At 48.5% G+C, this 72089-nt stretch overlaps 1 protein-coding gene across 1 annotated transcript; it reads right to left on the reverse strand.

Moving 5' to 3' along the window:
- Window positions 1-18807: 18807 nt before the first annotated feature.
- Window positions 18808-40827, reverse strand: LOC147662086 (uncharacterized). The gene is made up of 2 exons (XM_086951122.1): window positions 39243-40827; window positions 18808-19981 (listed from the first exon to the last, which is right to left on the reverse strand). The coding sequence occupies exons 1-2, from the start codon at window positions 40825-40827 to the stop codon at window positions 18936-18938; spliced, it is 2631 nt and encodes an 876-aa protein (XP_086807248.1). The 3' UTR covers window positions 18808-18935.
- Window positions 40828-72089: the final 31262 nt, after the last annotated feature.

Here is a 72089-nt window from a genome sequence, read left to right on the forward strand (position 1 = left end):
ATTCCTAACTCTACAAGGATCCCACCAACGCCAGATAACCATTTAATTTTGTGAAAGGCGTCACTCTTAATTATATCCATGAGTCCTGCAGCAAATATTCTTAGTTCAGGGGTTGACCATAAGCGCCTCCAGTACAATATTGGCCGCAAGTTAGCAATAAGTTCAATTGGTCTCATTCCTAATTCATAAACCAGGACGCACAGGGGTACTCGGGGGTCGATTAATAAGATTGTGTAGGAACCTATTTTCAGATACAGTCAATTTACCTAAATTCTCAAAGCCCCAGATCGCTATGCTGTGAAGGGCTGAGCTAACCACCTTTGCATCGTAAACACGTAGAGCAGGGGCAACTGGTTTTGTTAATGACTTAGCAGTCTCTAAGCTCAAGGCTCCAACCAGTTGGCGATGCTTGAGCGTTGCCAACTCAACCTGTTGGTTCCATCGCAAATCATGTTGAATACTAACACCCAAATAGTTAAAAGCCTAGACTTGCTCAAGGGGTAATTAATTCATGAATATATTGCCCTTATAGGATTTATGTTGATTAAAAGACATAAATTTGGATTTTAAAACATTTACTTCTAGACCTCGGTTGGTGCAAACAATTTCAAAAATACCTAGAGCTTTTTGCAATACACTCGGGGTCTCAGCAATAATTAGACAATCGTCAGCAAACAATAAAATGGGTACTTTCGCACCTGCTAGAGTTGAGGCATCAACATTAGCTTCAATCAGTAGTTTGGCACATCATTAATGTATAGAGAAAACAGGGTTGGCGCTAGCACACAGCCTTGTTGCACCCCTCTTTCTACTGGAAACTGGCTGGTAACGCTTCCACGAGAACCCCATCTTATCTGCGCAAAATTATGCTCATGGAGTCTCATAATTAGCGAAAGAAGGGCACAAGGCATACCCATATCATGTAGAACAGACCACAGGATCGAGACTGGAACAAGATCAAAGGCTGCCCTTAGATCAATGAAGGCAGCATATAAACTACCCAGACATAATTGCACAGTCTTCCAATAAAGCATTGCAAAATGCAATATTTGGTCGACTGTGCTAATATAGGCTCTAAATCCTGCTTGGAGGTGGGATAAAATATTCTGCTTGCGCTCCATTCCTGCACTTTGTTCAAAATCAGTCTACCAAAGATCTTTTGCATGGTATCAATCAGACTGATTGGGCGGTAATTACCGGGGAGTGACTTATCCCCTTCTTAAAAACTGGTATAATTTCCGCACCATTCCACGATTCAGGTATAGGTGCTCCCTTTGCTATTAGATTTGCCAACAATAATATATACCTCCCCCAAGATTCTCTATCATGCAAAAAGGTATCAGCTGGCACGCCGTCTATACCTGGCGCCCTACCAGGTACCACAGAAGCTAAGGCGCAATTTATATCCCCAATATTGAATGGATCTTCCGAAAAGGGTGTGCGTGTAACCTCTACACTTGTACTTGGGCCCACACTTTTTGCATATTGCGGCTTAAAATGAGCCACCCACTCTTCTTGGGCTCCCCAGTTTTGTGGCTTTTCAGGTCGGCCCTCACAACCCCACTTAAGTATATTCCAAAAACATTTGGAATTCTTTGGGGCGCTGGCTTCCTTGAGATCTTGCCACCTCTTCTCATCCCAGGCTCGCTTTGATTTGGATATTACACTTTTTTTATTTAAAAAAAGAAATCTTTTTATTGAACACAAAACAACAATACACAAACTGAAAAAGTGACCAGTGTGCCATGGGTATCTGCAAACCATAAGCGGAGAATATAGACTTCCATCATTACAGAAAATATAAAGGAGTACGTGTAGTGGACTCAAGCGACATCCAATTCCTCACGGACAGGATCTAGATCCAGTGGTGTACAGATGTCCCCACAGTAAGCATTCCAAACATCCCAGATCTTTCCCCACTTACGGGGTCTCCCCCTGGCCACATACACAGACCTCTCCCGGAACATGCGCCAGTCAATGTCCTCCATCCATTTCCCAAGCTGAGGAGCTCGATTAGCGCTCCATAGTTGTGCAATATTCCGCTTGGCAATCATGCATGCAAGAGTGACCCACAGTTTACAATGGCTCGAGAGGTCAGAAGGTTCCCAAACATTGAGCAGGCAACGGCTTGCCTTGAGTGCAATCTGCACACCCCACACCTCACTCATTTTCTCATGGATCTTAATCCAATAGTCACGGACCTCCGCGCACTCCCACAAGATATGCACAAACGTTCCAGTCATCCCACACCCTCTGCGACAATCTGCATTCGTGGCCAGCCCCATCCGCAACAACCCGGGGCCCGTGTTGTAGGATCGATGAAGAATCCTAAGCTGCACCAGTCGAAGTCTCATAGGGACCGCTACTACACGAGGGGAAGACACAGCCTCTTCATCCAGGACCAAGCCATCAGCAACCCATTGTTCCCTAAGTTTCACTAGGGGATCCTCAGTGTGGTTGACCAGCTTCCTATACAACAGGGAAATCGCCTTGGTAGGAAGGTAACCATCCAACAGTCGGTTCTCTAGCCACCAGTGCATGCTTGATTTGTAGGTAACGGTACAGCTCGCTCTCTTGTAACTGGTGCCTGACCTGCAGTTTCTCAAATGTTACAATCCCATCCTTGCCCCACAAGTCTCGCACCTGCAAAATTCCGATTAGATCCCAGCGATCGAAACCCTTCGATTTCCAGAGACCACCTAGTCCCTCTGGGTTCCACAAAGGCGTGGCCATTGTTATTCTACCCTCCCATTTAAGAGCACGATTAGCCTCATGCCACACTCGTGTCGCCACCGACGTCGGACCCACCAGAGGAAACCTACCACGTTTAGCATACAAAACCCTAGTGTACTCACCCCCCAGCAGCTGGTCGCGATCCATAGCAAACCCCAGGTCAACCGGCGAGCCGTAAATTGCGTGGTTAATAGGAGATAGTTGGGAAGCCCAGTAGTATTTCCTAATGTTAGGCAAACCAATCCCTCCGTCGTACCAAGGTAGCATCAATTTAGATAGCGCAATCTGTGGTTTCCCTCCCCAGAGAAGTCGGCGCTGCAAAGATTCAATCTCGTTGAAGTATGAGGGGGGTACGGAATCGAAGGAATTCTGTAAAGCGTACAAAAAACGTGGGAGAGCCATCATCTTAAATAGAACCGCCCGACCTAACAAAGAGAGCGGCAACTCCCTCCATCTTGCCACATCGCAACGCAGTCTGGCCAAGGGGGGGTCCCAGGTTCGCACTAAACCTCACTTTAGGATCCTTCGATATTTGGATTCCTAGGTAGCGAAAGCTCACAAGTTCTACCTTCACTGGACAGTTCGCTGGTACCCCAGGCGGATCACCGCTCAACACGAAGAGGACTGACTTCGCCCAATTAATGGCAAAGCCCGAGTACCTATTTTTGAAAAACAAAAGGGACCCCTACTGAACAAATTGGTTTGCTATGTGTAGGGAAATAGCACAAGTTAGGAAAAATAGTAAACATACATTAAATAACTGAACTCTAATGGGTGCAGAAATGGATAGTCCACAATCCAATATTTTAGAAAAATATATCTTTATTCGATTTTCTGATATTTTTTTTTAGGTTTTTTGATTCTTTACCATTTATAAAAGTGTCAGATGCATTTTGGTCACATTATTTACAGTTATTATTTACATGTATATTTCTAAACATAAAAAGCGGATATGTATGATGATGGCTAGCGGCAGAATAGAGACTACGCGCATTTCGGCACTGCTGCCATCATCAGGGCACCGTCTTTTAGCGTAATTTTTTATTTAAAAAACAATCGTTTTAGCTGAGATAAAAGGCAAGGGATCGAATATCACATATGTTGATTGACAGTATAGTTGAGTATTCAATAATATTCGATCATTTAGTTGGTTTTGGGTTTTTCAACAGTTCCGTGTTTAATTTTGAAGTGGACTTCAATTTATCATGGGTGGATTAGCGAACAAGGTCTGAACATAATTTAGGATGGTTTACTCACACGGTCGCTCTGTTGATAGAAGTTGATTTATCAGTGTCAGCATTTTTAGTACTGATCATCGATTGATAGACCTTCTATATTTGCTCGGGGACGCCTGAAGATGTTATCATATTACGCCAGCAACGTATATGTCATGATTTATGCTGCGTTTCCACAGAGCTGAGCAGTCTTATAACGGGCAGCTATCGTTTCGTATATGTCTAGCTTGCTCCGCGTATCTCGGGCTCCAAAACTGCCATGAGCAAAAGCCTGAGTACCTCCCATAAATTGCCAAAATGTCCAGGAGAACAATCAAGGAATGTCGGGGGGAGGTTAAATACATAAGAATGTCATCCGCACAGAGCGAGATTTTATCCTCCCATTCCGATGTCCATCGCAGCCCTTTAATTGATCTGTCCCACTGTACCCAAGCCGCGAGTAGCTCCAGGGCCAAGGCGAACAAAAGTGGTGAGAGGGGATAGCCCTGACGGGTGCCCCTCCCCAACGGGAAATCCCGGGACTTATGGTTATTAACTACCACTCGAGCCAACGTAGCAGAATAAAGAAGACGAATCCAACGAATAAATTCAGGACCAAACCACAGCTTCTCCAACACCGCGAAAAGGTAAGACCACTCTACCCTATCAAAGGCCATAGTGGCGTCCAACAAGAGCACTGCCGGTTCGTGAATGCGGGACGCTCCCGCCACTACCCCATGAAGTCGACAGAGATTTAGGGCAGTATTCCGGCGCGGCATGAAGCCAGACTGATCCGGATGCACCAGTGTCGTAGTAACCTTCACCAATCGGGTAGCGAGCAACTTGGCCAGCACCTTAGGTTCCACATTCAAGAGGGAAATTGGTCGATAGGAGGGACACTCCAATCGAGGCTTACCCTCCTTATAAATTACAACAATATTCGTGATGCGCTGGTCATAAGGCAATATACCATTATCTCTACTCTCGACATACATATCTTTCAAAAATGGAGCCAGTCGGTCGGCGTGCAGTTTATACAATTCTATGAGGAGACCGTTCGGGCCCGAGGCCTTCCCGGAGTGAACCACCCTGATGGCCGCCGCCACCTCGTCGTTCGTGAGGGCGGAGTCCAGAAACTCCCTATGCTCAGCGGACAGGACGGGCATCGGAATATCCCATATGACCTCTGCGTTATCTTCCACAGTATAGTCCCCGATCGATGTGTAAACCTCCTCATAATACCGGGCAAATTCTTCCACTATAATCTGTGTATCTGTCGTGGCACCTGAGCCCGCGATCTGCAGCTCCGGCACCAGACGAGACCCCCAGTCACCCTTCTCCAACCACGCTATCAGTTTTCCGGCCTTATCACCGTGTTCGTAAATTCTGCTCTGGGTGTGAGCATGCTGCACCTTCACCCTATCACGCGCCAGGTTCTTATATTCATCTCTGAGAAGCCCGAGGCGGTGCCCCGCCCCCGGGTCCCCATCAAAGGACCCCTCCCTCTCCAAGGCCGACAACTCCACCTCAATCCTGTCTATCTCCGCCCCCCTCTTCTTCTTCTGCCCGGAGATTAGGGAGAGCGCCTCCCCCCTGACAACAGTTTTATAGGCCTCCCAGAGGGCGCATCCTGAATTGACCGTCCCTGCGTTCTCCTGGAAATAACTATCAGTGACACGCACCAGTTCCTTCATAATAGTAGGGTCTCCCAAGCGCCATGCGCCAATCGGGGCTACCCTGGCCACATCACCTAGTCCCATTTTTAGTTGTAGCCAGATCGGTGACTGATCGGACACTCATCTTGCCAAATGACACACTTCCTGAATAAACACCGCCTGGGACGCCGGCACCAATACATGGTCAATCCTGGAGAAAGAGTGATGCGCCGCGGATACATGCGTGTATTTCGAGTCACCGGGGTGTCCAAGTCTCCACCCGTCAACCAAACCAGTTGCGGAGGGCAACAACACATGGGAGGGATGCCTGTCAAGCTCACCATCCATCACAGCATTAAAGTCTCCTCCTAGTATCATATTTCCGATGGGCAATGAAAGAAACACCCTGCTCAGATCACGAAAGGTATCCACCTGCAGTGCGGGAGGGACATAAATAGAAAGAAATGTAACAGTCCTACCCTCCCAAAGTCCCGAGATGCCGACATAGCGGCCCCGGTTATCAGACCAAGTGGCCTGTATAGTAAGCGGAAAGGAGTTCTTCACCAGTATCCCTACCCCCTAGATCCAGAAGTAAAACCTGCGTGAGCCACCAGTTTATAACCACCTCGATGTAGTGCCATACAGCGCTTGCTCATAAGGTGGGTCTCCTGTAACAGAACCACATCTGGCGAGCGCCGTCTAATTAGTTGCCTCACCGTAGCACGCCTAATCTTATCCCCTAAGCCATTCACGTTCCAACTGAGGACGGATAAACCCAAGCCCAATCTAGCGGAAGCCATACTTATTTCTCAAAGATTCTGAAGCATTCTGCGGCAACCATAGCAGACACAGGCCACATACAACAAACAAACCAACAAACAAAAAACCCCAGGACCCAACCCCCCACCCTGCACCCCTGCATGCAACATATGCACATCCCCAACTAGCAGTGTGCCTGTCTCCCCAAGACTAACTACAATTATCTAAACGTAGAAAAATGGAGGAGGAACTTACAAAAGGCCGCCAGCCCCCACAATCCCAAACCCGATCACATTCCCCCCGCCAAAAATTGTTCAATTAGAGTTCAGATATAACAAAAATATCAAGGGGGGATAAAAACGCCCCAATCGAACCAGCACCGCCACCACCACCGTCAAGTCGGCACAAGTGCAGGATAAAAGTCACTGTTCCTCATTTTCTGCCCGGGCGCCTCCCTCTGAATCCGGTCCCCGCACTCGGTCTAGCCAGTCCACTGCTGCCTCGGGATTGTCAAAAAACAAGTTTTTCCTTCGTGTTCGATCCGGAGACAAGCTGGGAACAACATGAAGTACTTCATTTCCAAGGCCCGCAGCCGCCGTTTGATTGCCATGAAACTCTGCCGCTGTTTCTGTACTGACTGGGTGAAATCGGGGAAAAAATAGTAAGGGAGCGTTCTCTAACGCCAGCGGTCCACAGGACCATGCTGTCTGCAGGATAGCGTCCCGATCTCGGAAATTCAAAATTCGTGCTATCATGGGACGAGGAAGCGCCGCCGACTTCGAGGAACCCTGTGGGCCATTTTCACCGTGAAAAAGTTGCTTAGGCCCTTGGGCTTGAGATATTTGAGGATGAGATCCTCCACAAAGAGATCCGGGGCCAGGCCCTCCAACTTCTCCGGTACTCCAAGAATGCAAATGTTATTGCGCCTCGCTCATCCCTCATACCCTCGGAACCGCACCCATACCTACGGACCACGCACGTAACCTGGGCTTTATCCTGGACTCCTCTCTCTCGATGACCAGACAAGTCAACGCCGTCTCATCATCCTGCTTCAACATCCTACGAATGCTCAAAAAAATCTTCAGTTGGATCCCCACGAAACAAGAAAGACGGTCACCCACGCACTGGTCACAAGCCGACTGGATTACGGAAACACCCTGTATGCCAGAACCACAGCCAAACTACAGAAAAAACTCCAACGCATCCAAAACGCCTCAGCCAGACTCATTCTGGACATCCCTCGGCAAGCTCACATTTCCGGCCACCTGAAAGACCTCCATTGGCTCCCTGTCAACAAGAGAATAACGTTCCGTCTCCTCACCCACGCACACAAAGCCCTCTACGACCTAGGACCCGAATGCCTCAACACGCGTCTATCCTTCTACACCCCCTCCCGACAACTACGATCGTCCAATCAAGCCCTTGCCGCAATTCCGCGCATCCACAGATCCACCATGGAGGGAAGATCCTTCTCCTACTTAGCGGCCAAAACCTGGAACTCTCTCCTCACCTACCTCCGCCTTACACAGAACCACCTCTCCTTCAGAAAGCAACTAAAAACTTCGACAAGTAAAAACACCTTCCTCCCCCAAGCGCCTTGAGACCCTCTGGGTGAGTAGTGCGCTATATACATTTTGGAACTTGAACTTTCAATCAAATTGAGTCCTAGCCGCCCTGAGGTCTCTCACCTCCCGCTGCAACTCCGACACATCGTCAATGAGACTCGATGTTTTGGTCTCTAACGTCTTGACTTTCTCTATGGTTTTAGTAAGATCCGCTATTATGAGACCCACCTCGATTGACACAGTGTCCAATTTAGTGTCCATCTTACCCAGGGAAGACTGGACCCCTGTAATCGCGCCATTAAGTCCTTCATCGTTGGGTCCTCTCCGGTGGGATCACTCTCCTGACCTCCCGTCGGAGTACGCTTCTCATCGACCGGGGAACCCTTAGAAAAGTTGTACTTGTCCAGTTTGTTGGACTGAACCAGTCTGGTAGTCCTAGATGTTTTCGGCGGTGGCTTTTCAGGGTCCCCTCTTGCCGCCATTTTCACCTCCGATTCAGACACCACCTCCGCCGATCGAACAAGGCCAGAAAATGTTGTCACCAATGTGCATCAAAACCAGTCGATCGCGGTGTGTTCTGTCCCAACAGGGGGTCGCAGTAGAAGCAAAAAGTAGGGGGGACCCAAAGACACTTCAGATGTGACACCGCGTCCGTAGACCGGGCCCCGACCGAGCACTTCCGGTCCCACTCGCAGATGTTGTCGGACTCCAGAGCGGGCAGCGCCACATGCAGGGTCCCGGCATTGGCACCGATAGGCCACAGAATTACAGACGACGTTATTATGTCGCCGAAGCACTCAAATTGCTCAGAATTTCACCTAGTGGTTCAGTTGCTGGTCCCCCACACAAAGATAGTTATGGGGCTCAGGAGTATGTGCCGGATGGCAAGTCAGGATATGGCGTCCGGCAGAGCCGATGCTCAAGCGGCCATCTTGGTCGCTGGCACGGCTCCTCCTCCTCGGATATTACACTTTTATAGGCTGCCCTTGCAAGGCGTATAGCGATACTAGTTCAAACTTTATAGCCTGACCCAAATCGTGACATGCTTGCTACATTCTTTTGAATACCAGCTTGGAGAGCGGTTAGTTTGTGCCTTATTCACCTTGCATGGTCTAACAAACAAACCCATTGATAAATTGCACAGAAGCATGAGGAGTCAGCAAGCACCAGCAGGAGTGTGTGATGAATGGACCAAGAACAGCAGGAGCATCTGCCGTCCCCTGGGAAACCACGAACATGGACTTCAAACAAAATAGTATCTCCAAACCTAAGGCTGAAAGAGACATCTTCAATCATGAGGAGCACAAATAAATGAATGCTTGCAGTGATTAATTTGTTTTAAGAAGAAAACCTGTGCCGATGCTCATGCCATCGCTGTTGCTGCACACGTGCAAAGCTGGCGCTGCACCATTAGTGTAGTGCCCTATTGGCTAGCTCTCCAGCTGGGGGAGTAAATCATTAGGGGCACCTTGTACAAAGCATTTTTGCAGTTGGAAACGCCCAACCACAAAAATGCTTTTACAAATGTACCAAATACAAATTGTGATTCAGTAACACGCTACCTACTTGCAATTAGTGTTTGCGATTTGGTATTTAAAAGGGGCGTGTTTACGGCATTTCTTTCAATTACTGAATCTGAATGGGCTGTATGAAAGTTTTGCGACCGAATTAAGGTCAAGTTTTACTGACTCTCTGAAGGAGGTGGTAACCCATTTGCAAATAGGTAGGGGTCCTTTGAAGAATGGGAAACAAATATTTTTAAGAGCAGGCGGCTGTCCCGCGGACCCCACTGTCTACTCTTAAAAAATTAAACAAAAAAGCTTTTTTTTTTTCTTTTTAAATGCATCCCATTATCCTTTTAGGAAAACGGGCTGCATTAAAAAAAAATAAACAGACTGCTTTATTAAAACCCAATCATAGACATGGTGGTCTGCTGACCTCAACAGGCTGCCATCTCTGTGATGGTTGTGATTCCTAATGGGTCTCAAATTGTGACCTATCACTAATATGCATGAGGTAGGTCTATTTGAATCTCGCTAGCAATTGCTAATGAAACTCAAAAGAGTTGCTTTCATACATTAGGAATTCCGATTTCCAAATTGCGACTCATAGAGAATCGCAAATAGGAAATCAGTATTCCTGATGCTAGTACATCCTGCCCTAAGTCTTGTTGTATTTTGCATTCTTCAAATGCGATAAGCAAAAAAGAACTGGGATGAAAAAAGAAATTTAAAAAAACCAGTCTGGACACAGTACTTACTCCTTACAAGAGGTAAATCAAGTTATACCTGGCGGCACTCATAGATAAGGGGCTGCTCAGTGGGTTAGCTGATTTGCAGTTGGTTGCGGCAGCGCTCTTCACTACCGAAGCCTGAGCGCTGTAGAGCTTACAGACTGACAAAAAATAAACGTGAACCCTATAGGAGGGGATCTTAAATGCACAGAAAGCTGACTCGAACCCATTGTAATGCAAGATACAGAAGGATTTATTGAGGAAAAGAGGTCTACATACATCTGCAATAACTACAGTTCAACTACTAACTCTTAAACATATGTGATAAAAGGTATGATGGGAAGGGAAAAGAGCCCACGTTTCTTTCTGCAGCTCCAACGGTAATCACACACCACAAAGAGCGAGCAGCACCTGGGCTGAAGATGGACGCAAGTCCGTTCCGAGAGGCGAGTAGGGACTTTGGCATCTGTGAATAGGGGGCTGTGCTGAGAGCCCTAGCTGTGTGCTAAAAGTTGTTTTGACGTGTAAGTAGTAGTTAAGTGTGTGTTTTGTAAGACGGTGTGATAGCTTTGCGACTGTGCCCTGATGTAATGGCATGAGCGAGGTGGTAAATGAATCCTATATTCGGTTGGTACAAAAGAAAAAACTCGCAGTGAGAAAGACTCAGAACATTTATAAAGAAATAACACAAGGATGTGATTGGTTACCGATCATATCTCCTTACATTCTTGTACGGTGGCTCACAATGACGCTTCACAGGTGACCAGAGCTGCAATCACAGAGCCCAGGTCTAGGCCGGGAAAATGACTCATCTGAATGATGCTGCCTCACTTGGGGCACATATGACTTGGCATGCTTGCGGCAGGGTCAGAAATGACTTCTCTAAATAAATTTAGCACAGGCATACCATTATGCACGGAGTGCTTGCCTTTTGAACACTTTTAGCTGGGACTTAAACATCAGTATGCCGTACATCGTGCCCTTAAATACCGAACAATGCTAATTAGTGCATGGACTTTTAAAATAAATTAATCTGCAAGGCGTGGATCATGCCCGGACAGCCAATCAATCAAACAATCAATCATACCACTTGTATAGCGCACTACTCACCCGGAAGGGTCTCAAGGCGCTTGGGGGAAAGGGTCCGCTACTGCTCGAACAGCCAAGTCTTGTAGCGCACTACTCACCCGGAAGGGTCTCAAGGCGCTTGGGGGAAAGGGTCCGCTACTGCTCGAACAGCCAGGTCTTGAGTTTTTTCCTGCCAGCCACTGCTGCCTGTAAAGCCCTGCAGCCTCTCTCAGAAACTAGTGCAGCAAACAGCATGTGAAGAAGAAAGATGCTGCACAACTTGTGACCCTCGGCAATCCGATACACTGCAGTTTAAGACGCACGCTGCTCGTTCTCCCCTCTTCCGCGGTGGTATGTTGCTAAACCCAAGATCTGCTCTCTGTGCTCCTTCACGCAAGAGATCTTTATTTCCACGCTGCTCACTTTTTAAAAGCAAGAGCTGCAAATGGTGCCTAGGTGATGTATGAAGTGTCTGCGCTTCGCAACGGAGTTTGCGCACTCAGGGTTATTACACTAAATGCACGCTCCCTTCAGGAAACACTGGCCATTAGGAATTTATGACTATAAGCCCTTGCTAAGTTACAACATTCCAGTAAAACTTACTTTGGGGTAAGCAGGACATAAGATTGTTACAGTGAAAATGGATCTAGTTTATATTTATTTATGGGGGCGTGGCTTGGACGCCGATCGGGATGATGGCGTGAGCTCGCAGCTCCGCGCGGAATCCCGCTAATTCTCCTCTTTTTCGGGACCCTAGGCGACCCGGAGACGACGCTCCTGCCCTCTGAAGTGTAAGGGGACAGCCGGGCGTAATCGGGGAGTCGCTGGGGGACTGCTGGCCCCGAGGAGATCGAGAGAAGAGGCGGCCGAGGTGTAACCCAGGGTGTGAAGAAAATGGCGGCGAGGAGGTCGGACGGTCCCGAACTTCAGCCCTGAGTCCGGTTGTCGCCAAGTAGCAAGGGACCCTGCACCCGGCTGCCCGACACACTAGGATTGGCGGCGCGATGTCCTGAGACCAGGGGACGCTGACCCGACTCACCCAGAAGATCGGGGGCCCTTGCTGGCCGCCGCCCTAAGACCCATCCTTCCCCCCGCAGGCCAAAGAGGGGGGACGGAACGGAGCTCGTCCGCCTGGCCATTGTTCCTGAGAACGTCGGCGGGTACATAGCACTGCCCGGTGCCCGGTGGCAGGCACGGACCCACGGGTGTACCCGCAGTACGGGTGGCCGGACTTGTGACGCAGCGCCCTGACATGGCGGCGATCGGAGGGCCGATGCCCGGGAGCCGCGAGGGGGATTCGGCGACATCGACTCGGCTGAGTGAGAGTCCCTCCCCGGAGCTTGATCAGGAACAGCGGCTGAACCGGCGTTTGGATGCCATCCTTGAGGCGATTACCTCCACTAAGGAGGCATTGCACAATGACATTGCCCAAGTGGCCACGGGCCTGGGGCTGCTACGCGCGGATCACGCGAAGCTGGCGGATCGGGTCAAGGATCATGACCAACTGTTGCTGGACCTGAAGCCATCGGTGGTGACCCCGGAGCACAGGATCACGGACATTTTGGCCCGACTGGACACACTGGAGCGGAGGGCGGAGGATGCCGAAGGCCGCAATAGGCGGAACAACGTGCGGGTCGTAGGCCTGCCGGAACGGATTGAGGGGGAGGATGCGGTGGCCTACATGGAGAACTGGTTCCGCACTGTGGTGGCGCCGGAGGGGCTTACTCCATTTTTCACTCTGGAGCGAGCTCACCGGGTGCCCGCTCACCCGCCGGGACTTGGCCGCCCCCCCCGACCGATGGTGGTGCGGCTCCTCCACTACAAGGACCGAGATCTCCTCATCCAGCGGGCCAGGATGTCGGGCCCTTATGAGGTGGAGAACAGCAAGGTAACGATCTTTCCGGATTATACGCAGGCGGTCCAGAAGGACAGGGCATCGTTCCTTGCTGTGAAGAAGGAGCTCAGGGAGGAAGGCATCCAGTACTCCTTGCTCTACCCGGCCAAACTGCGGATTATCATGGATGGCACCACGCACTTTTTCCAGACTCCGGACGAAGTCTGGCAATGGCTTGAGTCGTATAGAGCGGGGACGGACAGATCACACCAAAGTCGGCGAGACCAACCCAAGCAGCCCCGGGTGCGGCAGTCACAACGCATCAGATCCCGCAACAGGCGCCAGCGGGAGAAACGGGAGGCTCAAATGGCGGCGGAGAAGAGGGATGCACTCGCAGCGACGGCGGCCATTACAGGGTCGCAACAGAACAGTGAACGGGCCGAAACGGACTCGGGAGGGGAAGGCAGCAGAACAGGAGAGGAACTTTCGGAGGCGGAGAGCCAGAAGGGGCCGATAGTAACCCCACAGACTTCGGATGTTATTTTCTGCGGCTGAGATAGAACTGGGACTAGATCGGGACTTCATGGTAGGGTGATATCCTGTTGACGGGGGGCGGGTTGCCGGGAGGGGGAGCTGTGTGTTTGGAGGGGATGAAGTGCGGGACGCGGGCTCCGCAAGCTGGGGTCGGCGGCGACTCACCCCCCCTAGGCCCTTAAGGTCGACTGTGGTGGAGACCACAGGGTAAGTGTGTGAGAAGTTGGATCAAGGTTTGGATGGGGGCGGCCATTGGGTTCGTGTGCTCTGTCCTGGGGAGTGGGGTTTGGGTAATGTTTCAGTTTTGGGACTGTTTGGGGGGGGGGCAACTGCATTGGGGGGGCCGTGGATCGTTGTTATTTGATTCGGATTGTACGGAGTTGGAGTGGGGACATTACCTAACTTGAAATGCCTAACGTGGAATGTCCGGGGGCTGCGGACTATGGTGAAACGTCACAAAGTACATGCATACCTGGTACGCAGGGGGGTTCAGATTGCTATGCTCCAGGAGACTCATCTCACCAAAAAAGAGTGCGCTGCCTTGCAGAAAAGATGGCGGGGCCAGGTCTTTGGCACCACTTACTCGGCGTATGCCAGGGGGGTATTGATCTGGGTGAGGGCGGGGATACCCTTTCAAGTGCTGAATCAAGTAGTAGATCCGGATGGCAGGTTTGTAGCGATGGAGGGGAGATTATATGGACGGGATGTGGTTTTCTGTTGTGTTTATGCACCGAACACTGACCAAGGCCGATACTTTGATAGCCTCTCGGGGTCCTTGGCCTCTTTCCTGGTGGGTCCGATAGTGCTAGGGGGGGACTTCAACTCGATTACGGATGTTGCTCTGGATAGGTCCCATCCCCCCCGGGTAGACTCTCCTGTGCGCAGGCTGGCCGCGCACAGGAAGGACTGGCAAGAACGATGGGGGTTGCTGGATGTCTGGAGGGAGGGGCACAGGGGAACCAGGGATTATTCCTTTTATTCCGCTCTCCATGATCTACATGTCAGGATCGATTCGGTGCTTTGCGGGGGATCCCTAGCCCCATTGATTACCCATGCGGAGTACCTGGCTAGGACTATATCCGATCATAACCCCCTATTGGTGCATATTCAGTGGCAGAGGGAGCGCTCAGTGATACCAACATGGCGGCTTCGCCCGGAGACGCTAGAGGATTCTGTGTTTGCCGATGCGGTCCGGCAGGGCATTGATAGTTATTTCGGTGTGAATGAAGGCACGGCTGCGAGTAGATCTACTGAATGGGATGCAATGAAAGTGGTGGTGAGAGGGGTGTGTTTGGGCAGGTTCTCGAATGCTCGTACCACTGTGCTGAATGACCTAATGAAAGCGGAGGAAACTTTGAGGGACTTGGAGCGCCGCAGGCCAGCTAGGCCAGGCCTACAGGCCCAGTTGTTGGAGGCGAAGGAAGTGGTAGCCGCGGAGACGGAACGGTTGAGATGTTATGACTATAGGCAGTACATTATCAGGGCACACGCAGAGAGGGACAAGGTGGGTACCCTCTTGGCCAGACTAGCTAACCCGGAACTTAGGGGCTGCCCGATTCTCAGCATTAATAATGCGCAGGGAGAGATGGTGTACTCCCAGGCGGCTGTATTGGACCGCTTCAGGGGATACTATGAGGAACAGTACCGGAGCCAGCTGGGAGTGGGGGTTCAGGACATCGCGGAGTACTTGGGGGAGAGGCCGCTCCCGGTCCTGGACGAGGAGGACGCGAGGGAACTGGGTAGCCCGATCACGCTTACGGAAATTCGGGTGGCCATCAAACATATGGCCCGTAACAAGACGCCCGGGGTGGACGGACTGCCCATCGAGTTCTATCAACACTATGTGGACAACTTGGCGCCCAGGCTGCTGGTGGTGTATACGGAAGCCTTCGAGAAGGGGGCATTGCCTGGGTCCATGCGGGAGGCCTTGATAGTACCGCTCCTTAAGCCTGGCCGGGATGCCGCGGACGTGAGGTCTTATCGCCCGCTGTCCATGCTGACGGTGGACTATAAAATCCTGAGTCGCATCCTAGCCACCAGACTGGCCCCGCATATGACGGGCCTGGTGCACAGGGACCAGGCCGGGTTTATACCCACGAGGAGCACGGCGATGAATATCCGCCGCCTGGTGGGAATAATGGACGCCATCTTGGATGGGGAGGGAGTGCCGGCGGTTCTGTCTGTGGACATCGAGAAGGCCTTCGATAGCTTGGAATGGCCTTTCCTGGATGGTGTGCTGGAGAGGTTTGGCATGGGTGACAGGTTTCGAAGGTGGACGAGGGTCTTATATACCTCGGCGACGGCGAGAGTACGATTGGGCGGCCTGGTGTCTGAGGCGTACCCGGTGGGCAGGGGAACACGACAGGGGTGCTCCCTCTCCCCTCTGTTGTTTGCCCTGGCGATGGAACCCTTGGCGGTCCATGCGAGGTCAGGCGACCGATACGCGGGGATAGTGAGTGATGGGCAATGGCATTATATATCGCTCTATGCGGATGACTTGCTCCTGTACCTAGCTGACACCTCGGGGGCATTGGTTGGAGCGATGGATCTGCTGTCTGAGTTCGGCCGGCTGTCGGGCCTTAAGGTCAATCGGGCGAAGACTTGCGTGTTTCCGCTGAGAGCGGGATCGCCAGCCCCTAGCAGCGATTTGGGTTTGGTATGGGAACCCTCTTGCATCACCTACTTGGGCGTCCGCATTTACCACTCGGCCGCGGACCTTTTGGAGGGTAACATTGGCCGCTGTGTCCGGGCGCTGCGGGGCAGCTTGACTTTCTGGTCGACCCTCCCGCTGACAGTCCTGGGCAGGATAGCACTGTTGAAAATGGTGGCGCTCCCCCGCTTCCTATATTATTTCCGGACGCTGCCTGTCTGGATACCCCAGGGGGTATTTAAGGAACTGCGGTCAATGATAACTGGCTTTCTATGGGGGCATGGCCGCCGCAGAATAGCCCTGAGCACGCTACTTCGCCCCAAGCTGGAAGGGGGCATGGCCGTGCCCGACCTAGAGCTGTATTATCTAGCGGCGCAGTTGCAGGTCCTCACGCAGAACGTAGCCAGGGTGTTCCGGGGACCGGAGGAGGACCGGGATCGGGGTATACAGCGCCACGTGCTGTCCTACATCATCATGCAGCAGCGGCTCGAGCTACGGGCCCTCACCATGGAAGAGCGGACGCTCCGGCTGTGCTGGCAGAGGAGCCTTCGGAGAGCGAGGGCATCGCGGCCTTATGCCCCGGAGATCCCGATCGGGATGTTGACGGCATTGCCGCACGGAGGAGATTGGTCCCCGTTGTTGGATTGGGAGGAGGCGGGGTTGCAGGTGGTGGGCGACTTGTACGTAGATGGGGCTTTGGCGCCGTTCGAAGTGCTCCGGGACCAGTTCGGACTGCCTGAGGGGGGTTTCCTCCTACATGCGGCAGTTGTGGCTGCCGTACAAAAGCACTGGAAAGAGGGGCTCTTGGAACCCGCGACGACTATGGCGTGCCAATATGTAGTAATGGCGGCTGGTACATTCAAAGCTGTGACGTGCCTCCATAATAGGATGCTGAACGAAGGGCTGGAACCACTCCACGGGCTCAAAGCTAAATGGGAGGTGAGCGTTGGCCGGCCCATACCGGATACGGCATGGGGCCATATCCTGCGACGCACGTGGAAGGGCACTAGGAACGCGCGCTTTCAGCAGGTCCATTTCTATGTGCTCCATAGGGCCTATTTAACTCCTGAGAAACTACAGCGGTACTTTCGGGTGCCGGATGCCTGTTGCCCCCGGTGTTCGTCCCTAGGGGCGGACATGGACCACTTGTTTTGGGGGTGTCCACAACTGGGGACCTATTGGGCGGAGGTAGGGGAGCTCCTGAATGAAGTGACTGACAGGGAGGTAGAATTCGACATGGCGGCGTGCCTACTGCTCTGGTTCCCGCATACTAAGCACACCAAGGTGACAAGTAAATTCATAGACCTGGGTCTGATATTGGCACAGAGGGAAATATCGTGGCACTGGAAGTCCAGGGGAGGTCCCTCACTGCGTAGATGGAAGAATGAGCTGCTGCGGTGGTCTGACTGCGAGAGTGTGCTCCGGATGAAGCAAGCAGTAAAGTTGGGGAATGAGAAGGCACTGGATGCGGCGCGTGCATGGGAGTTAGTGGTACAGGCTTTGCGTGATTCTTTGGTTGAGGATGAGGAAGGCGAGAACTAAGCCGCTGGACACCGCGGGGCGAACACAGAAGTATGGTCCTACGCACTGTAGTGGACCCATCCAATTCGATAGGGCGAAGCACACACCTTAGCAGTTGCCAGGGGAGGGGGGCTTTGGGGGGGTTGGTTGTAGGGGGTTTGGGGAGGGCCGGAAGCCATTGGGAGGGTTGCTTGTTAGGGCCTTGGATCTACTGGGACAGTGGGCACTGAGTGGAGGGTAGACCGACTGGGTGGAACGGCCAGGTGCGAAGGTCCATATAGCCTAGGGCAGGCCCCGGTAAGGGCGATTTCATTGATTATCACGGAGATGGCTGACGGGAATGTTGTTGTGGGTGGGGGGGTAAAAGCAGATACACAAAACGACCTTCCAGCCAGGGTCCCAATGGGACGTACACTGTGATGTGTTCCTTTTTGAGCGATGTGATATGCCGCCCGGCCTCCGGGATGCGGGCTGAATGGCTGTGTACGACTGTGAACTATCATTGGATGGGGGGAGCCCACAAGTGTGCTGGCTGTTTAATTGTATCCTGTGGTTTATAACTCTGCAATAAAAATATAATTTAAAAAAAAAAAATAGTTTATATTTATTTATGTTGTAGAAACGTTCATTTTGAGTGAAGTTCCTGGCATAAAGTGTGCAGTGATAGGGTTCAGTTTAGTGTGTATTATTTGGCGCCGTTGCATATGTGCCTTACCAGTAAAGCTCTTCTCACACACTGTGCAGTGATAAGGCAGCTCTCCTGTGTGTGCTCTTTGATGCCGTACATGGCCTTTCTTTCTGAGAAAAGAGCTTGGAAGACACTTTGCAGTGATAAGGTTTCTCTCCAGTGTATTTGGTGTTACGAGACTTGACTTTTGATTTAAGCTCTTCTCGCATACAGTGCAGTGAAAAGGCTTCTCTCATGTGTGTACGCTTTGATGCCGTACAAGGGATTCCTGATAAGCAAAGCGCTTGGAACACTTAATGCAGAGATAAGGCTGCTCTACTGTGTGTACGCTTTGATGCTGTACAAGGGTCGCCTTAGGAGAAAAACGCTTTGAACACTCAGTGCAATGATAAAGCTTCTCTCCTGTGTGTGTTCTTTGATGCAGTACAAGGGTTGTCTTCTGAGAAAAGGTTTTTGAACACACAGTACAGTGATGAGGCCTCTATCTTGTGTGTACGCTTTGATGCTGTACAAGGGTCGTCTTACGAGAAAAGCACTTTGAACACTCAGTGCAGTGATAAAGCTTCTCTCCTGTGTGTGTTCTTTGATGCCGTACAAGGGAGCTCCTGTCAACAAAGCGCTTGGAACACAGAGTGCAGTGATAAGGCCGCTCTCCTGTGTGTGTTCTTTGATGCAGTACAAGGCCTTTCTTATGAGCAAAGCGTTTGGAACACACTGTGCAGTGATACGGCCTCTCTCCAGTGTGTACGCTTTGATGCTGTATAAGGGTCGCCTTATAAGAAAAGCGCTTGGAACACAGAGTGCAGTGATAAGGCCTCTCTCCTGTGTGAGTTCTTTGATGCAGTACAAGGTTTGCCTTACAAGAAAAGGTTTTGGAACACACAGTGCAATGATAAGGTTTCTCCCCTGTGTGTTTTCTTTGGTGCTTTAGTAGATGCACCTTTTGATTGAAGCTCTTCTCACACACAGTGCAGTAAAAAGGCTTTTCTCCTGTGTGTGTTCTTTGGTGCTGTAGTAGATTTGCCTTTTGATTGAAGCTCTTCTCGCACACAGTGCAGCGAAAAGGCTTTTCTCCTGTGTGTATGTGTTGATGATGCTCATGAAGAATTTTCTTTCGAGTGAAGCTCTTTGCACATACAGTACAGTGATGAGGCCTCTCTCCTGTGTGTACACTTTGATGCCGTACAAGGCTATTCTTATAAGCAAAGCGCTTGGAACACTCGGTGCAGTGATACGGCCTCTCTCCAGTGTGTGTTCTTTGATGCTGTAAAAAAGTTCCCTTTTGAGTGAAACACTTTTTGCACGTTTCGCAGGGATATGGCCTGAGGCTGGTGTGTCCTTTTTTGTGCCTCACAAGAAGTGTCTCATTGATAAATTCTTTGTCACACACATTACAAGCAAAGCGTCTCTCCTTCATGTGCATTCTGCGCCGTTTCCTTAAGTAGATATTTTGAGTAAAATTCATCTTGCCTCCGGAACCTTTATGGCTTTCTTTCCCATTCATATTTTCTAGATGTGATTGTTGTTCTGCAAAATAGAAAAAACATTTAAAATTACATGAAGAAAATATTTCTTGAAAAAGCTGCTTTGATATAATATGGAGAAGTGAACAGTTACAATTCAGGGAAAAAAAATGTATGTTCTAGGAAAAAGTCACACTTCACTTTGAGACACAAATAGTGGCTAGTCCTCCTACACAAAGTGCGTTGACCTGGTCCTGCAGCAGGAGCATGCTGGGAAATAAAGTGATTCCCAAGAACCACTGTTCGACATGGGGTTTCTGGTTGGCTAGGGTAGGCACCTAAGCCAGGCAGAATCCACCAGTCTAGTCAGGGTAAGCCAGATACACACCTGAGATAACCTGCGCTCACCCTCTGGTAGCTTGGAGCAGAGCAGTCAGGCTTGTTTAAAGATGCAATGTGCAGAGCATATGTGCAACACACTAGTGAAGCAACACAGTGAGTAAACCACAAAAGGCAATCCGCGCAGGATTAAGTAAAAATAGATTCTATATTACACACTTACTTTTATCTTCGCGTTGCAAGTCGTCACAAAATGATTCGCTTTACCACAGTCTATGCATATCTGTCCAATGGCGGGACATTTACCTTTGTGTGGAAATTACAGTCCGTATCTGTAACACGTTTTGTTTTTCTGTGGAGACAGGACCTTGTGTCCCTCGGCCTTGTACCTTGGCTTACTTTTCGTGCTCATGACAGATGCACTTTGGGCACCTACGGCCTCCATGTCAGTCACTTGGCGATAAGTACGCTTGTCAGCGCAAGCAGCCATGAGGACTTGATACAAGCTCAGTTTCCATTAGCATTCGTCGTTGAAATGCTTCCGACAGACATCCATTGATCACTCTGAGGAGGGCAGCCTCCTCATCATAAATTAATTAAATTTACAGTGCTTTACCAAACATCCAGTCTTTCAACAAACTCATCAATGGTCTAACCTGGTCTCTGGATGAAGATATATCTTTTATAATTCACATTTGGCACTGGCTTAAACTTGACATTAAAGGCCTTTTCGATTTGATCATATGTCTTTTCACCTTCTTGTAAATTCTTTTTCATGGCTTCTTTTACTCCTTCATCGGCCATGTTTCTCAAGATACTTTATACTCTTTTTCATCTATTGCATTTATGATATCTTCAAAAGTCTCTATCCATCCATCTATCGCCAATATTCAGTTTTTTTGCAATATCACACGCAGTTGGCGGTTTTAAGAATGCAGCAGCCGTGTATACATTGGAGGACAGTAGTGGTCTCGCAGGCACTCCCTGTGGAACTTCATCAGACAGAGCTTCTCTAGCGCCTCGTTATGTGCTGGCTTCGGGGTCAGCCTTAATGACTTTTGGAGCTAGGATCTCGCCCTGGCTCTCCATCGGAGCTCTGTATGTTATGGCTGTCTAAGGAGTTGTTCGGGGCCCCTTATTCAGCAGCTTTGGTGGTGGGCCGCTTCGTCTGGGGAAACTCAGCAAACCCAACCCGACCCTCTTTCTGGGACTGCTCTCCAGCATGTTTTGAGACTATGATTTGTTGATGGTTTAGAGAAGGAGATAAATCTTGGTACACTACAAGTACATGAAAGCAGATAACACTGGTCGATTTTGTGCTTAAATGTTTCTTCATATACACCTGGTTAATCTCTGCTTCACAGCATGTGAATTTCAGTGTAATGTGTACTGAACTATTTCTGTGTGCTTTCCTTGTCCACCTTTCGTTTTCTTACTCCACATAGCGTAATGGTATTAATTTGCGTAATGGCGCCATATATTCCATTAGAAGCTGTTTCGTTCAGTTCCTGTCCAGCGACATGTAGACTTTCAGTGTCGCTGTCTTTATCCTTAAGCATTTTATTCAGGCTGGCATTGCGCTGAGACTCCACCAGCGCCAGCATTGATTCTGCACTTCAACTGAGGCACATGTGGCACGCACGAGCAGTGTGCTTGATCACGGCAAACTCTCCGGAAGAGCGCTTTTAGTGTATGGGCTTCGTATCCCCCATCTTGTCACCAGTTATAGCTTCCTTACAGCCAGATACTCACCAATAACCAAGCCACACATGGAGAGTAGTTGAACACATCTTGATTACACTACGTGACTTCTGACCATAATCAGATACTGTTTGAATTTAAAATTTTGGATAGTAAACAAGCGCCCGACAGTATACATTCCCTAGATATTTATTAACAGATTCTGAATTTATTCTTGGCATTAAAAGGCATACAAAGGAATTCATAATATTGAATATTAATTCAACAACTGTTAATTTTGTATGGGATGCATGTAAATGCAGCATTAGAGGCTATGTACAACAATATATTTTAAGGGACAACGCTGACAAACGTGGTGTAGAAAAACTGAATACATCTAATATTTTATTTGTTGAACAACAATTGGCTGATGCCATAACACAGGGCAAAACTAATATTGAAGAGTTAGGATTAGGATTAGTGTCATTGAGGGCGGCACTAAAGAGAACCCTCAGGGAGAAATACAGCTCAAAAATACACAAGTACAAGAAGGCACAGTACGAAGGGGGAGACAGAATTGGCAACATTTTGGCTTACGAGGTAGCCGATAAAAAAGCCAAAACTACTATAAAAGTAATAAAAGGGCTAGACTCTAAGGAATACAGAAAATCGGAGCAGATTCTAGACCAATTCGCTAAATATTACTGCCACCTATATACTCCAGAAAACTCACCTACTTCAGAAGAAATTAGACTATATTTAGAGAAGTACCTACCCGGGAGATTAGATGTGGAAGCAATCAGACAACTTGGCTCCAAGATTACAATCGAGGAAATTGAGATAGCTATACAAGCATTGCCTTCAGGTAAGGCTGCGGGAGAAAATTGTTTGCCTATAGAGATTTATAGGATTTGTGAAAAGGAATTACTTCCTCGCTTCCAGCTGGTGATAGACTCTATGGGGCAAACAGGAAGTGCTCCTATATCATGGCGTACTGCTAAAATAGTTTTTTTCTTAAAAAAGAACGAACCGCCGGAGGAACAGGGGTCATATAGGCCAATCTCATTAATTAATACTGATGCGAAAGTGTTTGCCAAAGTCTTGGCAAATCGCCTCGCTCCTATTATGCCAGATTTGGTCAACTGCCAACAACATGGGTTTGTGGTGGGGAGAGACACCACTACCCATATTAATACTGCTGTTACTGCCTTCGACGTGGCTGCAGCTACTCTCACCCCACTCGGAATGGTTATGTTAGATGCGGAGAAAGCATTCGACCGAGCGGGGTGGGAGTATTTATGGGCAACGCTGAGTGCATTTGGTATACAGGGGCAATATCTCGGATGGGTCCGATCTTTATATGAATCACCAACGGCAATAGTTGGCTATGTAGGAGCCAACTCGGCTAATTTTTCAATCAAAAGGGGGACTAGGCAGGGGTGTCCTTTATCACCCCTGCTTTTAGCTTTAGCTTTGGAGCCATTCTTAAATGCATTAATAGCTCAAGATAATATAATCCCAGCAGAACATGGAGGCAAGAGTTTGAAAATTACAGCTTTTGCTGATGATATAGCTATATTTACCACCAACTTAGTCCTGGCCATTCCTACGATAATTGAGGAAGCTAGCAAATTTGGGGGCATATCGGGGTACAAGTTAAATGTGAGTAAAACTCAAGCAATCGCCAACTATAAACCTACGCAACCGGTATTAGGGCTTTGTCCAAATGCTATTTATCTAAGAGTTAAGCTTACTGCCGATATAGAGAAAATCATAGCACTGAATTACGACCCTCTACTCAATGAGATAACTGCCACTCTTACAAATTGGCATAAGATACCACTTAGCTTGGTAGGACTTATAATTCTAATTAAAATGAAGATTGTACAGAAGCTATTGTATCTATTTAGGTCTATCCCTATGCAACTGAATAATCTATATATTAAGAGAATAGAGAGCATATGTAGTAGCTATATTTGGGGCTATAAAAAAGCCCGTAGATCAATGGCCACATTGAAACTCTCAATAGAAAAGGGAGGATTACATTTCCTGAATTTCAAAATCTATTTTTTTGCAACTTTTGTCCAACGTATATGTAGTCTTTTGTTAAAGGAAAGTTCCTTATTCTATCACCAATTTATGTTGGGATCAGATAGCAACCAGTTCTTGTTTTGTGTGCATGACCCCAATTACTACAAGAGGGTCAAGTTTAAGACCGCAAGAGATATTAAAAGAATGTGGGATCAAATTATGATCACTGACAAGATCTCATTTTTTAATGCTGAGCTACAAATTTGGGGGAATCCAGGGATGCCAGGCATATTTTCTGATGGCGCCAGCGCACAATGGATAGGTCATGGCATAAATACTTTAGGCGATCTATATGGGCCGGATGGTCTTTTGAGCTTTAGTACACTAAAAATACCGTATAAAATTAGTGATGTTATGTATTTTAAATATATACAGATACAAGATTTCTAGGTTAATAAAATGAAAATAGAGAGAGTAGAACACTCAGACACTTTACAATGTATTTATTCTAGGTATACTAAATCACTTATTAGTAAGAGCTACGCTTGTCTTAATAGTGGCCGGGTAGGGGATTGCGCGAAAATGGCCGACAAATGGACCAGAAGACTAGGAGTCAATATCAGTTCCAATCAGATTGCAGGATCGCTCAAACAAATAAATCGAGTGGTCCAATCTTCAAATTTGAGGCTACAATTTCATAGAACGGTTACTCAAATTTACGATACGCCTCAAAGAATTGCTAGTTGGACCTCTGGAAATATTTCTAGTGAGCGTACTAAATGCCCAAAATGCAATATGGAAGCTGCTGGTATAGAACATATGCTCTATCAGTGTCCGGAACTTACAGCATTCTGGAAAGGAATAACAGGGGCTCTTAATAGTAGGCAAATAACAGTACCAGCTCATCGGCACATTTGATATTGTTAGATATACAAGATATTAATAGTAACTATAAAGACCTGACATCCATGGTCTTTGCTTGCGCTAGGTTGGTCATCGCGCGGACTTGGATCTCGAAGGAACCTCCTAGTGTCATGGAATGGTGGAATCTTATCCATGAAATACATACAATGGAGTTATCACTGGCTAAACTTAGTGGTCCTAAAGCATTGAAAGGGAGGGAAAAATATAGGGAACGTTCATTAGATAAACATGTCATTGCTTTGAGAGACCAGCACATTAGCACTACTGTTAAGTCAAGTCAAGTCAAGTCAAGATTTGTATAGCGCACTACTCACCCGGACGGTCTCAAGGCGCTTGAGGGGGGGGGTGGGGGTTGTTACTTATCAAATAGCCAAGTTTTGAGTTGTTTTCTGAAGGAGAGGTGGTTCTGTGTAAGGCGGAGGTGGGTGGGGAGAGAGTTCCAGGTTTTGGCCGCCAGATAGGAGAAAGATCTCCCTCCCATGGTGGTTTTACGGATACGTGAAATCGTGGCGAGGGCTTGATTGGACGATCGTAGTTGGCGGGTGGGGGTGTAAAAAGTCAGGCGCGTGTTGAGGTATTTGGGTCCTAGGTCGTAGAGGGCTTTGTGTGCGTGGGTGAGAAGACGGAACGTTATTCTCTTGTTGACGGGGAGCCAATGAAGGTCTCTCAGGTGACCGGAAATGTGGTCGTGGCGGGGTATGTCTAGGACGAGTCTGGCGGAGGCGTTCTGAATGCGTTGGAGTTTTTTCTGTAATTTGGATGTGGTTCCAGCGTAGAGGGTGTTTCCGTAGTCCAGTCGGCTTGTGACAGGTGCTTGAGTGACCGTCTTTCTTGTTTCGGTGGGGATCCATCGGAAGATCTTTTTGAGCATGCGTAGGATGTTAAAGCATGATGATGAGATGGCGTTGACTTGTCTGGTCATCGAGAGGGATGAGTCTAGAATGAATCCCAGGTTGCGAGCATGGTCCGTTGGTTTGGGCGCGCTGCCTGGGGCTGGTGGCCACCATGAGTCGTCCCAAGCAGAGGGTGATGATCCTAGGATGAGGACTTCCGTCTTGTCTGAATTTAGTTTTAAGCGGCTGTTCTTCATCCATTCGGCTACGTCTTTCATCCCTTTGTGTAGGTTGGTTTTGGCGGTGTTTGGGTCTTTAGTGAGGGAGAGGATCAGCTGTGTGTCGTCAGCGTAGGAGATGATGTTGAGGTTGTGTTGGCGTGCGATGGATGCAAGGGGGCTCAGGTAGATGTTGAAGAGAGTGGGGCTGAGCGAGGAGCCTTGGGGAACGCCACAGATTACTTCGGTGGCCTCTGATCTGAAAGGGGGGAGGCGGACTCTCTGGGTTCTTCCGGCGAGGAACGATATGATCCAATCCAATGCTTTTCCTTGTATTCCGATGTTGTTGAGGCGTTGTACAAGGGTGCTATGACAGACCGTGTCAAACGCTGCGGAGAGGTCCAGGAGGATGAGGGCAGCTGTTTCCCCATTGTCGAGTTGTGATCGGATGTCGTCTGTGGCTGCGATGAGGGCGGTCTTGGTGCTGTGTTTGGCTTGGAAACCGGACTGTGAAGGGTCGAGGGAGCCGTTAGACTCGAGGAAGGCGGCGTGCTGATTGTTGACGGCCTTCTCTATGACTTTGGCAGGGAAAGGGAGGAGCGAGATGGGGCGGTAGTTCTTGTTCAGTGGGGTCTGCTGTAGGTTTCTTCAGGAGGGCACTGAGTTCGGCATGTTTCCAGCTTTCCGGGAAGGTAGCGGTGTTGAGGGAGCAGTTGATGATATTCCGGAGGTGGGGTGCGATGATGGAGTTGGCCTTGTTGAAGATGTGGTGGGGGCATGGGTCGGTTGGTTGAATGGAGTTCATCAAGCGGATGGTGTCTTCGGTGCTGATCGGGTTCCAGGCGTCCAGGGTGGTGGTGGGGGTAAGGGGGGTGGACTGGTCGCCGAAGCTGTTATGTATGTCAGCGATTTTACTGTGGAAGAACGAGGCTAGAGAGACGCAGAGGCCTTGAGAGGGAGTGATGTCGTTGGTGTCGGCGCTGGGATGGGTAAGCTCTTTGACGATGCTGAAGAGTTCCTTGCTGTTGTGGGCATTGTTGTCGAGTCGCTCCTTGAGTGCCGATTTCTTGGTGGATCTGAGTGGTGTTTGGGGGTGGCCTCCTTGAGGGCGGTCATGTTGTCTGTGGTTGGGTTTCTTCGCCAGGCTTTCTCGAGGGTGCGGCAGTTCTTTTTGGAGTTTTAGAGGTTGTCATTGAACCAAGAGGCTTTTTTGCTACCTGGCTTGTTGTGTTGCTTTTTCAGGGGAGCTAATTCGTCGGCGCAGTGGGTGATCCATTGTGCGAGATTGATGGCTGCTTGATTTGGGTCCGATGATTTGGCGAGAGGGTTTTGGTTTAGCGATGTGGTGAGCTGGTCGGTGGTAAGTTTGTTCCAGTTTCTGCGGGGGACTTGTTGTGGGTGGTGGTGGGTAGTGGTCTTTCTGAAATTGAAATGTACGCAGCTGTGGTCCATCCAGTGGAGTCCTGTGGCGTGGTTGAAGGAGACGTGCTTGCTGGAGGAGAAGATCGGGTCTTGCGTGTGTCCGGCGTAGTGGGTGGGGGTATTCACCAGCTATTTGAGTCCGAGATTGGAGAGGTTGTCCAGAAGGGTGATGGTATTGTTGTCGTTGTTCTTTTCCAGGTGGAAGTTGAGGTCCCCTAGGAGAAAGTAGTCCTCGGAGGGGAGGGTGTGTGGGCTGAGGAAGTCAGTGATGTCTTCGCACAATTGTGTGCGGGGTCCTGGTGGTCTGTAGATGAGGGTGCCTCTAAGTGTGGTTTTGGGGTCGGTGTGTATCTGGAAGTGGAGGTGTTCGGCGGCTGTGAGGGTGTCCTCGGAGCTGGTCGTGATGCGGATGGTTTTCTTGTGGACGATGGCGATGCCTCCTCCTGTCTGGTTGATGCAGTCCTTTCGGATGATCTTGTAACCGTCCGGGATGGCTATGGCGATGTCGGGCGCTGATGAGGCGTTCATCCAAGTTTCTGTAAGAAAGGCGATGTCCGGCGTGGTGTTGTCTAGTAGGTTCCATAGTTCAATGGCGTGTCTGTGGATCGAACGGGTGTTGAGCAGGATGCACTTAAGTTGGTTGTTGTCGGAGCTCTGTTTGGCGTTTGTGGATATAGTGTGGGTCTTGAAGCAGTCGAACTTGCAGGATTGGCATTTGAAGGGTCCATGGGTGCGTCCTGGGGCAGCTTGGTGACAGTCGGGGAGACGGCCGGTGTTGAGTGCAGAAAGGGTTGCAGCGTCATACGTTAGGCGGGTGGAGTGGATTTTGCGGGGGCAGGGGGTCTGGCGCTGGGCGCGGTCCAGGCGCGGACGGGCGTAGACGGGCTTACCTTTGGCGCGCATAGGGCGCGTCCGCTGCGCGTATGTTGCTCTGACATAAGTGGATAGTGGAGGGGGCGGAGCGAGGGAGGAGCAGCTGGGAGGCGGGAGCGGGGCGGCGAGTGGGTAGGGTCAGTAGGAGCTGGAGGGAGCGGGGGTGGGGCCGCGGGGGAGCAGCGGCGTGGACGGGCTAAGGGCACAACAACAATGCTGGGCGAGATCACTGGCACAAAGGAGGTCGTGGGCACAAAAAACAATCACTGGCACAATCAATGGCACAGAATGCGGTCGCAGGCACAAATAGCTGGCACAATTGTAATCAACAATAAACAATAAAAGAGTGTCTTAAGGAGTAGGCTTGACCACAGTAGGGAGCAACAAACTTAAGATACAGGAACAATCTCACTGGGATGTTAAAGAAAGCCCTTACTCACCACCTAGTGATGACATGCTTCATCATCGGGCTCCACCAAAGAGACCGAGTGTCCTAATTTTTTGCACTTTTTTCACCTTTTTGTTCTTTTTCACTTTCACGTCCCTAGGTAAGGGTGGGCCTTAGCGTGTCCCACCACCCCGCTTCGCAGTAAATCTGGCGTTGCAGCACACCAAAGAGACACTCGGTCTCTTTGGTGGAGCCCGATGATGAAGCATGTCATCACTAGGTGGTGAGTGAGGGCTTTCTTTAACATCCCAGTGAGGTTGTTCCTGTATCTTAAGTTTGTTGCTCCCTACTGTGGTCACGCCTACTCCTTAAGACACTCTTTTGTTGTTTATTGATGACTAACCGGGGAATAAGAGTGTCACACTACTCTCCCTACCTCTCTTCTTGTTGAAGTACAATTGTAATCAATGCAGGCAACGATACCAGGTACAATGCAGGTCGCTGGCACAGATAGCAGGGCAGAATGCAGGTCGCTGGCACAGATAGCAGGGCAGAGTGCAGGTCGCTTGGCACAGATGGCTGGGACGAGCTGCGAGTGGAGCGACCAGTACTGTAACCCTCTGCTTGTATCTTACTGGTTATTTAATGTTCAGATACTTATGCAATGATGTATGTATAACAAAACATGATTTCTCTTTTTTTGTTTTTCTCTTTCTTGCAATAAATAAATAAATAAAAAAAAATTTAAAAAAAGATTACACTACGTATACGTCAGAACTCAACGTTCTACACTGGCCTTTAACTCCTCTCTCCAGTGCTTACGTCCTTACCGATGATATACCTTGGTAGTCACTAATGAAGGATCGATGCTACTACTGCAAGAATAAGCTTGTTAGTTGCACTGAAGAAAACAGCTATTGAATTTGGTAGACATTGCCCTCTCTACAGGATCACCCCCAAACTGGTGCCTCCACCCTTCCTATTATTGCAGAATTTGTTTCTGTAGGCCTTAGGACACCCTCCTGTTCTACACCACTGTGAACCCATGTGACTTATTGCTCCGTATTTGAAAACGACCCTTCTGTCTTCCTTGCTCCAGCAAGGATCTCTCAGACTGCGTCACTGCTCCGTCACACCCCTGCAATCGGATTTGAATGCTCTCAAGTGGCTTTCGAGGGCAGAGCTTTGTGTGTGCCTCACGCAGCTGTCTTGTTAATTTCTATGTGAAAATTGGCTTGTCATGAAAGTCCTTACTGGAAATAACCTATCATTCAGTGGCGGCTGGTGACATTTCAAAGTGGTGAGGCACAGGAGTTGGGGATTAATTTGTGTGTAGCGCGCGAGTCCGGGCGACATAAGGGAGTTCAACGCAAGCATCATTCACTAAATCATTCCCCCAGTAATTCATCCATGTTTCCATCATCTACTGACTGCATACATCTGTTCATGCATACATACATACATACATCCTTCTAGACTCTCCCATTCAGGCATCCCACCCTTCTATCCTTCTATGTATCTATTCACTGGAAAATCATTGATTCATTTGTTCATCATATGGAGCATTCATCCATTCATGTATACATCCACTCATTCTTTCGGACTTACTCTCCTGTAACTCTTTGCCCACCCATCCATCTATGTATCCTTTCACCACTGGTGAATCACCAGAACATCCAACCATCCATCCATCTTGATAAAAATGCATTTGCTTGACTGTATTTGAATCACGTTTTCTGTTCGCATAATGTTTTGGAGGTGAGTCATTAACAGTAATTCCGTCTCTGTCTACATCAAGGCTGGATGGACATGCTTTTCTTAACATAAAGTAATTCAGGTTAACAAGGGGCATATTAAATTGTTTTCTATTCTTACACACAGAATAGGTTCAACTTTGCAAGAGAAAGATTGACTGTGACTGAATGCAGACTGCAAATGGTGAGCCTATTGCGGTCCTGTTATTAAGTCCGATTTGCAATTAACTGAAGACAGATATTTCCTAATCGGCTCCAAAAAAAGTTTGCCCATCCAATTTCTCAGAAACAAGCTAACTCGAGCATTATTAATATTTAACATATAAAGGGGCCTATTTCGAGTTTTATTTTTCAGGTGCTTAGCACCTGGATCAAACAGCTCATTACAACCCTGCTCCCTCCTGCCCCCTTCCTCTGTATTTCCGAATGATCACACTTGCCTCCTGGGATATTTGCTGCCAGCCATCCTTCTAATCACGCCTGCTTCGCCTTGGCATGGAGGAGAGGTCAGGTGGATTTTGAGAGGGTAGCTTGGTCTGTGCTCTGTGGCCTCCGTTTCACCTGCGCACACCTGATCCACACCCTGGACTCCGCAGCCGCCATTTCGCATTTAATAACAGTATGTATGCACATGTGGAGGCCACGCAAGGCATCTTATAGGAGGAGGTTTTTCAGTATAATAAAGGGCATTTTTTCCTAACGGAGCTTCTCTTTCATTCCAACAGAGAAAGACATATGTACGTTTATTTTACGTGACATTGACAAATCCACGAGTCCAAATGCATGAGTGCTAAGCACTTCATTTCCCTCTTTGCTCAGTAGAAATACAATGTCACGTTTCTACTTTTTTATACAGACTAAATATTATGAATGGAAACACAACGCTATCTGACATTAAAACACCCCTAAAGGCATCAGAGGGCAGAGCTGAGCAACTGTATGGGACCTGGGACAGGAGGTGTCAGGGGCGCTGGAGGAGGCTATGTCACGGGATGAAAGAACAATTAAGCCTCTTTAACAAGTAAATGGTCTTTCTAAAGACCTGTGAAGGACTCGGGTGCGGCTGTGTGTGTGCCCGGGAAGGAATTTCCAGCAGCCGGAAGGGGGCGTGGGGAGATAACTCTGTATTCGAGACGGCAGAGCTGCAATATTTGCTAGTATTATGCCGTTTTTACCTATAAATACAGACAAAGGAAAAATTGTTTTCCGTCTGAATTTATATGTAAAAATCCGTTTAAACGGAAAACCGGGAGCCCTAATTATATACTAGTATCCCCAAATCTGGGGGGATTGCCGTCAAACAGCATTTTTTTTAAATCGGAGACGCCACTCTACTTGAGCATTTTGGAATGCTAATAGATTTGATTACTGTTCTTTTGGCTAACAATGACTTTATCGGGAGTAGTATGATTTTACAGCAAGTTGCAATAACTTAGCATGGCCAGATTATCAGGCAAAATCAGTTTTAGGATTTCACCCGATGCACTTGGCTCTTCACAGGGTATCCTTCAGGATCACAACGGTGTTCTTCTTGTTCTATCTGGTGATGGTGACTTACCTGCTGCATTTCTTATTTACAATTGTGTAAGATACTTTCTATATCCTCTTGCAGCCTTGAAAAAGTCTCTATGACAAAACACGTGACGGCTGCGTGTCAGTAATGGATTTTACGTCTCAGACGCAAGAAAGGTGAATAATTGTGGAAACAATAAATCACAACAAACATCTCTGATCTTGCAGTACTTCTTTACTGGCCACAAGGCATGGCCATTGGACTTCGCTGAGTGCTTCAGTATTCCTCTGCTCATTTGGAAGCGAGGTGTTGGCAGGATAGGCCTCTTTGACTAAACGAGGGGAGCAGCTGTCACTTATCATAGTTGCACATCACAAAGGCTCTGCTTGAGCACTCTCACAAAGGAGTTATCACTGGTCTTTTGTGACCAAACTAGCTGGACCCAGGGCAAGGAGGAAGCGGATGCCTGACATGTCATGGCGGTGGAAGCCTCTGGAAACTACTACTAGTGGGCGCCAGGTATAAATATTGGACTCCAGACCGCAAAAGAATAAACGAGGTCCCAGTGCCACCCACTGTCCCTTCTAATACTTCATGCCAGTAAGAAAACTCTCAACAAAGTCCCACAAAATTATAGTGTCAGACAATTTACATCAATGACACCTAGTGACCCCTCCTAACATATTGGATTGCGTGACCCTAAATTGAGTGACGTCCCCTGGTCACAGCGGTAAGCCCATAGGTTGGGTTGTAAAGTTCCACAAAATTATGAATTCAAATTATTTCCACATTTCAAAATTCTTTATTCTTGTAATTTTCAAGATTGATTCCTCAAAACAAGTAATCCAGCCTTATGGTTAATTGCTTCCTTGTCCAATGCATTTCGGCTAAGCATTAGCCTTCATCAGGGACTGGATTCTACAAATTAAATAATCACATGTAAGGATATATCAGGGACTATATATCTAACTCATATCTAGTATAACAATGATGTCTCAAAATGATGACAAGTAGCGTAGCTTTAAATACCACCCCGTGATTCAGAGTGATAAGTTAAATGAATAGATAAATCTGAATGTCAAACACCTATCTGCGTGTGTGAAAAGATTAAATTACCAAATGCAAATGACCCACGAAGAAAAACCAAGATCAGGAAGTTTGAGTTTGAAACGTGAAATATATACACCCACTCACCAAATGGATGAAAACAAGCTGTGCGCGAAACGAGAAAAAGGTTTGCGTTGTGATTAAAAAGAACCCACGATGTGAAGTCGAGTTCGAGGATAGAGAAAGTGAGGCGCATACACCCGCTTACCGATTAAATAGGACAAACGTTCCTAAACGCCATTCTCGGAAAACGCTGTTCCCCGATCGGTGTAAACAGTGCAAGTTAAATCGCCATGCTGTTAATGGATATAGAAAACGGACCACGTCCGTGATCGTTAATAGAGCGGCCATGATAGACAGGGGTGAAAACGGGTGAAACGGGTGAGGTAAAGGAAAGAAACCGACAGGATTCAACAAAATGAGATAATCCTCATTGACAAAAAACTCATGATGGTGTTATCATCACTCAAGTTCTGTAAAAGATCAAATAGATAGCATATACAAAACCCCTATCGTATTCATGAACAGTGAAGACAGACTACATGAGCAACCATGGTAACCAACCATGATAAAAAAAGATAAAGTGTTTTAGACTGAAAGGAAAAGTGAGTGATCTGGTTAAACAATGAATAAAAAACATTCAAATTCAATTGACCAGCAGTGTAGTGAAAAAATTATGCATGAGTATCAAATCAAATCAAATAAGCTTTATTCGGCGTTTGACCATAAAAGCAACAAAAGAAATACATACACGCAAAAAATAACTCAACATAGCATTACCTAATTAAAAGAAAAATGAATTAAGACCCAACTAAAATAGTTTAGCATATCAGCGATTCTAAATAAAAACCCAAAATACACAGAATCCCCCTTTTTCACCCGCTGTTATTGTAATTCGGTGCTCGGGGTCCAGGGTAAAAGTCATGCAGGTCCCAAATACAGATGGAGCCATCTCCAAGTTTTGGCTGGATAGATCGCAAGTAGGGGGCAATGTTCCTATCTTTAAACCTAACCAGTATCAAGTCCCCCGGAACATTTTTGGGCAGATGACCAAGCCACCCCACCCTTCTGACGCTCAGTATCCCACCGTCTAGCGCAGAGGGTAATGGTCTATTGTTTTTAAGCCAAAAGATGGCTTTGTTCAGTAGGTCCTGGTGCAGTTCACGTTTTCCTGGTCATGAGTGTGGGGACCCCAGAGAGAATGGTGACATATGGGGCTGCTACGGGGGGTAAGTCAATGCGATGTCTTCTATCTAGTGCGATCACAGGAGCTCTATATGGGGCGTGATTGAGATTACGGGTATTATTGCGACCACTTTGAATGGGTGGTATAACAGGGGAGTCACCGGTTTCCAATATCCTGGGCGCATTGTCCGTAGACCTTTTCTGGGTGTTAGTGGGGGTAGAGCGTGTGGGAGTAACAATGTTTCCGGTTGTTGGGTATGACCGTGCTACCGTTGTTTCAATCCTGCACAGTCTGTCCCCCAAATCATTGATTTTAGCTACCAGTGGGGAAAGAACAGTATATAGCAGACGCTCGATTTGGGCCAGAAGGGTCGAATGTAGGGGGGATCGAGTCTCAGCCTTATCCAATAGTAATGGGGCAGTATTAGGGCCAGGTACAGAGGGGCTGCAGTTATTAGATGGAAGGAGGGTAGTAACGGGGGAATGCCTGGGGGGAGCAGATTGCTTGAACAGTGTCTCGAGCCACTATGGGGGGGGATAGAGTATCCGGGATATAGTTTGTGCCACAAAGGGCATTCAGCTCTTCCCAGATGGACATTGTAGTTTGGTAACAGTATCCTGGAGTCCTGGTGTCAAGTATAGACAGATCAAAGCGATAGGGATAGAAAGAGTGGAGCTTGACTGTACCTTCTCCAATGATGGTGCCAAGAGTGGTGGCCCGTCCCGTCCTCCTAGTGCCTCTGAGGGCCACAGAGGGCCCGCCCTTTGCCCGGGCTTAGCCCGCGCGCGGTCCCGCGACGCGGGGGCTCACGCTGGCCTTAAGCGCACCTCTGGGGGCGGGGCCGGATGCTGGATGTGCGCCTTCCTGGGCGCTAAGGGTGCTGGGATGTGTAGTTCCTGATCTACCGCCTCGCCGCGGTGATCGGGATGTAGGAGGCAGCAGGGACCGGCTTCCGAGGTGAGCAGCGCTCGGGCTGCAAGCGTCCACAGCCCCCAAAAGGTGACCTCCCAGGTCAGTGGATGGCACAGGTCCCCCGCTCCCCCGGGGCTCGCGCTGGCCTTAAGCGCACCTCCGGGGGCGGGGCCGGATGCTGGATGCGCGCCTTCCTGGGCGCTAAGGGTGCTGGGATGTGTAGTTCCCGATCTACCGCCTCGCCGCGGTGATCGGGATGTAGGAGGCAGCAGGGTCCGGCTTCCGAGGTGAGCAGCGCTCGGGCTGCAAGCGTCCACAGCCCCCAAAAGGTGACCTCCCAGGTCAGTGGATGGCACAGGTCCCCCCTTTTGGTGACCTCCCAGGTCAGTGGATGGCACAGGTCCCCCCATGAGTATCAAAAGCAGGTAATTAAACGAAAGAAATCATGCAAGATACATTGTAGTTGAGTGTTTCATGGTAACTATCATAGATAACAACTGAATTCAGTCCGGTCATTCATTCCAGTTGGTTTTAAAGTTTCCAATTTGATAATCCAAAAATGTTCTCTTTGCAACAGATTATTGTGATTATCAACACCTTCACGTTTTTTTACTATTTCTAGGATGGTGAACCTAAGTTGGCTGATGTTATGTGAAGCTTCACAAAAATGGGTTGCAACAGTCGATTTGGTCTGTTTGTTACGAATGTTCGATTTATGCTCCTTCAGTCTGATTTTCATCTTCCTCTCAGTCTTTCCCACATATCCTTGTCCGCAAGGACATTTCAATAGATATATGACGTTCATAGAATCGCAGGTTGCTGACACACGTAGTTTGATCTTGTATCCCTTACTTGGGTGGGTAATGGTGTTCCCTCTAATAATAGAGTTGCAGTGACTGCAGTTATGGCAAGGCAATGTACCCTGAAAGGTTTCGTTGATTCTCTCCGCCCTTGATTTAATCATATTTCCCAAGTTTGTTCTCCTTTGGTAGGCAAATAAAGGTATTTCTTTGAAGATGTTGTTAAATTCTGCCTCTTGGGATAGTATCGCCCAATGTTTTTTAATGATGCTCTTAAATGCATTGCTCTTGGTGGAGTATTTCGACACGACAGCAATTCTTGTGTTCTCCTTCTTTGTGGCTTGAATCAATAAGGCTTTCCTGTCTCTTTGAGCACATCTACGTTTGGCATCATCTAGTACGTTTTGGGGGTATCCTCTGTTTCTGAATCTTAATTCCATCTCTTTGGTTCTAGTCTCTGATATCTCCGGGGATGATACAATCCTTTTTACTCGTAACATTTACGAGTATGGCAAATGTGTTTTCAGGGGATTATTGCATTATCTGTACACTTGAAGTGTGTCTCCTAAATTGCAAGACTCCACGAACTATCACAAAGTAAGCCAAATACTTTGATAGTTACAATGTACAGATAATGCATTATAGTAGTAGCTGGACTATAAATTCAAAATGATTATTATTTTATATATAGATCCTTTGACGACAAAGCTGAGGCATATAACATTATCAAAGGCTACTCCACTCCAGGATCAAGACTGGTACCGCAAATTGAAAAATGCTATAAATGTAAGACATAATGATCACTTGTAGGTTTGACCCTGTATGATCCTAGAAAAAACTCTTTTTGTAAAAAGACTTAAAAAAATCCTTATATACTGTATACTAATGAATGTTCCATATACCTTTTTAGATTGAAGAAGTTTTTAATTATAGTCCTGAGGAAGGTGTTCCAACCATCTAAGCACCGAAACGCGTCGACAATACTGGCTTTTTAAATTGATTTCTACATGTTGATACATTGAATTTTCGTGTATGATCTATAATGAAATATGTATGTAATTTTATGTGCAAGAAATTGTTTATGTCAAATTATTTGATACAAGAAACTTTTCTTTTTTAATAAATATGGTTTTTGATACAATTTATGTTATGGTTCACTTGGTATATGTGTAATTGAGGATAGAAGAGTTTTCTAGATAGGTGTCTAGCTTTACAAGTTACATTAGAAAAAAACTTTATTTAAAAACCACAGAGAGGAACCTTCTTTTTTGTCATGGTTCAAGATGTAGCCAGCCAACCAGGGAGCTTCAGGTCCGCAGGCCCAACTTTGGGTTTAGGTATCCGAAATGGATGGGCGAAAAAGCTCCCTCAACCAATCAGATCCAATATATTTTTACATTTGGGTCCACGAGTCCAGATGCACGGACCATTCATGGGCTAAAGGTCCAGCTAGCTCTACCTTAAATGACTAGTGGCTTAATTTGAGGACCACAAAAAAACACTGCATGAAACTAGCCAGGCCAATCCCAAATAGTTTTGTGCAGATTCATTGAACTGTGCCAAAGTTATTATATGTGTAATATATATTATTATATTACATGGGATTCTGTAATCCCTGTATAGATGGCAGTCTCGAATTTCTTTATAATCAGGAATTTGTGATGCACAAAGTCAGTGATTATGAAGAAGAGACGTCAGAGCGCCGCTTTTATAAGTTATTACAGTCGAGTCCTGAGGGCACAATGCCTGCTGCCAGCGCCAGCAGCTGATGTGAAAAGAACGTCAAGTCACGAAGCATAATTGAAGCAGCTGTTTAAAACAACAAACAGAACTTTGCTTTTATAACTTCTGCTGTATGAGACCTCAGCAAAGCTTACTGAGTGCCCAATTGGTATGACAGTACAGAGACATTTTATAGTTACAAGCCCCCACAGGATGGGCATCATTGCATACGTAACCTGGATCAGACTATGTCCTGCTGGGCCAATCAATGAAGGGCAACTGTGGCATGATACCCTTTCAAGGCTCGAAGTATGTCTATACCCTGGTGTTGCTGCCCACATGCCATCTACAAGAGCAGATTTGGGTTTTCCCCTAAAGGTGAAATCTGTGCCTCTGGTACACGTGGACTTGGTACGTACTTGACCGGCCAGGTCATGTCGACATGCTTTTACTGAAATGTGAGGTTTTGCAATAGCTAGCTGGAAGCTAGCATGTTTGTTGTCGGAAAGCCTTTTGTTGCTTGCACGTTGCAGCTGACTGACACACAAAATGGAGCGTGCGACCATTTTGTGAATTCCTGCCGATGTCAATTCTTTAGTAGCTCAAAAAAGACTATAGGCCTGAAAACATATGTATTTGGTATCATAGAAATGTCCGCTTTGTCACTAGTTTACTATGAGAAGCAGAGGGAATATGTTTAATAGCTTCCTTAGAAAAGGAAGGGTGGAATCTTTCTGCATGTTTCTATACGTTTCGAGCTACTGCAGCTTTTTCTTTTTAATGGACTTTTATTGAACTGTTTCTAACATCTTTTTGCAACAAATATCTAACAGTTTTTATTTTTACTTTTGCACAAGAGGTTTTAAGTTCATTCTTCATGTTTGCAAACATGTTAGCTGATGCATATGTAGGAGCTACGCACCAACGTTTGTGGGAAAGTGGATGTGTGACCATCTATTATACGGGATAAAGTACCACCTGGTGCATGTCAGAAGATTATTGCAAGTCACCTCAGAGTTCCATAACCTTTGTGTATCTGTCTATCATGAGGTGCTGTGCACTCCTGGAGAACCCTGAAGTGACAACAACATCCCTGGTCGGCCTTGCTGTTGAGGCTGAATACAGACTAGGATTTTTTAATCAGGATCTGGAGATGACTGCATCTTACCCAATGTAACTGTGCAACTAGAAACACAGTTCCCTCTCTAGAATGCACATGTCTGCTATTCTCAATGAACACCACATCACTTGCATCCGACTATTACGTGCGATTCTGGCCAGTAATTCCTCCCATGAATAGCGCTATTTCCAGTTCTCCAGCCTGGAATAGGGACGGACAAGGAACGACAAGAGCTACTGGCTTATTTGTCTCATGCAGAGTCCCATTACCAGGCCTGTTTCTTCACAGGAAGGATGCAGTCCTGTGTGGAAACAGAGGAGAAGAATGCAGGGAAACATCTGCACCCTGTGTACTCGTACTTTGGGGGTCAGTATCGCTCAGTGGGTTCCATCCAAACCATAATCCTCCCCTCAGAGACTTTCTCAAATCTGCCCATACGCATTTTGAAGAGGTTACATGTGTTAGTATGCACTCCAAGAGTCTATTTATAGTAAAACACATACCTGGGGTAGTTTCGAACAGCAATAAATGTGATTTTGTATTTCCTCTCTCCATTGAGTCTTCATCTGCAGTATGTGTATCCAGTCCTAGGAATGATGGAGGCACACACTGACCCCGCTCATCAGGACAGAGCAGTTCTGCCTTGCAGTTCTGATGTTGATGCTGTGATTCAGGATGCAGTGGTTCGAGTATGTAGTTCTGATCTGAACCCTCTGCATCAGTACAGGGAGGTTCTAGCTTGTACTTTTGATCTGAACCATGTGCATCTGCACAGGTCTGTTCAAGCTCATCGTTCTGATCTGGTTTCTGTGCTTCAGGAAGCACTGACTCTAGCTCTCGGTCCTGGTCCGCAGTGTGCAGTGGTTCTTGCTTGTACTTTTGATCTGAACCATGTGCATCACTACAGGCCGGTTCTAGATTGTCATGTTTGTCTGGTTCCTGTGCTTCAGGGCGCATAGATTCTAGCTCGTAGTTCACGTTTGGATCCTGCGCATAAGGAAGTTCCTGCTCCAAGCATAGGTGTTGCTGTAGGCACTGGGTTTGTTGTGACCCCAACTCATCAAAGGACAACAGCCCAGACTCTAAGTGTTCATCTGATGACATCCCATCAGGTGACAAGGGTTGAAGGCTGCGGTTCTCCTTGGGATCTTGGAAATCAAAACACATCAATTCATCCTCCAAGGGATCATCAGGTCCGTTCCCATCTGGTAGCGTGGGTTGTATACGGTGGTTTTGCTGTAGTTTGTATCCTTTAGGAAATACTGGGTGTGGGCAGAGGTTCTGTTGCTGGTCCCAGCTATTAGTATACAATGGGGATGGTTCTTGCTTCAGGGGCTCATCTGGCTCCCACTCTTCTGGGAACGCTGACTGTACGCTATGGTCTTGCTGTAGTGTCTGCCCATCAACAAATTCTGAGTGAAGACACAGGTTTGCCTCCTGTGATCTTCCTGGAGGAACTGTCTGAGGGCACCGGGATAGAGGACAATCCTGCTGTACTCCATTTCTATCTGGAAACCCAGGTTGCACGCACTGGTCCTGCTGTGGGTGACGTCGATCAGGAAACACTGGCTGTAGACAAAGGTTTGGCTCCTCTGGACGCCCTTGAACATCAGTTGGCGAGGAGAGCGTACAGTCCTGCTTTGGTGAATGCCCATCAGAGAACACCGGCTGAAGACACAAGCTCGGTTCCGCTGGCCTGTCCAGTTGAGGCGTTGCAGGAGACCGGCTAACAGTACAATCTCTAATGCTCGCCGGACAGATAAGCTCCAAAGACACTGCACCATTATCTAGGGAACCTTGATCCTTTTCAATCCCTATTTTCCTAATCAGCCCAGCGACTCTAGAAGGTACGTCCTTCACAGTATTCATCAAGTTATCTAGTTTGGCTTCCAACTCCTCCAGCATGGATAGAAGGATAATATGGGGCAGGTTCTCCGAAAGCGATTCCAGGTCCTCGTCCCTCTGAGCATCATTTCGGGATCTTGAAGCTGAGACGTCATGAAGAGGATAAGATGGGACTGTGGCTCTTACGGATTCACGTGAACCCTGCGCATTCGCTTTCTTTCCCGGAGCCCGTCTTCTCCCCATTCTGGTACTCTGATTTTAAAGTCTCAAGTGTCTGCAGAGGAGAGGAAAAGAGAAAAGACAACACGTTATCACAGGACAACTAGGTCAAAATACTCCTTCCTGTCTCACCAACCCCAGTGTGATCAGAGGAAATTGCGAATATCTAACACCAGAAAAAAATGCAATCATTAAAATTTAACAATATCCATAACATAGCACATATATTATGAAAGGCACTGATTTGAAATGCGTTTCCAACACTATGTGTGTTCCTTGCTCTGCTCAAATTGCACACTTTTATGGAAAAAACTGAATACTGTAACTGCCTTGCAGCAATGAAAGATGTATAAAACCCTACCACACAAGACTGCGCTATCATTCTCATTTGCACTGTACAGCTCTCTTTTGCAGTATTCGGTTCTGTTACTGAAGCACGTTCCAACATACCAAACCTCTACAGGATCTACAAAACGCTTCTTATGTCATTGCATATATAGAGAGCATGTTCAACCTGAGGTTTCTTGGAACTGAATAAGAAATGCATAAAAGAGGAGACAACCAATCAGACCAGGGAAGAATCGAGCATGAATAGGCTTGTGGGCTGTCAGATTTCTGGGACAACACTTGAAGTTAGATTCAAATAGATTTCGCCAGAAGCGAGATACAAATGGAAGGAGCTTATAGCAAAGCAGCGTCCACCTGATCTGTTCCTCTGTAATTTTAGAATAGCAAGTAAATTCAAGTGAGGCGATCTCTGGTTTTGTACGGGTGTATGCATTTCCGCCTGGTTTGCAATGAAGTGAGGGGCTAGACCTCTCGACCCTTTAGGGCTGAGGCAGAGGGTCTTAGAGTGGATTTGTTATTTCAATATAGGTGTGACGCATGCCCTTCTGTGAAGATGATGTAGTAAACAAGCTGCGTCGCGGTGAATTACTTGTAGTCTATGAATGGTGATACTGGGCATTCTTACATATACTTGGTTGGCATGATGAGATCTAGATAAGACTGCGGCCACCGCTATTGCTTTTCTTGTCTAAAGTGGGAGGAGTGGGGTTATTTTCTCAAGTAGTTTCAGCACAAATCTTCATTTTGATCCTACTGCTCCAGCAGCTGGGACTTGCTAAGATTACTATTGATTATCACTCAGAGGCTTTTAGCTGTGGGTTTAGGCTCCGGTAACAATCGCATTTTTGTTGGAGAGTAAAGTTGGCTCCAAACGTTGGTCTTATTCTTTCAAATTACAATCTCAGTTTTGTCCACACACGGTTTTAGCTGATTCAACCTCATCAAGTAATAATTAAATTGCACCATATTTTAAAACTGGAGTGGTGAGGCGGACATTCTGCCCACACAAATTAACAACTGAGAGTAGGTATAGTTATAAAGCCTGGAACCTCTTGAAGATAGTTCTCTGACCAATGGTTTTTGCAGGTTAAGGGAGCAGAGATATTGGCCTATAATTCTTGGTTATACCCGGGACTTCTCCGTGGTTTTTCAGTATCGGGAGCTCTTCAGCATTTTGAAACACGCTTGGAGCGACAATTTTAGTGGCTTAATTGATGAAAACGCTCCGAAGGGGACTGCTCAAGACCTGGGTTTTCGAAGGAGACGCAGCACCCTCAGCGCCCAGATATCCTTGGGGTACGCTTTATAAATGTTGATTGATTGACTGAAGAGGTCAGAGATTCCCTGACTGCTGAAGGGCAAGGGTCAGTTGGTGACCTGAATTTGACCTTGATCACAAATTCATGGAACTTGTTTATTTCTTCAAACGAGGATAAGGAGAGCAGAGTTTGTTTCGGACTCAACTTCAGAATTACTGCTGCTGTAATTGTTTATACTATCTTTACATAATTTTTTTTTAAAGTATTTTAATTGTCAAAGAATGCCTCAATAGGAGTCAGGGAAGTTTTCATTTCACCAGGGGGGCGAAAAATCATTCAGGATATAAAAAAAATATTTTTATTATTTGCCTATTAATAGGACTTTGCATGTTCGTTTTGCCTTTATATTCCTCAAGCTCAATTTTAAATTTGATTTTGCTCTCTTCATCATCCCTTTCCTACCAATGTCGACGCAATGCAGGTTTCACCTCCTTTAACTCTGGCTTGTACCAGGGCACTGGTCTGGTGCGGTTTATAACACGCTGTTGGATTTGAGGGGTGTGGGTCACTAGCATATCTGAGCCACAGAGTGTATTATTTTTCTTTGGAGAGAATGTCTTCAATTGATGGTAAGAGGGAGAGGGGGAGGGGTTTGAAAGTGTTGATAACACTGGCTCTGAATTTATTTTTTGCCATTTGCATATGGTTTTAATTTCCTGCTTGTGGATTAAGTTAGAAAAATCTACTGGAAAGCAAAACTGTATCAAATAATGATTGGACCATATGCAAGGAAGGACGATTATATTGGGTTGATTCAAATTATACAGCCAGATCAGATCTAAGGGATTTTGTTTTATGTGACATGAGCATTTAATGTGTTGGTGTAAATCCAACGTCATTAAATCAGCAAATTCATTATCTTTAGGGTCTGAGTTGTCGTCATCAACTCGAAACTTGAGAAAGGAAAGCAGATCTACCCCATCAGTTTGAGTAATTTGTTTCAGAGATGTGTGGATCCACTCGTGAATAAGTGCTGCTATCTCACTCCTTTCTCTGAGCTCGTTCTCTTTTGGTCATCTTCGGGTATGGCTTCTGGAGATCTGGAGTAGATTCCTCTGACAACCAGGTTTCAGTTAAGAACAGGATATCCGTCTTAGGAGATTCTAATAATTTGAGTATTTCCACCTTGTCTTTGCCTAGGGAGGGTGGATTTAGTAAAGCCGCTTTTAATGACTCCTCAATCTGAGGATGTAGACGAGTCTTATTGTTTGTTGGTCCACAGTGAGGGCTGTTGAGTGCCAGATTACCTTATATGTGTGGCTAGCATACACACCATTTGCTTCTAAAGTTGAGACAAGCATGGGGGTATACTAAAATCTGTGTACCTGAAAGACAATAGATCTTATGCTGAATATGCAAAATATTTAGGATACTACCTGACTCCTGGTCCCAGCGGATGTGGCCAGGCATGCCTGGGAGCAGACAGGCTTGTCATTGGCAACATTTTTGCAACACACACACACAAAGAAATTGCTCTTAAAAAACTCCATTCAACTGTATACTCACAGATGTGACACAAACTCCAACTCTCACTTGTACAGCCTCAGATCTCATTTATAAATGGATTAATGTGACAAACCAGCCATCTCTTAACCATATCTTCAATGCTGCACAATTACACAGGCATTGTGCTCTGCCGTGCACACACACACACGTGAAACACAATTCATCCCCAGGCACAAAGACCTACACACTGGAAATAAGTATTCAGACTGATCAGTCCCTCACACGCTCATATAACAGCTAACACGGAGCTCTTCATTACTGGTTTTTTAATACTTTTAATTACTCTTAACGATTGTATTTTGTTGCTCACCTACCGAGGGGACTTTTGAGAAGCTGCTTGACACATTGCTACAGCTATAGGGCTTTTAAACTGTGTTTGCATACATCGCGTCCGCTTACCTAGTCCTCTGCCGCTTTCCGGTCACTTCTTCCCGGTCGACCGCAGCTCGAAGTGCTGTTTGTGTGGAGGGAGTGTAGGGTGACGGTTGCGGTTGCGCACCTACTTCCGGTGGCACAGTCCACGCTGCCATCTTGGTTAGCGGTCTAGTTTCTGCCAGGGCTGCCATAAAAATAGCTGATGGAGCCGACGCGCAGCTTAGAGAAGAGCAGCTAACACGGAGTGCCTCATTACGGGTTTTTTAATACTTTCAATTACTCTTAACTATTGTATTTTGTTGATTCAGAAAAGGGGGTGGTGATGAACAGAGTGTCTGAATTAAGCAGACCACTCTTACCCAGTCCAAAGTCAGGGCTTGATCCATCACCGTTATTTATCTCACTGCACCATCCCAGCTCAGAACCTGGCTATATGTAAATCAGTCTGTCCCTGGCCCAGTGCATCATGGGAACAGGGCAGACTAAACTGCCAAGCCAATTCTTCACCAGAAAGGAGACAAGCTACCGGGGACTGGTTTCTGGCATTTCAGCCGTCTTCGGCCCGGCTTGCTTGAATCCTGATGGTGCAGTGAGGAAGGGACTCATGTCTGAGTATACCCTGCCACACCTATAGTGGCCAAAAACGATTCAGAAAAGGGGGTGGTGATGAACAGAGTGTCTGAATTAAGCAGACCACTCTTACCCAGTCCAAAGATCAGGGCTTGATCCATCACCGTTATTTATCTCACTGCACCATCCCAGCTCAGAACCTGGCTATATGCAAATCAGTCTGTCCCTGGCCCAGTGCATCATGGCAACAGGGCAGACTAAACTACCAAGCCAATTCTTCACCAGAAAGGAGACAAGCTACCGGGGACCGGTTTCTGGCATTTCAGCCGTCTTCGGCCCGGCTTGCTTGAATCCTGATGGTGCAGTGAGAAAGGGACTCATGTCTGAGTATACCCTGCCAGACCTATAGTGGCCAAAAACGATTCAGAAAAGGGGGTGGTGATGAACAGAGTGTCTGAATTAAGCAGATCACTTTTACCCAGTCCAAAGATCAGGGCTTGATCCATCACCGTTATTTATCTCACTGCACCATCCCAGCTCAGAACCTGGCTATATGCAAATCAGTCTGTCCCTGGCCCAGTGCATCATGGGAACAGGGCAGACTAAACTACCAAGCCAATTCTATGTCAGGAAGCGGAGGCGAGGATTTTGCTAGTCCTTTCTCCATTTTATTGGACAGCAAGTTAGAAGTAAGAAAAAACAATAAACCATGGACTACCCAAACCAACATGGCAGCGGTAGTCATGGTAACATATCAACCAATCAGAGTCCATCAATCAGCATATAGGGAATCCCAGCGTTAGTCCTCTCTCTTTCTCCATTGCTGCCTCGGCAAGATAAGTCACGTTTTACTTCAGCTGATCTTTGTCGTGGCAGTTTTGATTTTGAGTGTAGACAGCTTTGTTTGGATGTCTTTTGACTTGCCTTTGACTTCGCCTTTGTTGTAGGCTGTGTTATTGTGTTTTTAACGCGGTATGCTTTCAGCCCGAGCATTTCTTCTTTGCGCGTGCGCGGTCCTGGTGTCGGCTTCTGATGCCGACCGGCTGTTCTCCTCAGCGCTCTTCGCGCTTGAGTGGAAATTCAGAAACTCTGTCCATCACCACCCCTTGTTGTTAAATATTTTGTCCACCCTAAACGTGGAAGGGTATACTCAGATGTGAGTCCCTTGCTCATTGCACCATCAGGATTCAAGCAAGCCGGGCCGACGACGGCTGAAATGCCAGAAACCGGTCCCCGGAAGCTTGTTTCCTTTCCAGTGTAAGAATTGGCTTGGTAGTTTGGTTTGCCCTGTTCCCATCATGCACTGGGACAGGAACAGACTAATTTGCATATAGCCAGGTTCTGAACTGGGATGGTGCAGTGAGCTAAAAAACGGTGTTGGATCTAGCCCTGATCTCTTGACTGGGTGAGAGTATTCTGCTTAATTCAGAAACTCTGTCCATCACCACCCCTTGTTGTTAAATATTTTGTCCACCCTAAACGTGGAAGGGTATACTCAGATGTGAGTCCCTTGCTCATTGCACCATCAGGATTCAAGCAAGCCGGGCCGACGACGGCTGAAATGCCAGAAACCGGTCCCCGGAAGCTTGTTTCCTTCCCAGTGTAAGAATTGGCTTGGTAGTTTGGTTTGCCCTGTTCCCATCATGCACTGGGACAGGAACAGACTAATTTGCATATAGCCAGGTTCTGAACTGGGATGGTGCAGTGAGCTAAAAAACGGTGTTGGATCTAGCCCTGATCTCTTGACTGGGTGAGAGTATTCTGCTTAATTCAGAAACTCTGTCCATCACCACCCCTTGTTGTTAAATATTTTGTCCACCCTAAACGTGGAAGGGTATACTCAGATGTGAGTCCCTTGCTCATTGCACCATCAGGATTCAAGCAAGCCGGGCCGACGACGGCTGAAATGCCAGAAACCGGTCCCCGGAAGCTTGTTTCCTTCCCAGTGTAAGAATTGGCTTGGTAGTTTGGTTTGCCCTGTTCCCATCATGCACTGGGACAGGAACAGACTAATTTGCTTATAGCCAGGTTCTGAACTGGGATGGTGCAGTGAGCTAAAAAACGGTGTTGGATCTAGCCCTGATCTCTTGACTGGGTGAGAGTATTCTGCTTAATTCAGAAACTCTGTCCATCACCACCCCTTGTTGTTAAATACCTGAGACACTATGGGCACTCAAGGCGGGTAACTGTGTGCTAGAGGAAAGTGTGCAAGCAAAGTTTATTTATTTATTTATTTATTTATTTATAGCACTTGTAGAGCGCGAACGAAGGCCCTTGGGCATCTCGGCACTAAAATATCTGCTATGTACAGCCAAAGAGGGGAAGGGGATCACTGATTAAAAAGCCAGGTTTTAAGTTGCTTTCGAAAAGACCAAAGAGACGAGCTGGTTTTAATGGCCAATGGTAGAGTATTCCAGAGTTTGGGTGCTGACACGAGGAATCTTCTGTCACCCCATGACACCAGTTTGGTACGGGGTACCACTAACTCATGTAAGTTAGAAGATCGCAAGGATCTAAGGGGACGGTAGGGAATAAGATTTTGAGTAAGAAAGGCTGGTCCCTGGTTATGCAAAGCTTTGTAAACAAAGCAAAGAGTTTTGAATTTTATTCTATTCCTGATAGAAAGCCAATGGAGTTCTCTGATGGTTCCTGACACTGAGTGAAATTTGGGGACACCTCCCAAAAGCCTGGCAGCTGCATTTTGGATGGCTTGCATTTTATTGAGAACTCTTTCTTGTGTGTCCAGGAATAGGGCATTGCAATAGTCCAAGGTGGACAGAAGTCGTAGCTTATAAAAAGCAGAGGAGGTAATCTGATTAGCATGTGGGAGGAAGGTAAGACGGTCATCAAAAATGACTCCCAGATTCCTCACCCTAATTACAGGTGTGGGGGGAGGACCTAAAGACAGTGGCCACCAGCTGGAGGACCATTCCGGGGTCAAGTTTCCAAAGATAACTACTTCGGACTTATCAGAATTCAATTTCAGGCAATTGGAGGCCATCCAATTCCCTAAGGCTTGCATGCCCAGATTGAATTCGTCAGCAATTTTTTGTCCATCATTCCTGATGGCAAGGACCAGCTGGGTGTCGTCAGCGTAGGATGTAAGTCTCATCCTCCTCCCCTCCCTAAGCGCCTTGAGACCCTCTGGGTATGTAGTGCGCTATATAAATTCTTTGACTTGACTTGACTTGACATCCCATGAGTTCGAATGATATTAGCAAGGTTCGACACGTATATATTAAAAAGTGTCGGACTCAGGGATGAGCCTTGGGGTACTCCACATGGCAGTGATAAGGTGGCAGACTGGAAGGGTCCTATGGTAACCACCTGGGTTCTTTCTGCCAAAAAGGAGGCCAGGAGAGTCTTGGCCTTTTGCTGAACGCCCATGCCTTCGACACGGTCGATCAAGATGGTATGATCGACCGTGTCAAATGCTGCTGATAGGTCCAGCAGTATAAGAACTGCTGTTCCCCCAGCATCCCGGATGGCTCTAATATCCTCCGCAGCCTTGATCAGGGCCGTCTCCGTCCCATGATATTGACGAAAGCCAAACTGGGAATCATCCAATAAGTGATGTTCCTCTATAAAGGCTGAAAGTTGAAAATTAAAAGCCTTTTCAGCAATCTTTGCCAAGACTGGGAGGTTAGCAATGGGCCGATAGCTCTTAAGTTCATCCATGTCGAGATTTGACTTTTTGAGCAAAGGTCTTATTAGGGTTTTTTTCAAAGTAAGTGGATAAATACCTGTGGTAACCATGGTGTTACAAATGGTGGTAATAGCAGGAAGAACCACTTCGATGACTGAAGATAATACTTTGAAAGGACATGGGTCATGGGTGGAGCCTGCTTTAATGGAGGACATAATGTCCCTAATCTGGGTTGTGGAGACCTCTGCAAACTGGAGGAGCGATGGGCTGGTCCTGGGGATACAAACCAGCTCAGAGATGGGTTTAGGAGTGGATTTAACACCGTTAGCGAAGGCTGCATAGATATCATTAACTTTATTAAAAAAGAATTCTGCCAGCGCATCGCAGAGTGGTTGGGAGAGGGGAGGGTGTAAGTTGGGCGTGTCACCTGCTAACTGTTTAGTGGTCTCATACAAGACCTTGTTGGAATTTTTTGAGAATTCTATTCTTTCGCAGTAAAACTTGTTCTTGGCCTCACTTATCATTATTTTATATTTAGTCACCATTTCTTTGCCTTTAGTTTTGGCCTCTTCAGAATAGTCTCTACGCCAACACCTTTCGTACCTTCTACACAATTGTTTCTGTGTTCTTAAGGTCTCGGAATACCAGGGGGCTGACGGGGAGGATCTGTTGCGAGAGCGTTGTTTGGTCTGGACCAAAGCGGAGGTCGCGGATCCCACCCACTCATTAAATTGAGTAATGGCAATATTTGGGTCATGTGAGAGGATTGGTTTGGAGGTGGTCAGGAGTGATTCTAGACTGTCACTGTCGATCTCGTTCCAGGACAGATATGTCTGGCGGGGACTGACACTTGCCATAAGTGCTCCAGTGTCATGGGTGATAAATGAAGCCATTACGACATAGTGATCTGACCAGGTGATGGGGAGTATTTCGGTAACATGTAGGTCCTCCAAATTAGTAAAAATCCCATCAAGGATATGACCTCCTTCGTGAGTAGAGAACTTTACTAACGAGGAAAGGCCAAAGGTTGTCAGGTCTGCCAGGAGGGTAGCTGTATCGTTATCTTCAATTTTATCAAAATGAAAGTTGAAGTCACCTAAGATGGTGAATGAGCTATCAAGGGCAGACACTTCCAGAACAGACCCAATGTCGGAAATGAATCCAGACCTATGCCCTGGTGGGCGATAGAGGAGAATGCCTTTAAAATTCACCGAAGGAGTCCGTTTAATGGAGAATTGAAGAGCCTCACAGGAGAGGAGCGGTATCACATTGGTTCTTACCGCATATGAATCACGAGCAATGATTGCTATCCCACCCCCTTTCTTGCGTTGTCTATCCAGTCTATAAATAGAGAAGCCGTGAGGAACAGCAATGACTACGTCCGGATCGGACGCGCTGTCTATCCAGGTCTCTGTCAAAAATAATAGATCTAGTTTGTTGTCCTCTATAAGTTCGAATATTTCCTGTCGGTGTTTGCCAAGCGATCGAACATTGATAAGGGCAATGGAATGAGAGCTCCGTGTATTGTTAGGATTACACCGAGGGTGTTTCAGATATAAGGGTATTGATGCGGAGCAATTCGAACAACAGTGAGGTGAATTTCCAGTAAGGAGGCTAGGATCGAGTATAGTGCAAGATTGGTCTTGGGGGAGGCGCCAGTGTCGAAGCTGATTAGCAGTGTAAGTTCTTCCTGGGGGCAAGGGATGAGAACCAGGGGGACTGGCCCTAGTCCCGGTCCAGGCGCGGACGGGCGCAGACGGGCCTGCCTTTGGCGCGCCTTCGGCGCGCTGCTGGAGCGCCCGCTGCGACCGCCCGCTGCGCGGACGGGCGGTATGGTGGTTTAAATACATCTAAAGGAGTGGGAGGAGGGTGGGAGGGATGGAGATCTGCAGCGCGAGCCTTCCCCAGCCCAAGATGGCGGCTCAAGTTGCTAGGGGAAGTGACCAGCGCCTAGCAACAGCGGCGCTGTGTCATGCAGTGAAAACAACCTTGGCGAAGTAATTCTCGCTCCTAGGTGGAGGCTACAGATAAAAATTAGCTATTTAAAATATGTACAGTTGCAAGCTGAATCCTTATTGAAGACCAGCAACACTGAGGGGGAGGGGGCCCGGAGGACTGAGGGACAGCCCCGAGCCCGTAGGGGAAATGGTCTGAAAGTAGCGGTCCTTAATACTCGCTCCTTGCATAAACATCATCTTGAAGTGTTTTCCCTGCAACAAGAGGGTAACATTGATGTTTTGTCACTCACAGAAACCTGGCCGGGGGATACTTCCACCCCAGACATTGTGGCAGCCCTGCCAATGGACTTTGACGCGGTCTGGCACAATAGGCCAGGGGATTCCAGAGGAGGGGGAGTAGCGGTCCTGTTCAAAAAGAGCCTCATGGTCACTCAAATACTTGCTGAAAATTGTGATAGTGCTGACGTTTTGGCGATAAAAAATTCCTTGAAATCCTCCTGCCTTATACTGATGGTAGCGTATCGCCCCCCTAGATCCACCCCTGACTTCAATGATGGTTTTCTGGAGCTTATGACTGACCTATGTTCCAGATATAAACACCTCTTAGTAGTGGGGGATTTCAACTATCATTGGGACAAGACGCAAAGAGAGCCTGCGGAATCTCTATTTGAGTCAAACATGAGCTCTATGGAAATGTTGCAATTGTGAATAGCCCTACCTACAACAAAGGGCATATCTCAGACCTGATTTGGTCTTCTCAACCGCGGGCACAGATAACCAATGTCAGTCCCTGTGCCTGGTCGGACCACGTGCTGTTAAGATGTTGGGTCCCTATTGACAGCCCACTCCTGCGGCCTCCACCTCTGTGGAGGAAGGTTAGACTGTGGAAAAACATGGAGGCAGACCCCTTAGTTACTCAGCTCCACTCTATCCCTGTCCCTGTGGTGAGTGAAGATAACCTGGACCATAAAAGCGCAGCCCTTTTCTCCCGGTAACAAAAGGCCATTGACTCACTGGCACCTGAACGGAAAGAAAGGGTTAGAGACAAAGAGAAAGGAGCGCCATGGTTTGACGAGACGCTAATGGGAAAAAAATGCAACTCCTCTGCCAAGCTGAGAGGATATGGAGACTTAAGTATGATCCAACAGAATTAAAAATCTATAAAGCCCTCCTTGCTACGTATAAATCAGCTATCCTAGGTAAGAAGGCGGCTTTCTATGAAGCAAGGATTATTTCATCAGGGAACAAACAAAAAGAGATCTTTGCAATTCTGAAGGAACTGAGCCAAAAAGGGGAAAAAATCCCCACAAGCGCCCTCCGACCTGCGATAGTTTCCAGGATTTCTTACTCCAAAAGGTTCGGGACATTGTCTCAGAAATCACCACAAAGCCCACTGATCCTAGCTCTCTGGATCAGATTAGCCCCCCCTGCCCTAGCAGCCAGTTGGCTAGTTTCCCAAAGCTTGATCCTGCCATTCTGGCTGTAGCAGCAAAACAGATTAAATCAGGCTCTCAAATGGACCCCTGCCCGCCGAGCCTTTTCCAAATGGCCCTGCCGGGTTTGTAAAAACAGGCCCTGGGATTACTCAATGAGTCTTTAGACCTGGGCTATTTACCAGCCAATCTGAAGGAAGCAAAGGCCACTCCCCTATTGAAAAAAACAGGGGCAGATACGACAGCCTTAAAAAACTATAGGCCCATCTCACAGCTCCCCTTTCTAGCTAAAATATTGGAACATCACGTCTTGAAATCACTCGCAAAATACTTAGACGACCACCATCTGCTCCATTCTAGACAGGCGGGCTTTAGGACACACCATAGCACAGAGCTTGTGATGGTGTCAGTCCTGGATGAGCTTAGAATTAGGGCCGATAACAAACATCCGAGTGCTTTGATTCTATTAGATCTGTCAGCAACATTCGACACGGTCAGCTATAACATTCTGCTGAACCGTTTGTCGAACCTGGGCATAAAGGGGCAAGCACTTCAAAGGTTAAGATCTTTTCTGACCGACCGCACTCAGAGAGTTCAAATGGGTGAGCAGGTGTCGACCCTGGGCTCCCTGACCTGTGGAGTCCCCCAGGGTTCTGCATTGTCTCCACTCCTCTTTAATATCTACTTGAAGCCCTTGGTGGAGGCTCTCACACGCAGAGATCGCCAGGTCTTTAACTACACTGATGACACCCAACTCATGGTCCGACTTGACAACACCAGCCAGGCGCAAGAATCAGTGAAAAATCTACTCAGGTTTACTGTTAACTGGATAGCAGCCAATTCTTTGAAAGTCAACCCAGATAAAACTGAGGTGAAGATTATTCCAGTTCAAAATAGCCCTTGGTGTGACCTCTTCGGGCCTTCAGAATTAGGTGTGGCGCCAATCCGAGTGCCAGTAGTAAAAAGCCTGGGCCTGAAAATTGGCTCGGATCTGTCCATGTCCTGCCAGGTGTCTTCGGTTGTAGGCATCTGTACGGGCTTACTTAGGCAACTACGGAGACTTGTCCCTCTCCTCTCGACCTCTGTTTTACAATCAATTGCTTCCGCCACGGTCATCTCTCGGCTGGACTATGGGAATGCCCTCTATCTGGGCATCCCACAGAAGCTTCTGAGGAGACTGCAGGTTGTACAAAACGAGGCGGAGAGGCTCATTTTTAGTCTCCCCAGGAGTACGCGAGCTACGCCCCTACTACACAAATTGCACTGGCTGCCTATTGAACAGCCCGTGCAATTTAAGGGCCTGTGTATAGTCCACAAGGCCATTGGGAGAGAGGACCCCTCGAGAGACACCTTATCCCCGAACTACACCGCCCAGAATGCCCCACAGGTACAGGACGAAGACAAAACCAACCACAGCTGGGAGAACGAAAAAAGACACCCACCTCTCCTGTTTCTCCGCAGCGGAGTCCGGAGACAGAGGGAGGAGCTGAACCCAGAAGAAGACGCGAGGCACCAGTAAAAACAGGCACAACCCAGGAAGAAGCGTCTTGGACCAGTGGGAAGGCGGAGCTGAGGACGGAAGAGGATCATCACGTGGAGAAGGACGCCGAGTTTTGGAGCCGGGTGTCGGAGCAGAACGCCGGGAGCAAGGACAGCGTTCCGAGCAGCAAGGAAGTGGGGGAGACCGAAGAACCCTGGACAGAGGAGTGGTGGTATCCCCCGGAGGAGGCTGGAGAGAGAGCCGCGACTCCGGAGAGTTGCGGCGGGGCAGGTGAGTGACACTGCACCTGGGGTACTATTGAGGGAGGTGGGAGAAAAAGATCTTTTGAGGGTAGTGGGAGGGGTGAAGAGGAGTGTAATTGGGAGAATCCAATAGAAGTGTATTGAAGCCCGCAATTGAACGCCCTGCTACTAGACACCTTGTAGAATTCACTTTGCTATTCCACTCTGTGATTAGCTGCACCCAATCTTCTTTAAGACGCACACAGTTTCCGGGAATTCTTTCTCTCTTGTGGTTTTATGCCTTTGTGCTGCCGCCTTATCTTTATACCCCGTCACCATTCCGCCTTATCTTTATACCCCGTCACCATCCCGCCTTATCTTTATACCCCGTCACCATCCTTTCATTACCTTATGAGCACTACCGGGTGTAGGTGTCGGTTATAGACTGTTGGCCCAGAAAACTGACAGGCTCCATTTTTCTCTCCTCTTGGTGAGCCTCCGGATGAAACCTACGCCACGGACGCATCAACTCCCCAACAATCTAGTTTTCCAGCCGAAGAGGGAAGACCAACGCTGGCATCTTCACCCAACCCCTCAGGAAGCGAGAAGACCCCAGTAGAGGAAGAGACTTCAGACCCTGTAGTGAAACTTAAATCTGTGTCAACTGACAATAAAGAAACCCCTGTTCGTCAATATATTCAGCCTCCGCGTCTGTATATCCGCCCTGCCCTCCCACAGCCATGTACGTGGACGCACCAAAATACATAAAAGATAGAGTGCAAAAGTACGTTCCCGGCCGGCTCTCCGCTCTTCTGAGGCCTGCAGGCTAGCCTCCTCCAGGTACAAACTCTAGACTAAAGGGGGCAGAGCGTTCTCGGTCCTCCTTCCACGGATTTGGAATGATCTACCGGAGAACCTGCGCAAGGAATCGGCCCTTCTCCCCTTTAGACCCACCTGTTCAGAGAGACATTGACATCAGTCTAAGCTCCGCCCTTGCAGCTACGCAGTGACCTGCTCTTTCTCTGAAGCGCTTAGAGACCAGTGGTGATTTGCGCTGTATAAAATTAAAAAAACAAAGCACATAATGTATCCACCCAAGACGACCAATCACAAACAAGCACATACACACTGTCTCGCACACACACATTCCTTCCATACATTTTCTATTGAAAGGTTAGGTTTCGTCCAAGCCATTCACGGGCATCAACTACTCCCAGAGACCTACACACAGGGCGGGCACAGATCTGCACAATCACATGTAACACCCCAAATAATCACGGCTCACTCTTCACACAAAGTTCTTGCAGTCTCTTCAACAGAGCTGTGACATCCCAGAGTCTCTGAGTCAACACCCAATGTGGAATGCTGCTGAGGGAGTTGGAAGGTGTCAGTCTCTGAGGAGGAAGCAGATCTGTGGGTGGAGCATTCTGTAAGGAATAAACTCCTCTTTTCTATCACCACCATGGACACGTGATACGTCATATTAGCGACGCGCGGAAATATGGAAAAATGTACAACGCTTCAATATCGCATTGTGAGAGTACTGAGGGTCTGTTAATTTTATGTTAAAAAAGCCATTGAAGCAGGTGAGAAGACGGAGAAACGTTGTCACTTCTTCAAACACTCCACACATTGCATGTGCGCTGCACTTCACAGCACAAACACAACCTGCCCTGCACTTCACCGCACAAACACAACCTGCCCTGCACTTCACAGCACAAACACAACCTGCTCTGCACTTTACAGCACACACACAACCTTCCCTGCACTTCACAGCTCAAACACAACTTGCACTGCACGTTACAGCACAAACACCACCTGCGCTGCACTTTACAGCACAAACACCACCTGCGCTGCACTTTCCAGCACAAACACAACCTGCCCTGCACTTCACAGCAAAAACACAACCTTCCCTGCACTTCACAGCTCAAACACAACTTGCACTGCACTTTACAGCACAAACACCACCTGCGCTGCACTTTACAGCACAAACACCACCTGCGCTGCACTTTCCAGCACAAACACAACCTTCCCTGCACTTCACAGCTTAAACACAACTTGCACTGCACTTTACAGCACAAACACCACCTGCGCTGCACTTTACAGCACAAACACCACCTGCGCTGCACTTTCCAGCACAAACACAACCTGCCCTGCACTTCACAGCAAAAACACAACCTGCGCTGCACTTTACAGCACAAACACAATCTGCGCTGCACTTTACAGCACAAACACCACCTGCGCTGCACTTTACAGCACAAACACCACCTGCGCTGCACTTTCCAGCACAAACACAACCTGCCCTGCACTTCACAGCAAAAACACAACCTTCCCTGCACTTCACAGCTCAAACACAACTTGCACTGCACTTTACAGCACAAACACCACCTGCGCTGCACTTTACAGCACAAACACCACCTGCGCTGCACTTTCCAGCACAAACACAACCTTCCCTGCACTTCACAGCTCAAACACAACTTGCACTGCACTTTACAGCACAAACACCACCTGCGCTGCACTTTATAACACAAACACCACCTGCGCTGCACTTTCCAGCACAAACACAACCTGCCCTGCACTTCACAGCAAAAACACAACCTGCCCTGCACTTTACAGCACAAACACAACCTGCGCTGCACTTTACAGCACAAACACAATCTGCGCTGTACTTTACAGCACAAACACAACCTGACCTGCACTTCACAGCAAAAACACAACCTGCGCTGCACTTTACAGCACAAACACAACCTGCGCTGCACTTCACAGCAAAAACACAACCTGCGCTGCACTTCACAGCACAAACACAACCTGCGCTGCACTTCACAGCTCAAACACAACCTGCCCTGCACTTCACAGCACAAACACAACCTGTGGAGTGTAGAAGGATTACTCTATGTATAGGATTTTGTACTGTGAGTTTGTTTCCAGTACGAATCATGGCTCAACTCGACTAATACACCAGCCATTACCATAGCGATTCCAACAGACTACAAATTTATACAACTTGACAGAATGGGAAAGTCAGGAGGGGGCATAGGAATTGGACATAAAAAAGACCTTCAGATAAACTGGACATCATCTATAAATAACGAAATGATGGAACTAGTCATTTTTAAAGTGCTAGTATCCCCAACAGTCTCTTGGGATGGAGCCCTCCTTTATCGACCGCCCGGCTCTAAATCCAAATCTAACTTTGCCACAGCTGTGACAGAACCTATTGCTATGCAAGTCATGAACTCCAAGAATTTTTTATTGCTAGGAGCCTTTAATTATCACGGGGAAATCAAAGACAACCCAGAGGTGAAGGGTCTCCTCTCAAATTTAGGTGATCTGGGTCTTAATCAGATGGTGTCAGGCCCTACACACACTGCAGGCCACACTTTAGACCTTATTTTCACGAACTCAGAACAGCTGAAAGTTATGCAACCACTCCCACTAACCTGGTCAGATCACTATCTTATCCCATTTTCTCTTGATCTCCAATCAGGGCCAAACTATAGGGTAAACCCCACATACAATAAGGGCAAATATAAAAGATCATGGCAAAAACTGACAACGGACAGCTTCGTCAAACCCTATATTGAACAGGTCATAAAAATGAATATGACGGATCTGGATCCCTCTGCCATGTTGGCGAGTTTTAATGGAGCACTAACGAAAACACTGGACGCAGTGATCCCCCCCAAAAAAGCGACTTTAGCACAAAGAGGCCCATCAACCCCTGGTACTCGAGTGAACTAAAAGCCTTGAAATCTACTTGTAAAGTACTGGAGAGGAAATGGAGGAAGAGAAAGCTCATGGAAGACAGGGAAACATATAAACCATCCCACTATCATCACCAAATTAAGAATGCCCGGTGTTGCTATATCCAAACTCAAATAGAAAACTCAAAACATTCTACTAAAGCCCAGTTTGATATTGTTAGAGACTTCGCCTCCCCTCCAGTATGCAAGCAACTGCCATCAGAATCCCAGGAACTATGTGACTCTATTGCCTACTTTTTCCATGAAAAAATCGCTAAAATCTATGCAAACTTCCCAGTTGTGGATATAAATAATATCCAACCAAACAATGAAACGCAAGCCCCCCTTAAAACGAATAGTGTGATGCTCAGTCAATTCAATCATGTCTCACTGGCAGAGACAAGTAAACTCTTATCAGCTGCCAAATCCGGGTCTCCTCAGGATATATGCCCACCTAGTACGATGGCCCTTGTTTCCCCATTATGTGCCCCAATAATCCAACGTATTTTTAATACCTCAATTGAGACTGGTCTCATCCTGGGGGCCTGGAAAGAAGCCGTCGTGCGGCCGATCCTGAAGAAACCAGCCGCAGACCCACTGGAATTAAGTAATTATAGGCCGATTTTCCTGCTGCCCTTACTGGGCAAACTTCTGGAAGCAAATATAAACACTCAACTCAGCCAATTCCTGGAAGCAAATAACATACTTGACCCGTCCCAATCAGGGTTTTGACGGGGTTTCAGCACGGAAACAGCTACGCTGGCGGTTACCGACTCACTAAGACGCACCCTCGATGCCGGGGGCTCTTCCATTCTGATTCTTTTAGATCTCTCCGCAGCCTTTGATACGATATCTCATTGGAGGCTAGCGGAGAAACTAAGTGAGTGTGGTATTGGGGGCACTGCCCTACAGTGGCTGAAAAAACTTCCTAGAGGATAGATGGCAAACCATCATGCTTGGTCCTTATGTTTCCCCAAAAAATTCCTACAGGATAAGGGGGTACCACAGGGATCTTGTCTCAGCCCCACCCTATTTAATATTTACTTAGCTCCCCTCGCCAAGGTAATTCAATCCTTTGGCTTTGAGATTATCTCTTACGCCGACGATACGCAGCTACTATTCCCAATCGGTAATAACATCACTGAAGAAAAGCAACGCTTTATGGATGGTTTGCTGGCGATCGCAAACTGGATGTAGGAGCAATGTTTACAACTCTACCCGGGGAAAACAGAGCTAATGTGGGACACCCCCGCGCCGCACGGCCACCAGCTGCTGCGTGTGCCCCATTGCCCTGCCCTCTGCCTCGCTGCCTGCCTCGCTGCCGGCTGCCGGCTGACTCTGCTGTTGTTTGTTTTGGTTTTGTTTTGACCGTCATTTGTGCCTGTATATTTTTATTTTTTGTGACTGTGTTAGCGTTTTTCCTTCCTGTTTGCCCGCCTACCTTGCCGCCCTCCGTCTTCCCTCCCCGCTCCCCGCTTCCCGCCACCACCGCTGACCCCGCCCCTTTTTTCCTTCTGTTCCCTCCCCGCTCCCGCCTCCCAGCTGCTCCGCCCACCCGCGCACTTGGCCTTATATGACAACTGTGCGACGCAGGTGAGTGTGACCAACTTGTGGGACACCCCCGCGCCGCACGGCCACTAGCTGCTGCGTGTGCCCCATTGCCCTGCCCTCTGCCTCGCTGCCTGCCTCGCTGCCGGCTGCCGGCTGACTCTGCTGTTGTTTGTTTTGGTTTTGTTTTGACCGTCATTTGTGCCTGTATATTTTTATTTTTTGTGACCGTGTTAGCGTTTTTCCTTCCTGTTTGCCCGCCTACCTCGCCGCCCTCCGTCTTCCCTCCCTGCTCCCCGCTTCCCGCCACCACCGCTGACCCCGCCCCTTTTTTCCTTCTGTTCCCTCCCCGCTCCCGCCTCCCAGCTGCTCCGCCCACCCGCGCACTTCGCCTTATATGGCGACCGTGCGACGCAGGTGAGTGTGACTCACTTGTGGGACACCCCCGCGCCGCACGGCCACCAGCTGCTGCGTGTGCCCCATTGCCCTGCCCTCTGCCTCGCTGCCTGCCTCGCTGCCGGCTGCCGGCTGACTCTGCTGTTGTTTGTTTTGGTTTTGTTTTGACCGTCATTTGTGCCTGTATATTTTTATTTTTTGTGACCGTGTTAGCGTTTTTCCTTCCTGTTTGCCCGCCTACCTCGCCGCCCTCCGTCTTCCCTCCCCGCTCCCCGCTTCCCGCCACCACCGCTGACCCCGCCCCTTTTTTCCTTCTGTTCCCTCCCCGCTCCCGCCTCCCAGCTGCTCCGCCCACCCGCGCACTTCGCCTTATATGGCGACCGTGCGACGCAGGTGAGTGTGACCCACTTGTGGGACACCCCCGCGCCGCACGGCCACCAGCTGCTGCGTGTGCCCCATTGCCCTGCCCTCTGCCTCGCTGCCTGCCTCGCTGCCGGCTGCCGGCTGACTCTGCTGTTGTTTGTTTTGGTTTTGTTTTGACCGTCATTTGTGCCTGTATATTTTTATTTTTTGTGACCGTGTTAGCGTTTTTCCTTCCTGTTTGCCCGCCTACCTCGCCGCCCTCCATCTTCCCTCCCCGCTCCCCGCTTCCCGCCACCACCGCTGACCCCGCCCCTTTTTTCCTTCTGTTCCCTCCCCGCTCCCGCCTCCCAGCTGCTCTGCCCACCCGCGCACTTCGCCTTATATGGCGACCGTGCGAACGTGCAGCGGTCACGCGCAGCGGGCGCGCCGATTGTGCGCCGAAGGCGCGCCAAAGGTAAGCCCGTCTGCGCCCGTCCGCGACCGGATCGCGACCAGCGCCAGGACCCCTGGACCTCGAGGACCCCGGCCGACCCGCCGGACGTACTCCGCCGCCACCCTCATCGCACTCAACACCGGCCGACTCCCAGAATGCCACCAAGCCACACCACGACGCACCCACGGACCTTTCAGCTGCCACGCCTGCAAATTCACCTGCATCCGGACCTGCCTCGCACCAGCACCCGCCAAGTCGAACACCAGCAGCACCCACCTCAAGTGCATCCTGCTCAACACCCGCTCCATCCACAGACACGCCATCGAACTCTGGAACCTCCTAGACGCCACAGCCCCTGACGTTGCCTTCCTCACAGAGACCTGGATGAACGCCTCTTCAGCTCCCGACATCGCCATCGCTATCCCAGAGGGCTACAAGATCATCCGGAGGGACCGCAACGCCAACCAGATGGGAGGAGGCATCGCCATCATCCACAGGAACACCATCCATCTCACGACCAACACCGACAACACCCTGACCACCGCCGAACACCTGCATTTCCAGATCCACACCGACCCGAACACCACCCTCAGAGGCACCCTGATCTACCGACCCCCGGGACCACGCACACAATTCAGTGAGGACATCGCCGACTTCGTCAGCCCGCATGCCCTCCCCTCCGCCGACTACATCCTCCTGGGGGACCTCAACTTCCACCTGGAGAACAACAACGACCGCAACACCAGCACCCTGCTCGACAACCTCGCCAATCTTGGACTCAAGCAGCTGGTGTCCACCCCACCCACCTCGCCGGACACACACTCGACGCAGTCTTCTCTTCCAGCACAGACATCGACTTCAGCCACGCCACAGAGCTTCAATGGACGGGCCACAGCTGCGTCCACTTCACCTTCAAGAGAACGACGACCCATCACCACCAGCAACAGGTTGCCCGAAGAAGCTGGAACAAGATCACTGCCGACCAGCTCGCCACCTCCCTGAGCCAGCACCCTCCTGCCAGCTCAGCGAACCCCAGCCAGGCCGCCGACAACCTCACGAAGTGGATCAGCAACTGCGCGGACGAACTCGCCCCGCTGAGGGCCCCGCCCAGCAGACCCGGCAGCAAGAAAGCCCCGTGGTTCACCGACGAACTCAAGAGCTCCAAGAAGAACTGCCGAGCCCTCGAGAAAGTCTGGAGAAGGGATCCTACACCGGACAACAGGACCACCTTCAAGCTGGCCACCCGGAAGCACCACCAGCTGATCCGCGTCGCCAAGAAAACTGCTTTCAAGGACCGGCTGGACAACAACGCACACAACTGCAAGGAACAACGACATCACCCCATCGCAAGACCTCTGCAACTCCCTCGCTTCATACTTCCACAACAAGATCGCGGACATACACAACAGCTTCAACAACCAACCAACGCACACCAAGACCGAACAACCACCCCCCACCACCACCCTCCACGCCTGGACCCCGATCAGCACCGAAGACACCATCCGCACGATGAACTCCATCCACTCCGGATCACCGACCGACCCCTGCCCTCACCACGTCTTCAACAAGGCTGACGCTGTCATCGCACCCCACCTGCGAGACATCATCAACACATCCTTCGACACCGCCACCTTCCCTGAGAGCTGGAAGCACGCCGAACTCAGCGCTCTACTCAAGAATCCCACAGCGGACCCTACCGAACTCAAGAATTACCGCCCCATCTCGCTCCTCCCGTTTCCAGCCAAAGTCATCGAGAAGACCGTCAACAAGCAGATGGCCGCCTTCCTTGAGACAAATGGATCCCTCGACCCCTCACAGTCCGGCTTCCGAGCCAATCACAGCACCGAGATCGCCCTCATCGCCGCCACCGATGACATCTGAGCCCTGATGGACAACGGAGAAACAGCGGCCCTCATCCTCCTAGACCTCTCCGCGGCATTCGACACTGTCTGCCAGCGCACCCTAGTACAGCGCCTCAGCAACGTCGGAATCCAGGACAAGGCGCTGGAATGGATCATCTCCTTCCTCGACGGAAGAACACAGAGAGTCCGTCTACCACCGTACAAGTCAGAGGCCACCGAAGTCATCTGCGGCGTCCCTCAAGGATCCTCTCTGAGCCCTACCCTCTTCAACGTCTACATGAGCCCCCTCGCGGCCATCGCACGCCAACACAACCTCAACATAATCTCCTACGCCGCCGACACCCAGCTGATCCTCTCCCTGACCAACGACCCCGCCGCCGCCAGAGCCAACCTGCACGAAGGGATGAAAGAGGTAGCCGAGTGGATGACGACCAGCCGCCTGAAACTGAACTCGGACAAGACGGAGGTCCTCATCCTGGGCTCCTCACCCTCCGCCTGGGACGACTCCAGGTGGCCTCCCGCCCTGGGCACCGCACCCAAACCGACAGACCATGCACGCAACCTGGGCTTCATCCTGGACTCCTCCCTCTCCATGACCAGGCAAGTCAACAACGTCTCCTCGGCGTGCTTCAACATCCTACGCATGCTACAGAAGATCTTCTGGTGGATCCCCACCGAGACCAGGAAGACCGTCACCCAGGCCCTCGTCACTAGCCGACTGGACTACGGCAACGCCCTCTACGCCGGTACCACCGCCAAGCTCCAGAAGAGACTCCAGCGGATCCAGAACGCCTCAGCCAGACTCATCCTCGACATCCCACGAACCAGCCACATCTCCGGACATCTGAGAGACCTTCACTGGCTCCCCGTCAACAAAAGAATCACCTTCCGCCTCCTCACCCACGCACACAAAGCCCTACACGACCAAGGCCCGAGCTACCTCAACAGCCGAATCAACTTCTACGCTCCCAAACGCCACCTCCGATCAGCCAACCACGCCCTCGCCGCCGTCCCCCGCACCCGAAGAGCGACTACAGGAGGAAGGTCCTTCTCCTACCTGGCCGCCAAGACCTGGAACTCCCTCCCGACCGACCTGCGCCTGACCCAAGACCACCTCTCCTTCAGGAAGAAGCTGAAGACCTGGCTGTTCGAGCAGTAGCGGCACCCCCCCACCCCCAGCGCCTTGAGACCCTACGGGTATGTAGTGCGCTCTATAAATGTCATTGATTGATTGATTGAATGCTGCTAGGGAAGTCTGCAGCCCTTTGGACCCCAGACTGGTGGCCCCCCCAACTGGGATCAGCACCAACACCGTCTACCTCAGTAAAAAGCCTGGGAATCCAACTGGATGCCAAACTAGATATGAAGGAAAATGTGACAAACATTGCAGGCTCATGCTACTACAATCTACGCCTACTACGCAGAATTATTCCCTATCTACCCCTGGAACACCGCAGAACTGTAGTACAGACAATGATAGGAAGCAGGCTTGATTATGGAAATGCCCTACTGGCAGAGGTAGGAATCACCACCCTAACAAAGCTACAAGTAATACAGAACACTGCGGCCAGAATGGTTCTGAATTGCCCCCCTGGAACCCCATCCCTCCCCTTGCTCAGACAACTGCACTGGTTGCCAATCCAAAAACGCGCCATGTTTAAAATCTGCTGTCTGACGTTCAAGGTTTTAAGAGGTGAAGGTCCAGCATATCTTAGGGACAAACTGGTCAAGCACGTAAGTGAGTGCAACCTAAGATCAAACGCTCTTGCCCTCCTAAATATTCCCCGGATCAGAGCAGATAAAACTTTGAAGGCGGGAGGGAAGTGCCTGGAGTAATGAGCTGACCAGCCCTCATCTGGTGCGGTAAAACTGTAGAGTGCTGATCGACTGAACGGTTCATAGTGCTGGGCTGGATAAGACCTGTGGCCCCCCTGATGCATGTTCAGCCCCCACCAGTGAGCCTTGGGTGGGACACCCCTAAATGAACGGAGGGAGGGGCATCAGGAGGGGGACAGAGAGCCTTTGACCCCCATGATAATCCAAGGGCCGATAACCCCTCAGTAAATACCCCTTTAGAGAGGGATACTAAGACAGCTGGCACTGAATGAACTGCATTCACACTTCGTAGATTGCACGATGAGTGTGAGAGGCTCATGGCATGCACACTACATCCAACGCCTAACTTACCCCGCTGTGGGTCGTACGACTGTTTGAGCATTATGAGCTGCCCCCGAGTCATAGCACTGCACATCTGTATGAGCTCATGTGCTGCACCATGCAGTGTTACCACTGCTGCAAACAAGGACTGCAGGAGACCTTGTGCTGCCCCCTGCAATGCCGCTGAACTCTCTGCATCCACTGGTTTTTGTTTTTTAGTTTTGTATCGCGCCAACAAGGCCCTCCCTCCTCCTTCCCCTGCCTCTGGGCCCAACTCCCCCCCACCTCTGCCCGGGCCCTCCTCATCCCTCTGCCCCAGCCCCCTCACATCTACTCTGCCCTAGGCCCTCCCCCTCTACCCGGGCCTCTCCCCCCTACTCTGCCCCTGGGCCTTCCCTCCTTTGCCTGGGCTCTCCTCCCTCCTCTGCCCGGGCCCCTCCTTCCCCCTCTGCCCAGGACCCTCCTCCCCCCTCTGCCCCGGCCCCTCCTCCCCCTCTGCCCTGGGCCCTCCTCCCCCCTCTGTCCAGGGCCGTCTGCCCGCTCTTCTGCCCCGGCTTCGGCCCCTCCCCCTTTACCCAGGCTCTCCCTCATACTCTGCCCCGGGGCCTCTTCCCCTTTGCATGGGTCCTCCTCCCTCCTCTACCCAGGGTCCTCCTCCCTCCTCTGCCCAGGGTCCTCCTCCCTCCTCTGCCCAGGGCCCTCCTCCCCCCTCTGCCCCAGCCGCCCTCACACCTACTCTGCCCCGGGCCTCTTCCCCTTTGCATGGGTCTTCCTCCCCCCTCTGCCCCGGGCCCTCCTCATCCCTCTGCACCAGCTGCCCTCACACCTACTCTGCCCAGGGGCCTCTTCCCCTTTGCCCGGCCCCTCCTTCCCCCTTCTGCCCAGGGCCCTCCTCCCCCCTCGGCCCCGGCCCCTCCCCCCTCTGGCCCGGGCCCTTTGCCCCCTCTACCCCAGCCCCTCCTTCCCCCTTCTTCCCTGGGCCCCTCCTTCCCCCTTCTTCCCCGGGCCCCTCCTTTCCCGCTGCCTGGGCCCCTCCACTCCCCCTCTTCTGCTCCGGCCCCTCCTCCCCCTCTGCTCCGGCCCCTCCTCCCCTACCGCTGCACCAGGACCACCTAAGTCTCATCCTCTCCCCCCCCTCTTCTTTGCCCCGGCCCCTCCCCCATTCTTCCCCAGCCCCTCTTCTACCCCAGCTCCTCCCCCTCTTCTGCCCTGGCCCCGCCTCCCTCCTCTTTCCCCCACCTCTGCCCAGGTTCACCCAAGTCTCACCCTCTCTCCACTGCCCTGGGCCCTCCTCCCCCCTCTTCTGCCTCGGGCCCTCCTCTGCCCTCTTCTGCCCTGGCCCCTCCTCCCCAGTTCCTCCTCCCCCCTCTGCCATGGACTCTCTTCCTCCTCCTCTGCCCTGGCCCTTCCTCCCTCCTCTGCCCCGGCCACTCCTCCCTCCTCCCCCTCCTCAGCACCTCTTCCCCCTCCTCCCCCTCCTCTGCCCCTCCTCCCCCTCCTCTGCCCCCCTCCTCCTCCTTCTGCCCCCTTCTCCCCCTCCTCTGTACCTCCTCCCCTCTCCTCTGCCACCCTCCTTCCTCCATCTCTGTTCCCCCCTCCCTCGGGCCCTCCTCTCCTCACCTTCCTTTGCTGTAAGAAACTGAACAGTTTCACTTCCGGGTCAGCACGCGCTGCTTCTCCCTGGCCTGTGAGAGTGTAGTAATCACGCCAGGCTTGTTCAGATGTTTCAAGAGTATTTATTGTAGATCAAGAGTGCAGCAGTAATACAGCCCCAGCAGGAGCAGCCAGCAAGGCGCTCAGTCCTTCTCCAACTGTGGTTTTCATACAACAACATTCCATGTTACATTATCCGTACAGGGTTCCACTGGTGGAGAGATGGATGATACAAACTACAACATAGCTAAAATATAATCCATGTTACATCATCCTTACAGGGCTCCACTGGTGGAGAGATGGATGATGCAAACTACAACATAGCTAAAATATAATCCATGTTACATCATCCTCACAGGGTTCCACTAGTGGAGAGATGGATGATACAAACTACAACATAACTAAGATATAATCCATGTTACATCATCCTTACAGGTTTGCACTGGTGGAGAGATGGATGATACAAACTACAACATAGCTAAGATATAATCCATGTTACATTATCCGTACAGGGTTCCACTGGTGGAGAGATGGATGATGCAAACTACAACATAGCTAAAATATAATCCATGGGACGTCATCCTCACAGGGTTCCACTGGTGGAGAGATGGATGATGCAAACTACAACATAGCTAAGATATAATCCATGTTACATCATCCTTACAGGTTTGCACTGGTGGAGAGATGGATGATACAAACTACAACATAGCTAAGATATAATCCATGTTACATCATCCTCACAGGGTTCCACTGGTGGAGAGATGGATGATGCAAACTACAACATAGCTAAAATATAATACATGGGACGTCATCCTCACAGGGTTCCACTGGTGGAGAGATGGATGATGCAAACTACAACATAGCTAAGATATAATCCATGTTACATCATCCTTACAGGTTTGCACTGGTGGAGAGATGGATGATGCAAACTACAACATAGCTAAAATATAATCCATGGGACGTCATCCTCACAGGGTTCCACTGGTGGAGAGATGGATGATGCAAACTACAACATAGCTAAAATATAATCCATGTTACATCATCCTCACAGGGTTCCACTGGTGGAGAGATGGATGATACAAATTACAACATAGCTAAAATATAATCCATGGGACGTCATCCTCACAGGGTTCCACTGGTGGAGAGATGGATGATGCAAACTACAACATAGCTAAAATATAATCCATGTTACATCATCCTCACAGGGTTCCACTGGTGGAGTGATAGAGGGGCCTTTTTATCGACCCTGGTAGCCTGAAGGCCCTACATGGCCCTGCGTGATAGAAATCTGAAAACATGCTAAAATAACTAGCTTTCCTCATTAGTAAATAAAGGCCCCAGGGCCCACTATGCTTAAGGCTTAAAAACACACGTTTCTGTGCATTGAACTGAACAAGGTAAAATTAGGCCTTCAAAGATTAGTTAGTTTCATTGCCAGCTTCAAGACGAACACACACACACACACAGACGGGTGCCCGTTGGTACAGCTTCCTGAAACCGTGGCTAACGTTATATTTTGAAACATAGCTTGCACAAGTATAAGCAGCAATTTCTAGCAATAAACAGCATCTATCATGGGAGTTCACACTTTCAGATATGTAGAAATATACGTGACAGAAAAATGTCCTTTTTTAGCAATGTACAACATGTAACCATTTTTTTTAGAAATAAGTGACGAAAATGTTCTCTTTCTAAGGTACAAGATGTCCTGAAAATGTTCTCTTTCTAAGGTACAAGATGTCCTGAAAATGTTCTCTTTCAAAGGTACAAGATGTTCTGTTCTAAAAATATACGGAACATAATGTACTGAAAAGATTTCCTTCTGGTGTAAACCACCTGGACTGAAAGGGCGTGGGTCAGCGTCATCATAGAACCCGAGTTCCTCAATTTTGGGTATATCAGGCCCAAACGTCAAATCTGAAGCCAGAGCTCTGCTGATGCGACCTTTGCATGCAAGCTCTCCAGCTAGCCGATTATCTGACTTGGGACTTCAAATCCTCTCTCTCAGGTGGTAGACTTCCTAAGCCAGATAATACTTTTGTCTTTTTATATCTCTGTCCTTGCTCTGTATTTTCCATTCACACCCAATTCCTTGCATTTTTAGGTTCCCTTAAACTACTAGGCCCTGCTGGGATAGTCTTCATAGTTAAGGTGCTTCAAGGCACTAGACTTTATAGAGTGTTCTGCTTTCCCTAACTAATTTCTATTGTGCCTTTTAAAAGATCCCAGTCCTTTTTGCACCTTGGATCTCTTTGGAATGTTAAAACTTGCATGGGTAATTCTCTTCAGAAAAGCACCTTTGTAGGCGCTATGGTTTCTTTGAATGTATTCTGAATGTGAACTTGCGTTTTGTTTTAACCCTGACAGATTAAAGTCAGACTTTCAAACATTTCATTGCTCAGGCTGATCAATTAATAAATGCATTTTCTGATGTACTTAAGACTTAACAAATAAAATGCCACTTTAAAACACTCATGGCACAGCAGGGAAAACACTCATCACCACCTTAGTGTTTTCGAAGCTGGATTATGGAAACGCCCTCTTCCTTGGTACACACAAATACATTCTGAATAAACTACAGTCTGTGCAAAATATGGCAGCACGGATCCTACTTAATATCCCCTGGCGACACTCCACTTCAGTAGCCATACGCCATCTACACTGGCTAAGGGTGGAGAGCAGAATCACATTTAAGGCTCTCTGCATCGCCTATAAGGCCATCCATCAGACTGGACCGAAGTTCCTAAAGGAAGCTTTTCAGGTGTACATACCTGGAAAGGATCTAAGATCAGCGGCAAGCTGTCTATTGCATGTCCCCCGCACAAGAACGGCCACATGGGGAGACAGACGTTTCCTGGTAGCAACCCCCAGACTGTGGAACACACTCCCCTTGCACATTAAAACAGCACCAACACTCATTGCCTTTCGCAAGGCCTTGAAGACATGGCTATTCAACCAATAAGTTCACGCCCTGAATTTTGTGCATCCCAGAGTATCTCACTGCGCCTAGACACCCTAGGGTATTAGTTGCGCATTAAAAATTCCATAAATAAATAAATAAATAAATAAATGTGATCTTTGTCATCTCATATCATTGTTCCTTATTCCTCAGTGAAGTGTTGCGTCGATGATACGTGCACACGGCTCATGACCACAGCAGGGTGGTTTGTGGGTTGTGACTCGTGACCACACCCCAGAGGGCTTCCTTTCTCCCCTCAACAGCTGGCGCCCAACGTAAAATCGTACTACCTACTGTTTGCGGCGGATCCGGTGCACATCCACGACAGGTCCCTGAGGGCTCCGGGCTCCGCTCCTTTGCAGCAGAGACCACGGGTAAGACAAGGTTTTTGTTTTTCCTTAGATCTCCTGGGTCTCTGCTGCCTGAGGGTGCGACCGACTCTTTTTGGGCTGTCTCTGGCTGCCACCTGTCCCCTGCAGCACTATCTCTAGTCACGATTTGAACCCTCTCTCTCTCTGTCTTTGTGAGGTCACGATTTGTCACTTTCTTGTCAGAGGCCAGTATAGGCTTTTCTGCTGCATATTGGTTCATAACAGTTGTGCCTTCAAAGTTGGTGGTTTTCCTGTTTTGCTCTCTTGTTTGCCCTGCCGGTTCCGGTCCGGAGGGAATGATTATAGCGTCAATGGTTCTAGGTTTTTGATCCCTCGACAGTTAAAGTCTGTGCGCAGGGTGTCCCCCGGAGCCTCTGTGTCCGGGGTCGGAGTTAGAGTCTCCCCTTCTACAGTTCAAATCTGTGGGCAGGTTTATGATCCCTCTCCAGTTCAAGTCTGTGTGCAGGGTGTCCCCCGGAGCCTCTGTGTCCGGGGTCGGAGTTGAAGGCTCCCCTAGTTCTCCATTGTTGCATTATGGTTTGACGTGCAATCGCATTTTGTTCTGTGCCATGTTCTAGGTTGATAACACATTACTACTTTGCATATTGTATGTTTTTATTTACTTTTTTCTCTCCAAACGGTTTATTGCCTATTTACATAGCATTTTGTGCTCTTCCTCAGTTCCGGTCTGTTCAGTCCTCATCTTCGCACTTCCTTGTTGCCCATTCTTCTCTCCTGCGCCCTTCCTCTGCCACTTGTGCCCCTACGTTCTCTTCCATGAGTGCTGCCTTCACGCCCTTCCATTGTTTACTTTCTTCTCCTTACGATTTATTTTAGCAAGGTTTGGGTGTCCATATCTTTTGTTCAGTTCCACTTTTAGTCTGCTTTACTGACTGGCTTTGTCAGTTGCTGCCTTGTTCTCTCGTTCCACGAAGGTACAGAAAGAGGAAGTCACTTGTGGTAATTTCAGATTCCCCCCTCCTTCCTCGCCCATTCTTGCGCACCATGGTGCTCCACCGTGTTTAGTGAGATTTAATATCTAGGTCCTTTTTACTGTGCTTTCAGTTTTTATGATGCATCTTCATATGTTTTTGATTTGTCTTTGAAAGTTTTGTAATGGTTGATATTTGTTTTGTTCAATGTCATCTGTCCATTGCCTTGCTCTGTGTAAGTAGATGTGCTTTGAAGTTGCTTCTCTGTGCGTCCAGTGACGTAGCGCCTCAGTCCTAGTTGCACCTCCTCCCACAGTGTTTTTTGTCTAGCATTAGCCAAGCAACTGATAGCCAAAAAGGGAGGACGAGTATCCAAGTATTCCTCCTAGCCCCTTGACTTCCTCATCACATCCTCTATATCCGTGATGTCCAACACCACCCCACGTACTATAAATTGCTCTATCCATCTGGTGCATGACGTCCCTACCTCAGTCCATAACACCACTTTTAACACGATAACATACCTTGATAACAAGAGCCGAGAGAGACTAGCTATCGCTTGGGACCTTCTGGGGTTTATCTTCACTCCCGACACCCAGGTTAACATCTCTACCATTTCCATGACTGACGTATTTGCCAGCACACATGCATTATTCTGCAACTCGTCTAGCTCTGACGCCCTATCCACGTCTCATTCCGCTCAATCGATCCATTCCTGTCTCTCAGACGGCTCAAACTCCATTGTCATCACTGATGGGGAAGACTCAGATTCAACAGATTCTACGCAGTCTGTTGTAAGTCCACCCATTCGTCACCACCAAGACAAATAGCCCCATGCGGACGCTTCAGGCAGTGTTTGAGAAAGGAACACTAGATCCATTCCCCAACTTTCCCAACATCTAGGGTAAAGATACAAGCAGGGCACACCCAAGCAAGCAAATGACATTTCTCCTCACAGGCTCACAGTGAACAACACAGATACTAGTGTCCCTATGAATAAGATACTGAGTTCTACTATATATAGGAATACCTACTGACTTTGACATATATTTTATCTTAAAATTGAAAATTGGGAAAGACTGCTAGTTCTATCAAGCTTTTGAACAAAATACCCATGTCAGTCTAAGATTGCCTATGCCAGTTGTGGCAGCCAGCTCCACTACCCTGGTTGCGCCGCTGCACAGAATCAAGAATTATAAGACGGTATATACCCCTGTGTCATTAAGGGTATAGAAGAGGGACCTATACAAGATCTCAATTACAGCAACTAAGAAGGAAGAGTATAGGCAGAGAGTGTACCACCATAGACCCCCATTAAAAGATTATCCTGCATTTGTACATTTAACTGGGGGGTTGGGGGGGGCGTTTAACATGGAATGCTTCGAGGTGGGCAATAAATAGCAGCTAATGCTTCAATGACCCTAGCACCAAGGAAATAGTATGAGGAATAAGACTTCCAATGCTGCATGATTTATTACTCCAAAATAAGCTTTACAAATATTGGCAAATTCAAAAATTGTTTCTTCAAAAATAACATTACGCGTTTAGAATATACCAATCTTTTATATCAAATATGTGCGTTTCAATTTTGATATACATACATTAATTCAACAAAGCACTAAATAGGTTTTAATTTCGTAAATTGAACTGCATACTGGAGAGCTACCAGTAGCTCAAGAGCTACTGGTTGGAGAAGCTTGTTGCAATCACAAAGCAGTGGTGGTTGACATGAGCATGTAGTGTGTTTTTCATTGTAGGTTATATTTTTAAGTAGTTCCATTGATTTAAGATATTATTCTTTGCATTTTGAATGAGTCTTATTTGCACTCTAGAAACGTGCATGTAAATGCCAAGACTTTGCCAGATGCCCAGTGTAATGTTGAAAACAGTTCTTCTACCATATAAATGAGGTATTTTCTCTATAACGTGCATATCTATTTATGTCATAAATTTGCAAAGCACCCCCTCAAATAAAAGCCGCCTTGGTTTAGT

The sequence above is a fragment of the Lissotriton vulgaris genome, unplaced genomic scaffold (assembly GCF_964263255.1).
Source record: "Lissotriton vulgaris unplaced genomic scaffold, aLisVul1.2 SCAFFOLD_692, whole genome shotgun sequence".
Lineage (NCBI taxonomy): Eukaryota > Metazoa > Chordata > Amphibia > Caudata > Salamandridae > Lissotriton > Lissotriton vulgaris.

Coding starts and splice junctions, on each gene's coding strand:
- LOC147662086 (XM_086951122.1), bottom strand. CDS start 40,827: ATGGGGAGAAGACGGGCTCCGGGAAAGAAAGCGAATGCGCAGGGTTCA. Junction 19,982..39,242: donor GCTGTTCGAAACTACCCCAG/GTATGTGTTTTA, acceptor TCTATTTTGCAG/AACAACAATCACATCTAGAA.